We start from the raw sequence: 70,775 nt of genomic DNA on the forward strand, positions 1-70,775 counted from the left end.
AGTTACTATTTTGATAAAGAAAATAAAGGACAATCAAATAGTTTGTTTTTAAAGAAATATTTTCAATGGCTAATTTTCATGAATTTCCTTCTTGTAGTTTTTTATATAGTATTTTTTGTTCTATATTCTTAACATTCATTAGACTTTACATGACCTTTCTGAGTAACTTCTTAAGGTAGCATATTTCTACGCTCCTTTCTCACAAACAGCTTAATCTGGCTCCGCGGTTAACACTCCAAAGCTGGAGTGTCCTTGAAGAAGCTCTGCTCAGCCTTTCTGTGACATTTAGAAAAACGCATTTGGTGCTCTGCAAACCCGAGTGATGGATTGTCTCAAAATTTCTTAGGCAGGTGATGTGTGTGTTTGAGCAAGGCATTTAATAATTCAGTTGTTCCCTTTTAATGATACCATTCACAAATTCAGCTCTAGCATTTTTATTCTAGAATTCAAACATTAATTTGTTTTTATAAAAGTTAGGTTTGAACTTTATTAAAATCTAAAACTTTATCCCTTATGTCGTTGTTGTTTCAAGGGGAAAAATAAAACAGAAAATCCACTATCGCTCTATAATCCTAATAGCGTCCTTTTTTTGCTTTGAAAGTAGAATCATGTGATTGTGCTTATACTCTTCAAGTGTTCTATATCATCTTGTGTTAATTTTACTGGTCATTGTCTCATGCCTTTAATTAGTCATTAAGATAAGGTGCACGTGTATCAATTAGTTTTCATAACAAAAAGTGCACAAGAATTAAAGATGTTTAAAATTTTTTTTCTACACTATTGTTCATAACATACTATAACAACTGGGCGGTTGTCATAAGGCATACATTTTAAAGAACACTTTTGTAGAAATTCACTTGATAGAGCAAAACCTCAAGAGTAGACACTGTAATTATACTCCTTTTGCCTAAATCATTATACTCATGATAACTGGAATCATTATATTCAAATGTGAAAACACTTTAATAAATAATTGTACTTAAAACAGTATAGCTTCTGTGCGTCATATAGTAGTTTGAGAATTCATGGACACTTTTTTCCTCCTAGTTTGTTTACCATTAAAATTAAATAAAAATTGAACTAAATTATACATATGTATGTATACATATATATATACACACATATATATGTATGTATTTATTTATTTATTTCTTATCCCACAGTGCTTCCTAACAGGCCACTAGACATATAGAGATTAAATGTCAAATCTTTTATGTTCACATGATGCTGAAATTGTCTTTTTTTCAGAATTTATCTTTTACCATAGTGCTAAAGCCAACCAGCATCAAAAAGAAGTCTCTCTGTTGCTTGCAGTTCACATATTGTATTATTTTTCCTTAATGGGCAACATTGATCTTTCTGGAACTCTGGGTCTTTTGGGAATGCAAGGATATTACCAATTTGGTGGATGTGGCCTTGATAATAAGGCCAAGTTGCATACTTAGGCTGCTTGCCACTTGAAAGATTGCCCTGTACTGTCACAGGGCAATGCCCTGAGTACATTGGGATCCGATGGTGCCGTGCACGTGGCAGTGTGCTGAGGTTTAGAGGTGGGGCTTTGAGAGGTGATTAGGTCACGAGGGTGGAGCCCTCACAAATGGAATTAGTGACTTTATGACAGACTCAGAGAGCTCCCATGCTCTTTCTCCCATGTGAACACAGTGAAGTTACTGCCTTTGAACCAGGAAGTATTTCCTCACCCAATGTCAAATCTCCCAGCCTTGCTCTTGAACTTCTCAGCCCCCAGAACTATGTGAAATTTCTATTGTTTATAAGCCACCCAGTCTATGGTATTTTTGTTACAGCAGCCTGAAGGAACTGGGATAGTGGTCCCAGGCTGATCAGGCTAGGACAGTTGGGAGATTCTACTGAGGCTCGACCTGGACTGCAAAGAATAAGACCTTTACTGTGGTAAAAATGTACATATCTGATCCTTCTTAAGGACCCTTTTACATAGGTTTGCAGTGATCTGCATTCTGATGATCTCTTTGGCCTCAGTGTCATGCTGGGGTTTAGGGGTTCTGATAGATTGGGTGTCCTCTGGAGAATTTTGCTTTAAACGCCATCTGCTACCTTCTGTCTGCTTTCCCACCATCTTATTAGTCTGTGAAAACTCACTTCAGGCTTGCCTTTGTATGAGAAGTTTGCTCTGGGAGAATCCTGCTCACCTATGGTGCCTTCTAACCACATGTTTCTCAGGTCAGTAGTCAGCCTGAGATGGACTGACTTACTAAGATGCAATGCCTTACATTTGATAGAACATCAGGCAGCTTTTCATGGGTTTGTTGGCTAATAGATTTGTATTGCCTCTGGCATAACTTCAGCAAGGCATTGCAGTGACCACTTTGGGGAACTGTGACATGTTGAAGACTTTCCCTTGAGAGGTGCGTTAGAAGACGACACCAAAAAATACAGGCAAAGCCTCTGTGTCATTTACCTGAAGATGAACAATGTTTCTGTTGAAGCTGCCTTTTATTTTCAAGTTTGAGGGCTTTTTAACTATACAGCTTATATTTAAACTCTCTTCTTGAGGAGGAAAGTAATTAGACTTTGACATGGATACTCATATTTGTATTATTAAATTAATGAAAAGAGGAGGCCATTAGATTGAGGTGGCTTTCATGCCTCAGTGGCCCCTGTGAGCAAAGCAAAACCTAAGCCTGTGATGCCTCAAGGTGAAGAAATTGAAACCTGAAGACACCCAATCACAAATGGCCAAATAGGCTTTCCTAAGTAAGGCAACGGCTTAAGCTACAGCCAGTCAAAGACTTTCATTGCTTTGCTTCTGCCTCCTTATACAAGTCTTTCCCCAGCTGCCCTTGGTGGAGAGCTTAATCACTTGTGGATTGAGGCTGCCCGTTGGAATCGATTTTGCTCAAACAAAAAGATGCCTCAGTTTATCTTTTAGCAGTGCAAAGCTGGTTCTAGCTAAGTTTCAGCTAAATTTAGTTTTCCAGATCCTCCATTAACTTTTCAAAACCTTAGAAATGTTAACCCTTAGATACTTGGACAATTTCTAAGTAAAAATGATACAAATCTTTGGTTACTAAAGGTAGTTTCAATTTATATTTTTATACTTTGTAAGATGACTATTAACACAATGTGCAAATAGGTGGGTGATATTTTTTTTTACCACTTTATAACTTAAGAGAGGTAATCTATAATGTATACTCATAAAAACTGAGCTAAACAGTGCTTCATTTTCTTTCAGTTTTTATGTAGAGAAAACAAAAATTGACTACTTTGGTTAAAAGTGGTATTACAAATAATTCAAAGTATACTTGGTATAGTAATTACAGAAAAACATAATAAGTATGAATTTTTACTGAAGGAAATTTTGTTACAGTGGTAATTCAGTGTAATTGATACACTTTTATTTAACATAATTAACTTAAAATTAAAGTAAAAACCTTAATTTTATTACTATTTACATAATTATGTATTTAATTTATATATTTTAAACAAATACATATAAAGACTAATAAACTATTTAAAAGTCTATAAATGAAAAAGTTTATTTAAAGTTATAGTCAATGTTAATGGATTTATCACAGCAGCTTGTAAACCCTTTATTGCAAATTAATACATGGATGATATGCAAAGAGTAAATTCAAAATTCATCATTGAGACTTTGATTTTCTTCTTGTCCCTTGTAATTTGCTCTGATTTCTATTCACTTGGTCTCACTCATTCATTCATTTAACAAATACTCATTGAGCACCCTGCACATGCAAGAGGATACAGCAGTTAACAAAACCAAATCATATCCTTATGGAACTGACATTCTCACTGGTAGTCAGACAATAAACAGATATCTAAATGTCTGGATATGTCTAAGAAATGCTCTGCAGGAAAGTGAAGTAGCATGAGAAGACAGAGGAACTTGCTGTTTTAGAAGAGTTGGTCAGGGAACATCTCACCTAGAGGCTATTTGAGCGGGGAGAAGAAAGTAAGTGAAAGAAGCAGGTTGGTTTCTGGGGAAGAGCAAGCACCCCAGTCTTGTGAGGCTAAGCGAAGAGGCCATTGTGGCCGGAGCAAAAGGGCAAGGGAAGGAGAGTTACTCTGTCAGCTGCTCAAGCAGAGCCCTGCAGTTAGGTGCTTACGCTGACTGGGAGGGGAAGTCGTTACAGATTTTTTTTTTTAAATCAGTTATGAAAAATTTCAAACCTACACAAAAATAGAGATAACAACAACAGTGAATTCACTGGATGGAGTGTTGACATGCAATGACATGATCTGGGTTAAAGGGACCCTTTAGTTACTGTGTTGACAACGGGAAGAACAGCAGCAAGGACTATTGCAGGAATTCTGTCGAGGTGTCAGAACTTGAGAGGTGAGAAGGGGCAGGTTCTGGACCTATTTTTGAAGGTAGTGCCTATATCATATGCTGACTGATTAGGAGTGTCAAAGAGTGCTGTCCAAGTGACTGACATTTTTGGTATGGGCAATCAACGTTGTTCCCGTTTATACAATGAAGGCTGCAGAAGTCTTTGGGAGGAAGATCAGATCTCCATTTTGGACATACTAGGTTTGAGATGCCACCAAGAGACTCAAGTGGAATCAAGAATACTGTCTTCCTTGGACTGGGCATATAACATCAAACAATTACAGAACACATTGTAATGAGAAAATGCACAAATAATTGATGGTTCATTATTTTCCCATGTTCTCTTCAGGTCAGTTCCTACAATAATGTTTTTTTTTTAAATATTTGTAATAGCATAGACAATAACTTTGCATTTTTTCACTTAAATTCTGTTACAAACATTTCTCCACATTGCTATGTCGGCAAAACATTCACGTTTAAAGGCTGCATCTTTGTGGAAGTATTCAAAAGCCCAAATAGTGCCGCAAGGCTACTGCACTTTCTCTTCCAAGCCGGAAGAGGGCGCCCGGGCAGCAAATGGAGCTGCCCCGCTCTGAGGTCCGGAAGCTTCTCCCTCTTTCCCTCTTTTCCTCCCCCGCGTCCTTCACCCCGGAAGTGCTCGTCCGGCACTGATTGCCGGCGTGACTTTCAACGCTCTGGCTGCGGGGCGGATTGCTGAGCACACCCGGAGTTGCTGAACCTCCGCACCTGTTCTGCGTTCGTCATGAGGCTGCTGGGCGCAGCCGCTGTCACGGCTCTGGGACGCGGGCAGCTCCCGCGGATCCGCGCCGTCCTGGGCTGGCAGGGGAAACAGGTATTTATCAGTGCCCGGCCAGAGGAGACCGAACTAGGGACTGTCCCCAGGACCTTGCGTCCCTTCAGGGCCAGGGAGGTAGTAACACCCCTTCCCTTCCTGGCACCTCGTTACTGACAGCTCTGAATACAAGCATCGTGCCTCTGTGATGAAAAGCGCATCGTACCTTCACAATTATTTGTTACTCTTGAGCAGCGTCTCGGTGCCCTGGGAGGTTGGACGTGCCCCCGATTTATGGTTAAGCCTCTTCTTTTTGGTATACCACCTTGAAGAGAAGCGACTAGAGTTAAGGTCAAGACAGCTGAAAACTTAGTGTGTCCAGGGCTCGAACCCAGAGTTTCTGACTCATTATCAAGTCCTCTTTTCATTACAGAGCGTCATTGGTTTGGCTGCCCTGTCTTTCATACGACCCGGGGTTATTTGATTTGGCGCTCGAACCTCTTGGTACTTTCCCGTGGTTTTGTTTCTGCCTTGTGCGGGGGGCGCAGAATGAAGAAGTATGGATAGGTAGGAGTTGAGTCTTTCCTATCATGCAGACCTCATTTGCTTCGTTTGCTGGTGTCCCTGGCTTTGCCTCAACTAAGTGCCTATCACCCAGATTCCATTCAATATTTTACCCATATTTTCCAAGGTCTTTTGCTTTCCTTTTCCCAGAAGTGGTGGCAGAGGTTTATATCGTGTCTTGTCTCCATAAAATGCAAGATTTACCCCCTCCCCACGATTAAAATAAAGTTTTTTTTTTTAAATGTCATTAATTGCTTTTGTGTAGAAGGAACTGGAAACCTTTTGTAGGCTGCCTGGGAACTACTGCACCATGCATAGGGCATACAAGCCCTCAAACAACCTTGCGTGCTCTGCACTACAGTAAAGGGGAAGGGGAAAAACCTAAGTAAAATTTAAACCAAGAACTGTTTCCTATCAAAGTAGTTGTTGGGAGTTGTCCTTCTGGTTTTATCAGCCCCAGTGTATAGTTTCAAACCTGTAACCTTCAGTGAAAGTATCTGCCCCTTTTATTTAATTATTTGAATATATCTTTTTTGATTGATTCATTTTTAGGGATATATTTTTTTCTGTCCTTTCTTGCAGTCTTTCCTTTGATTCCAAGAGTTGCAGGTTGAGACATTTATTCTTTTGCCTTTCCAGGCTGGCTGGGATGATGTTTCGTATCCATGGAGGAGAGATGTCCGCCAAACCCATTCTGATTGCTTGCTGTGCAATGAATTGAATTTTCCTTCTTCTTTTTTTTTTTCCTCAGGTTAATTGGAAGGTCTGCCGATGGTGTTCTTCAGAGGTGATTCCTAATGAAAGGATAAGAAACATTGGAATCTCAGCTCACATTGATTCTGGGAAAACTACTCTGACAGAACGAGTGCTTTACTACACTGGCAGAATCGCAAAGATGCATGAGGTAGTGGTTCGTGCTGATTCCAGATTAGTTAGCGCTTTGTTCTCATTGTTTTGTGGTTACGATTGAATAAGCTTCACCAAACCTGAACGGTTCAAAGAATGGGTACAGTGGATCTTTTATCAAATTCCTGTCACAAAGTGGACAGTTCAAATAGGCTTGAAATGTTGCCCTAAGGAATCCGTCTAGAGACCATCATAGTAGGTATATCGAGTACCAGTGGGTTGTCTTTTGAGAATGTTAAGTCAATATGATGTACCCTTAAGCAACCATCCAAATAGTACTTACATAATTTTTATTATATTTCTAATCCTCACCTAAGGATATATTTATTGATTTGAGAGAGAGGAACATCGATGTGAGAGAGAAATATCAATCTGTTCCCCTCCCCCCCCCACTGCCTTCCCATACCCTTCTGGACTCAGGGATTGAAACCACAACCTTGTGGTATGTGGGACTACACTCCAATCAGTTGAGCCACCCAGCCGGTTTACAGTATTTTAAATGCATGTAAAAATTATGCATTTACATAATTTTTAATGTTACGGAGAGACGTTTATAGTGTTAAGTGGAAAAAAAGGATTTAAAACGATACATAGTATGGGCTTAATAGTTAAAAATACATATATCATCCCTGGCTGGTGTGGCTCATTTGTTTGGGCATCGTCCTGCAAACCCAAAGGTTTCAGGTTTGATTCCTGGTCAGGGCAAATGCCTGCGTTGCAGGTTTGGTCCTCAGTTGGGGCGTATGCAAGAGGCAACTGGTCGATGTTTATCTCCCTCTCTTTCTCCTTCTCTTCCCCACTTTCTAGAATCAATAAAAGAAAAAAAAACTTTAAAAAATATATCAGAAAAGAAAATATTTAAGAAAATCTTGAAACTTTCCTGAAGAAATTCCATTATCATTGAGTAACCTAGCTCTCCATTTAAAAATATCTCTTCAGATGAAGATCATCTTCTTAAATCACATGCTTTAAAAGCTGAATCCTTCCCACCTGGGCCTCAAAATCCATATGCGGCAGAGCAGGGAAAATTCTGTTCTCTGAACATCTGCTCACAGACTAACACGAGGCTGGAGGACGGGCCCGTGCAGAAGGAGCAGGGAAGGCTCTAAGACGGTGATTGCTCGGGCGGTAGTCGCTGAGAACGCCAGTGAAAACGGGGTTAGGCAAGTGATGGAGGGCGAACACCTGCAATGTTCTCTGTTCCATGAGGTGACACGGTTCGACAAATGAGGCTTCTCTGCAGATCACATCATTTAACTACCTGTGTTCTGGCTACATCTCAGTAAAGATTTCTTTGCTTCTTCGAGTACAGGGGCGGAGCAGTCTGAATTGCTGTGTTTGTGTTTAGGTGAAAGGTAAAGACGGAGTTGGTGCTGTCATGGACTCCATGGAACTGGAGAGGCAGAGAGGAATCACTATTCAGTCAGCGGCCACGTACACCATGTGGAAAGATATCAATATCAACATTATAGATACTCCTGGTGGGTTGAGTTCTTGGTTTTATTGCAGCTCGTTTGGGCAAAACCACATTTAGCTATTCTGATGCAGCTCATTTTTGAGTATCAAATAACACTCAAAAGAGTGACTGAGTCCCTGTTAGAGAACTTTGACTTGGGACCTAGAGCACCTCATCCTTCTGTGGTTTCCCTGAAAACCAGTACTAGTAAATTGTGAGTAGGAAGGCTGTACCTTTCACATGTGGTAGCTGATTCCAGAGCCTCCCATGCCCTTGTATCTCTTTGAAGTGATCTTGTGGGGCCCCTGGACCTTATGGTGATGAATAAATAGTATTGGTGATTTAAAAAATTCACATTTGACTGGAAGACTTACGTGATGAGCAGAGATATAAAGACTTTTAGTTATACATGTTATAAAAATTCACACTGCTCTTTAAGACCACACACACTTCTTTGTCTCCTCCAGGGCACGTGGACTTCACAATAGAAGTTGAAAGGGCCCTGAGAGTGTTGGATGGCGCAGTCCTTGTGCTGTGTGCGGTCGGAGGGGTGCAGTGCCAGACCATGACTGTGAATCGGCAGATGAAGCGCTACAACGTTCCATTTCTAACTTTCATTAACAAACTGGACCGGGTGGGCTCCAGCCCCGCCAGGGCGCTGCAGCAAATGAGGTACGGAACCTTAGGAAGGACGGAGAGGGTGTGATGATCTGATAACAAACTTTGTATCCAGGTCAGTTCATTCAGTGTCGTTAAGCTTTATTCTTACATTTCCCCTCCTTTTAAAAATGTATTTATGTGAGTGACTTACTTCAGTAAACGGAACACTGAAGTCAGTAGTTTGGTTGGTGGTGTGATCTCCTCACCTGCCTTCTCTGTACAATGGGGAGAATGGGACCTAAATTGTAGGGATGCTGAGGGTGAATTCAGAAAACAGTCTGGCAATTTCTGTTTAATTAGAGAAGTTAGAACCTGGAGTAGGTTCTAAACGTGCTTTGCATTTATTTAGACAAATGCAGAGGATCATCTTCAGTTTAACCCTAACCCGAGGAATGTAATTAATGCCCCGAAGCAGTGTGCTGTACTCCCTTGTTCTCAATGGTCAAACGCCTGCTAAGACAACGGTAACCCTTCCTTTCTGTGCCAGTTAGAGCCCAGCGGTTCTTAGAGCATGTTGCATTTTGCACAGTTCTGTGTATTTCAGATAGCCTTTGCAAAGAGTCAGGGTTCCGCTTTTCACCTCACGCAGATGTGCGAGTGGAGCTGCGGAGTTTCTACCCAGGTCACACAAGACAGAGCCGCCGGCCACAGGCAGCAAAGTTGGTGAGGGTGGAAAGACTGCGAGTGCTGTGTCCGATGACAAAAGGGACGGTGTCGCGGAACTCTAAGTGGCCATGCTGCTCTCAGCACTTTGGTGAAAGAGATGCATTTGAGAGTATGAGAGTGAAATTCGTCTGTATTAGATACTTGCAATGTTTTCTTGGTAAAATGAAACATTTTCACTTTTTATTTTTATTACTTACATTTTCGTTGTGGTTGGCAATGCAGGGACTCTTTCTGCCAAGTCATTTTCTGAATTTTAGGACATTCTCTTTGAGCATCTGTTTGACCACTTTGGTTTGCTTCACTCTCTTTTTACCCGTTTTCTCATTTTTGTAACTCCCACTGAGCAGAATTCGAAACTTTTGGATTTGGTCTCTGTGTTTTAACTTTTCCACCGTGCTTTCTTCTGCTTTCTGTCTCTCCTTTGTAACGGGCAGTGAGTGAGCTGTTGAGGTCGGTTTTCCAGTTCACTAATCTGCTGTCCGTCTGCAGCCCTGCAGCGACTTAGCTTGTGTTTTTCTTTTTAATTTCAGCAATTATATATAGTTAGTTTACATAGACTTTGTCTTTTATTGCAATATCCTTATTAATAGAGGTAATTACTTCTCAGACCTTTATATTTTACTTCTTCTAGTAAGCCTCTCCTTGGAGGTTAGTACTGTTTCTTGAACTCACACCTCTCTCTTAAGCTATTGGTTTCCTTCAAATATTTGGGGGTGTCACGGTATCTGTCCATACTTACAGATGGGCACCTGGAGTCCATAGCAGGCAGTGGGAGCGAGAGCAGGTTTCTTCTCGAGTGAGAATCCCAGCCTGTGCGTGTAGTTTCCATTCAGTGTCGTGCCTGGTGGTGGTTACACGCTGGCTTCAACACCCGCGCTGAGAGTTTTCCTGTCAGAACTTCTCCAGACAGCTGTAGTCTGTTTGGCTGGAGTCGGCTGACTCGATGTGGGCATGGTTATCCCACCGTCCTTTTAGAGTTCTTTTTGTTGCCAAAACAGGGTTGTGGCTTCCTGAGCATGAGTTTGGCCATCAGTTTGTTCCCAGCTCCTTTATATCCTCTGTTCTGACCTGCTGATGCCACCCCTCCCAGGTCCACAACATCTGCCCTTGATTCATTTTTATCTTTATTTTAGGTCTAAACTAAGCCATAATGCAGCATTTATGCAGATACCCATTGGTTTGGAGGGTAATTTTAAAGGTATTATAGATCTTATTGAAGAACGAGCCATCTATTTTGACGGGGACTTTGGGTAAGTATTAAAAATATACCATTAAACTCTTACACTTAAAAAAATGTACTAAAGAGAAGGAAAGGATGAATTCTTTAAACATAAACACTTTTTTCAAATGTTGCTGGAAGAATATCCTCTAAGATGATTTTGTTTTAATGCCTTTAATCCTAGTTGCTTCCCATTTTGCTTAGTATTCATTCACAGGGAGAGTATGTTACTTGTTGGGTAATATATTTACATCACATTATGACATGTATGGTGTGGTAGAAGGCCTTCAACTTGGGTTAGTAATGGAATGCACATTCATTCATCCACTCATTCATTCTGCAGACTTTTAGGGAGCAGCTATATCCGGGGTATTGTGATTAAAACTGGTAAGAAAATAAGAATCATAAATATATCCTCTACCTACTTCATGGCATTACAAAGATAAAAAGATTAATGTGTAAAAAACAGAATTTGTACAGATATTTAGGTGATACAAGAAGCAAATTGGTAACTGTTTGACACAGTATTTGGTTTGTCAGTCAACTTGGGGCAACCTTAGCATACAAATACTGTAATTGCTTGGTGCTCATCAAACCATGGCATTCAGGAAAACCACCTGGAGAGCTTGTTGAAACACATACTCTTGTGTCCACCTCCAGAGACCCAGTCAGTAGATCTCAGGGTGGGGCCTGGAATTTGCATTCCAGAAAGCTCCCAATGATGCTGATTTCCCAGGTCTGCAGACCGTGCTTTGAGTGGCACTGATCTGCACAGTGTGGGGGGTCATAAATGGCCCTTTGCTCTGAGGAGTGGCCCCAACAGCCTGGCAGTTTCCTACCTCTGCTGTGAACTGGGGTTGCTGTCGGGCAGGTGGGTAAAAGGTATCTTGGTCATTGAACGCAGAATTTTTCTTCAGCTGTCTCATAGAGCTGTCCAGCAGATGGAGTGTTTCTCACACTTCTTGTGTGACAGCTAAGTAATGACAACAGAGTTGGCCTATTATTCCTTCAAGTGACTGTAAGGCCCAGGAGGCAGAGATTTTTATCAGGTTTGCTCACTGCTGTTTCGCCAGCCTGTGGGCTGTCTGATACAGAGTGGGTACTCAACAAATATTTGTAAACAAATCAATCATTCCACTTCCCCAGAGCTACCAGGGTACAAGTTTCTGTCTTCTAAAGTAGAGGCTTTTTAACTTTGTTATACATCAGAACCACAGCTGGAACTTCTTAATAAACCTGCCCCCTTTCCCAGCCCTAGACCACTGGGTTTGTGTATTTTGATGATTCTGATGTAAAAGTCAAAGAACCAGAGAGCTTGCTAGAAAGGAAGAAATTAAGCTCTAAAGACTATGAAGAACACTCTTTAGAACTATTTGCAATTAGCTATTTTTTATTTAGTTATGTTTTTTTCTGAAAAGATTATTATTCTTTTGACATTAGTTTCATTTTTAAAATACTTTGAACACTTTCATCTAATATTTCTAAATATCAAGTATGTTTGCTAATTCATTGTATATATTTTATTTGTGACTTACCTCTTTGGCCTCTAGAGGAATGGAGAACTGGTGCCAAGGTGGATGAGTCTGTTGTATTTACTGATGCTTTTTACTGTAAAATGGGGTTGTCTGTGTTAAAACTTATGTGATTGGGTTTGTTCCTAATGGAAAGGAATAGTCAGGTCTCTAATCCTGCTTGTTAGGAGACTGATGTTTTGATTAATTTGGTTAATACAGTTTTTAGGTGTTCAGATGACTTTGAAGTTAGGTTGGCTTTGAGTCTTGGCTCTTCCATTTATTAGTAGTACAGTCTGGAGCCATTTGCTTTGCCTATTTTGCCTGCTGTCTGAATTTTAAAGATACCTCTTAGTATTATTTACCGTATTAATACAAATATATCAGAGCCCTTTCTCATCTAACAAGATTGTTAGCTATTAGTTTAACTTTTTCACTGGTACTTTATATGTTTGATTGCACATTCTTAAAGTATCAAAATAAACCATTTCTGTTCTTAGTCAGATTGTTCGATATGAGGAGATTCCAGCAGAATTCAGGGCAGCGGCAGCTGACCACCGGCAGGAACTGATTGAATGTGTTGCCAATTCAGACGAGCAGCTTGGTGAGATGTTCCTGGAAGAAAAAATCCCCTCAATTTCTGATTTAAAGGCAAGTGCCCTCAAAAGAAGTCTTATATTAAACAAAAAGAGAGAGAAAGTTTTGTTTTGTTTCTCAGGGAGTGAACAAGATGCCTTTTTTAAAAAAATGTATTATTTATTTTTATACTGCTTGGCTGTAAAAAAATTTAAAAAGAAAAAAAAAGAAATCTTACCTTTTGTGATAGCATAGATGGACCTGAACATGATGCTTTTATGCACGGGTTTTATTAATGAAATTGGAGTAAATTTATTTAACATAATTGGTTTCTTCAAAATATACTTGACATGCATATTACTGTCATAAGAGTTCTATTTAACTCAGTTATATGTTACATAATATATATTGTGTTATATAACTGACTTATATAATATCTTAAAATGGAAAGGGAGTCGTAGTGTGTTCTAGGAAAAAGAGACACTTAAACAGCCAATCTTTTGAGTACATTTTTATTAAGAAAGAACATTACAGCAATAAGTATGTGTGTTCTTTAAAAAAAAAGAAAATAAATCAGTTAATTAAATATTTTTTATTAGATGACACTGAATTTTTTATCACATGAAAGTTTTTTTAAATGTTTATGGTTTAAACATTTTAAAATATGCAAAAGTGCACAGTTGCTTAGTTTTCTGCCCCCTCCCGTAAATAGGTAACCAGTAAATAAGTTGCTGGTGTATCTTTCAAGAGGTCGATATATATATATATATGTATTCTTTTTCCTTTATTTTATGCAGTTAGCATAGTGTTTTACATAGTTAGCACACTGTTTACACTGTTCTATGTGTGTATCTTCTAAGTGTATGTGTGTGTGTACATATAATTTTATCAAGTTAAAAATTAGTGACATTTCAAAGGTGTTGAAAGTAGCTTCTTAGCCCTGAAAAGGCATCTGTTTTTTTTCTCTTTGTTTTGTATTTTGACCTTAAGTTATAGAGGACCTGATTCTAGTCTCCACTAGAGCCAATATTCCAAGGAGTATTAATCTTTTTTTTTTCATGTTTTAGTTTGTAATTGATCTGAAACACAAAGTGTAATTTTTATGTAATTGATCTGAAACACAAAGTGTAATTTTTAGGATTGACTAATTATTATTATTATTTTTTTTTTTTTGTAGCTTGCAATCCGAAGAGCTACTTTATCTAGGTCATTTTCTCCTGTCTTTGTGGGAAGTGCCTTGAAGAACAAAGGAGTTCAGCCTCTTTTAGATGCTGTTTTGGAATACCTCCCAAATCCATCTGAAGTCCAGAATTACGCCATTCTCAATCAGGAGGAGTAAGTCTTGGAAACTGATTCTTAGTTTATGCAGAAATACTTTAACATTTACACACTATGAAAGAATGTAAGAAATGTTCTTGTAATTGTGTTTGTGTTTTTTTTCATAATTTACAAAAACAGTTACCATTTCTAGTTGGGTAACAATTTTGGCACATACAAAAATATTTATTATCCCAGTTCCCGTATTACATTGTATTTGTGAGTTAGAAATATTATTTGTTTTATTTTCCATCAAGGTTTACATCATGAGAAAAATTTGGGACCAGCTGTTCTCAGTCGTAGTTTTTTTTAAAAAAGGCTACATGAAGCAAAAAATTTTTTTTAAACTCTCACTGATTACGAGGTCTTTCCAGAAAAAGTCCAGTCATTGTTAATATAACGAGAATGGTTTGCACAATATTGATGTAACCTGGAAGCTAATGGGAGTGAACTGGAATGCCCATGACTGAACATTGACAACTTCACCGTACTAGTCAACGGGGGTGGTACATGCCATTGAGTGAGCATGTGTACGGTGTGACCATCACATTCAAGATGACTGAGCAAGTAGAGCAACAAATCTGCATCAAATTTTGCATTAAGCCTGAACATTCCTCCACAGAAACTATTCAGATGATTCAGAAGGCTGCAGCCATGGGAAACTGGTGATTGGCAGCTTTATCACGACAACATGCCTGCTCACGTATCACATCTTGTACAGAGATTTTTAGTGAAACATCAAGTCACCCAGGTGACTAAGCCCCTCTATAGCCCAGATTTGGCACCCTGCTACTTCTGGCTTTTCCCAAAACTAAAATCACGTTTGACAGGGAAGAGATTTTAGACCATCGATGAGATTCAGGAAAATACAACCAGGCAGCTGATGGCGATTGGGAGGACTGTGTGAGGTCCCAAGGTGCCTACTTTGAAGGGGACTGAGGCATCATTGTCCCATGTACAATGTTTCTTGTATCTTCTTCAATGAATGTCTCTAATATTACACGGCTGGATACCTTCTGGACAGACCTTGTATTTTTCTTTTCTTTCTCTATCAGACCATTTTTGTGGGTTTTTTAGTTTCCTCTGGACCTGTCACAATGTAATGACCAAGCCCATTCTAAGTCTATTCTTACAGATTTATTTCAGTGAAACTTCACTAATGCGTAAAGTCCGAGTGTTTGGCACATGTACTTTTTCTCAGATAATACACTTTGATGAAACAAATTGATATAAAAGAAATATCAAATATAGCATCTCACAGAGTTGTATTTGTTTTACTTTAAGTGACTCAAAAGAGAAAACCAAAATCTTAATGAACTCCAAGAGAGACAACTCCCACCCATTTGTAGGTCTGGCTTTTAAATTGGAGGTAAGTTGCTTTCTAATGTATTTGACTGTTATATGTAGAAATTTTCCTTTAGGCTTTTATTACTATTATAAAATGACTGTCATGACATATTTGGTTATAGGTTTCTCCGCTGTTACTCTTTTCTCTCCCTTTGCATACTGACTCTTTAGAAGGAGGTGACTATGCACACCCCACGTTTAAGGAATGGAAATTATGCTCCACCTCCTTGAGGGAGCGACATCTACTTAAGTTATGTGGGACTCTTCTGTACGGGAGAGTTGTCTTTTCTCCCCCGTTTATTTATGTGTTCAGTCATTTGTTTATATCAGTATGGACTTCTGGGTATGTACTGTATTTTGCCGTTCATATCGTGCTGCTGTGTATAATGCGCACCTACGTTTTTGTGCGCACTATACATGGGATTATCGTACTCATTGCTATTCCCATGGCATGCAGTCATGATACCCGTGTATAATGCGCATCCTTATTGTTCCCTAAGAAATTTGGGCAAACAAGGGCACATTATACACAACAAAATATAATACTTGGTTCTTTGAATTACAATCCAGTAGTACGTTCCTCATTTTATTGCCTAGATTGACCAGGTTTGGCCATTGTAGCTCTTTCAGTTGGCTCCTTTGACCTGCCCCAGTGTTTGCTTTTCTGACTGCTTCCTTCCCTTTCTGGCAGTACAGGATATTCCAGGCTTATCTTGCATATTCCCCACCCCAGCCCTAGAATCAGCCTCTTCTTTAGGAGTCCTGTTCCTTTTAGTAAAGAGAATGGTAGTAGAAACCAAGATTTGGTCACTGGGTATGCTTTTTTGTTGGGGTGTCTTTGCTTCTGTTCATATTATTTTATGTGGGGAAAGAAAGGTGGATAAGTTGTAGGTGGTATGGACAGAACTATATTTTGGGGGCTTTTTCCAAATTTTAAAATTTTTATAATGTACTTTTTATAATCAGTAAAATGAGAAAAAAAGGTAATTTTAAATTATAAAGTTGAAATAACATTGCAGTGACAATTTTTATACATAAAGCTTTTAAAAACACATGTTTAGGAATACTTTCTTAGGATCCCCAGAATAATGATTATAGAGTTAAAGTTATGGAATATGTTAATATTCAACATTAATATTTCTGTGGCCAGATTGCTTTTATACTCAGAATTAATGTATTAGATTATTTTGCTGAATCTTGAGCAGAATGCTATTATTAAAATCATTGCTGATTTCATAAATGAAAATTATTTTAATATTTTACCTTGCCTTAATTACTAATGATAGAGAATATCTTTTCATATACTGTATTATGCAGTTGTGTTTTTTCTTCTGTAATTGCCTCTTTAAAAAATTAGGGTAAAAAATTTTTACTTGTACGAGCTTTCTCTAATAAAGTTAATTTTTTAAAAACAATCAGTAGTTTAAAATTTATATAGTCAAGTCTGTCAGTCTTTGTCTTTAGTCATTCTTTCAATTTTAACCTTAGAAACTGTCTTCTTTGAATATATTTAATAAACACTTTTTTTATTTTCTACTTTTTTTATGGTGGGATTTTTTTACCATTAACCCAACTGGAACTTGGTATGAGGTGCGCGCAGTGAGGCAGGGCCCGACGGCCCCCCTCCCCCTCCGCCAGTTGTCCAGTGGCCGGCTCTGAACGATGTGGCACTTTTCCCTTGGTTGTCGTGTCTCCTCTATCACCTGTCGATAAATGAACTAAATGTTTTAGATGTTTATACCATATTCTGTGGAATGTTCAGTCTAATTTGTGCTAGTTCTATGCTTTTTAAGTTTTGGAGGGTTTAAAATGTTTTTATATTAGTCTTAGTTTCTTCTCATTAACATACATTTTCAAAAGTTTTTTATTTTTACTTATCTACATGATTTTTAAGATCACTAATTAAATGTTTAAAAATTTTTCTTGGGATTTCGGTTGCTATTGTGTTAAACCTGTAAATTAATATCTTATTGTTATTACTGTTCAGGAGAAATTGATCCTTAATTATTCATTTTATATTCGGTCACTTTACAAAACTCTCAATTGTAAGATTTCCAGATGATTATTAATTTTTTTAGATGTCTTATTATTTCTAATGATATTTTTGTTGTCTTTCCACTAATTATTCCTTATTTTTATGTCCTATTGTATTAAACTGAAATTACAAAATAATACAGAAGACAAAAGTATAATTCCTTAAATAAATAATTTAAATCTTTTTCTAATAATTTTTTTTTCAAAGAGAGCAGAAGTATTATCTTGGATTGTGATACCATGAAGAAAAACACAACCGTTTAATTACCTATATTCAGAACTACTAAAATTGGTGAGGGACTGTTTGGAGATAAGAAGTTTTCCTCCTGATTTTGATTCTTATGTGTTTGTTTTCTTTCTGCCCTTACCCAATCTTGACTTCTAGGCAGGTCGCTTTGGACAGTTAACTTATGTTCGCAGTTATCAAGGACAGCTGAAGAAGGGTGACACCATCTACAACACGCGAACCAGGAAGAAAGTGCGGGTGCAGCGGCTGGCGCGCATGCACGCCGACATGATGGAGGCAAGTGCCTGGTCACCGTGAGCTCAGAAATTTCTCCACTGCAGGCGAAATACCTGGTCTACTTACTTTCTTGGTATCCCAAGCCCCACAAGAAAATCACTTGTAATTGAAGGTGTTTTCCTAACTTCTTCCTTTCTAGCTAGGTGTGGTACAATTCTGACGTAGCACTTTAGTATGGGCTACATTAGCAGATGTTAAGAATACAATGTTTATACCATTGTTCGTGAGGTAGCTGGATTTCCTCAGTGACCAAGGTTAAGGAGAGGGGACAGTTAGTTCCCCAAAACTCAGAACTCAAATTCGGCACTATCCTCAAGAGCTGTCATTACAAAGAGTACAAGAGGTTTTTAGGACAATGGAACTGTGGTTCTGAAAGGTGACAGTAGTAAATTCACACATTTTCCCATATTGTTCAGTGAAAATGCTTTCTGAAATATGGCTGGTCCAAAAGCTCTGTGTAATGCTAGAGCTTTATATTCGTAGAACCCACCCCAAGAACAGCCATAATGGTGTTAGAATCCACCTGCAGATTTCAGACCTCTAAAGTCTGGTCTGGGAGATAAACTGTGGCTTGAATTCTTGAATTGGTTCAGAACCTGTCCTAGCCATCCATGATCCACTAGGGTTAGGCCTTGGTAGGAATACCGAGTGTGTGAGGTTGTCTCCTTCTCTCACCACTTCCCAGTTCAGTTCTCTATTCCTGGAGAAACTTAATTAGTCTAAGCACAGTCTTCAGATGTTCAGTAATTTTTGGTGCTCATAACTTTCGTATCTCCTGGAAGATGAATAGGCAGTCTTTCAAAATTGGACAGAATTGCTGTTTTGAGATATAGGCAGCAGGGGGCAGGCTAGAGGGATTAATGATTGTCACAGCTGTTTTGTGGGCCAGAAACCGGGAGACTTGTACAGCTGTGTAACCATTAAAGTAAGACACACACACGCACTTGCTCATTCACAGCCACAGCTGGTATGAATGAACTATCATATAAAAGGACAAAAACAAGGAAGTTTAGAGGCACCAATGCTTTGTTCTTAGACTTCCTGTTTTCTTAACTGCCTGCATCTGTGAGAAATTAAGATTATTTTAAGTAAAAGGGACGCCATTCTCCTGCCTTTGTTTTCAGAACTTCCTCTGTAGGCTTTTCTCGGACACCTTTGTCACACGCATCTTGTTGTTGGACTGTGGCAACACACGCTCTCAATCCATGGAGGTAACTGCAAAACTGCGAGGCTCCGTTCTCTCAGTGCTGCAGACACTCCAAATAATGCTGCCGTAGCTCTGGGTTCCCTTGTAGAGTAAAATCTTGTCTACTGAAATGTGGTTTAAGTAAGGGCCCCGTTTAAGGTGTGTCTTGCCATGGTTGGGGCTGTGTTGGTTCTAGCTAATTCATTCTTTATAAAATTCATGGGGAGCTTCCGCCATGTTTGTTTATGCTCAGTGGGTTTATTGTGCAAGTACTGTCTAGCTGCCCCATTCTGATTTGTATTACTTGTTATTTCTTTATTTAGGATGTTGAGGAAGCATTTGCTGGAGACATCTGTGCATTGTTTGGCATTGACTGTGCTAGTGGAGACACATTCACAAACAAGGATAATAGTGGGCTTTCTATGGTAAGTTATTTAATTTCAAAGCTGTTTATCATTTGAGTTTCAGAAGTCTGCGTTTGTATTTAGTACATGTAGTACTTCAGAAAAACAACCACAAATGTTTTCACTGCGTAGTGCTGTAGACATCAAGAATACATTGGCTGTGGCTCTTTAAATGCCAGTTGGACAAGTGTGCTTTGTAAGCAAATTTATCTGGCTTTTCTTAGTAAAGTCATTTCACGATCCTCCAGGGTTTTTAGTGTAGAGGGAAAATCTCCTCTACACAGGAAAATATACCCGGTCTGTGTAGCTCTGATTCCTCTACCCTGAGCTCAGCCTCCCCATTGTGGGTAGGTCTCCAGTTGCTGTCACTGTTCTCAGGCTGGTCCGCGTGGAGTGCTCCTCCCTTCGAAGTCAGCAACCAGAGTAGACTCTTGCCTCCGGAACTGTAAGAGCAGACTACCATTTAGACCAGACTTGGCTATCACGTAACAGAAGGGAACCAAGATGCAACTAGACAGTCGGACAGCCTGCTCTGTGGCACACATAGGTCCCTTTTTCTCACTGAGGCACCCTGAAGGGAAGCACATGCTGGTAGCACAGGTAGACCCTGGGAAAAGCCCTGAGACTGAAAACCCACCTCTGTACATGGAGGGCAGGGAAAGACTAGAAAAGATGCAGGCCGCTCTAGTCTGGCACCTAACAGCATTTTTCAAGGGGAACTTGCATAGGAGGCACATCTTGGGCAGCAGCAAGATGAAGTGGGTAGTCTCTGCCCTTCCAACAGGTGCTAAAGAATTATTCTATACGGTAAAAAGGGGGGAGCAGTCACAGGTACTAGTACAGGAATGCTGCCTGATGTGGAAATTATATAGCATGCTTGACCAGGTCCAGATGTCAGCCTGCTCCAGGAACCAGCTCATAGCAGGAGGCAAGAGAGGGGTGCCTCCTGTTTGTCAGAGTGAACATCAGTTAGAGTCCGAGTCTCTAAGGGGGTTGGCGGTGAGCCACCTCTGTTCTGGCCCGGGTCCGTTCGCGGTCCACGCAATGGTTGTGCTGAGGAGTAGTCTCTCCACCACACGTGCTTCGGCAGTTCCTGCCTTTGAATTCCCTACTCACTTCCCAGTTTTGTCCCTTTAAGAGAACAGACTGTTCCGCATACAATTAGACTCTAGTGAATTTAGTAAAGAAAGAATATGACTACCGAGGGGATAGGTAATTTGTAGGGAACAAATTTACAATGGATCACTATGTGAGAACTGGTCCAACCCTGGCAGATGAGCACTACAGTACTCCCAGATCATATGACAGCCCCACAATTGTACGGTACAGTGTTGTGTGTAAAATAGTGTCTAATATCTGGTTTTAATGGTGATGTAAGACAGTACAGAAAGTAAAGAAATCTGTGCAGGCTTTTGGGGGCTCTGGATAAGAGCACTGCTTTGTGAGCAGGAGTAGTAGGGCTTTCTCCACGTGCTTGTCATTAGCAATAGGAAGGGACCGGGGACCGTGGAATGCTCAGGCTTTGAGCAAGTAGACCTGGGTTACAGTCTGCCCTATATCACCCACCGGCCTTTGGCCACGTTATTTTCTTTCCATGTCTTTAAGATTTTATTTGTAAAATGGGGCTAATAATATCTGCCTCTCAGAGTTGTGGTTGATTGAATGAAGTATCATGTATAAAGAATCTAGTGCCCTTTCTCTGCTTCTCTTATCAGTGATCATAATTTGATTAAATAAATAACTTATCAGAAGATAGCAACAGTAAATGTAGCCACCAGTCAATAAGAATTCTACAGCTCAGCATTTGGATTCATTATAATGAGTGTGTTAAATTGAAGGTATCGATAGACTTTAGGGTCATAAACAGTTAAGTAAATGAATAGATACTTTATTTTTGTTGTTTTGGGAGGGATGAGATCATATAAATGGATGCCTTTATTTATGAATATATTAACATTTTTATTTATTTAATGCATATAGTACATGCTTTTAATTCCAGGATATATATTGTCTAGCCTGAAGATGTTTAGTGCTTTGTTCTGATGTAAAACAGATAGTTAAAATTAATCCATCCCTGACTCTGATTCATTCAGTACTATATTAGAATTCTCTGTTTTTTAAAAAATATTTTAGGAGTCAATTCATGTTCCTGACCCTGTCATTTCAATAGCAATGAAGCCATCTAACAAGGTAGGAATTTGCTTTAATACTCAGTGTATTACAATAAACACTTCATCTTTTTTTTTAATAAAACATTTTATTTATTTATTAATAGAGGGAAAGGGAGGGAGAAAGAGAGGGAGATAAACATCAGTGTGTGGTTGCCTTTCACGTGACCCCTACCAGGGACCTGGCTCGCAACCCAGGATGTGCCCTAGACTGGGAATTGAACTGGTGACCCTTTGATTCACAGGCTGGCGCTCAATCCACTGAGCCACACCAGCCAGGGCTGAGCTCTTTTTCATCTGTCTTCACAATGCACATGGTATCTTGCAATAACCAGCAATCTTACCGTCTCTGTTTCCTCTTTTGATGTTGAGATCACCTTTTAAAATTTACCAGTCAGTTAGCAGTAATTACTCCTCAGTATATTTAAAGAAGTTGATGGTACTTACGAGACTACCTCGTAACTCTTCACTAAGCAAAGCTGTAACATTTGCTCCAGACTGGTAAGTGTAACTTCCTAGGTTCGGATCATAAGAGGATGGACAAGGGGAAGTGGGCATTTGTCCTGAGTTGTAGGAAAACCTCACTGTAAAGTACATTAGAATGTTGCCTCATGGATTATGTTGTAGTTATAAAGTAAATGTACAGTCATGGAAAGCCTGTAAACAAGACTGCTTTTCTCATTTTCAAATATAACAAGTTTATGATTGGATATGATGTCATTTGGCTTTTTACAAAGCCAAGATTACTTAAGTTTGCATTCACATTAGCTTGCCATTGGAATTTAATCTTAATTGTTTAGTGCTTAAATTTCTTTGATGTTCATAACTATCACGTTAATATGGCATTGAAATGAACTCATTCATGCACTGAGTGAGCAGTTATGACCTCTTGTCATCTGGGAACTGTCATCTACAGAACCTATTCTGGTTAGTGTTGTGGATGTATTAACAGCTGCTACTTCATCTATTTTGAGGAACTTGAGATTTTACAGATCCATCTCATTATAGAAAAAAGATTGTTGAGGTGGCAGGAAACGTTAAAATACTCCCATCTCAGAAATTTGAGGAAAAGCAAATCTTACATCTGACTACAGTAAGATGTCACAGTTTATTCCGAGTACTTTGCTCAATTGTTTGCTTTTCCCTTCAGAATATGCAGGGCTAGAAGTTAAACATATAAAGGTCTTCATTCCTAGTTTCAGAGTGTATGTAAGACTTTTGTCCTGATAGTTCACAGTAATGGGGGGAAATCAGATGCATCAGTATCCAAAGGGTTTTTTGGGTCTCAGGATTGTTTGTTTGCCGGAGTGAATTAATTTAAATTAAATAATGAAATCACTGCATGAAGCTGTGCATTTCAGGGGTGGAGGCAGGGATGATCTAGTAAGCTGAGAGTACCTGGCAAGTGCAGGGGAAAGGGAAAGAGACTTTGGAGACAGACTAACCCCCGTTCACTCTCAGTGTTGCCAAGCACTGTCTGTGAGGCCTCGAGCAAGTCACGTCACTTCTCTGTGCCCAGTTTCCTCACCTGTAAAATGTGGGCAGTTCTGTCTTGCAGCATTGCAGTTAGAATTTGAGATCACATCTACAGAATATAGAACACACAGCTGCAGGCGCATGTAATAACTGTGAATACTGGTGATCCAGGGTGTGCTGGTTTTCTGTTGCTGCCATAAGAAATTACTGCAAACTTAGTGTCTGGAAACATCACAGATGTGTCATTTTTTAGTTGTGTAGTTGAGATATCTGACACAGTTCTTAATGGGCTATGGGCTAGAATCGAGATTTTGGCGGGACTGTGTTCCTTTCTGGAGGCTCCAGGGCACAGTTTATTTCCTTGCTTACTCAGATTGTTGGAAGAATTCAGTTCCTTGTGGTTGCAGAACTGGGGTCCCCATTCCTTGCCGTCCCCTGAGGGCTGTACCTGGCGTCTAGAGACTGCCCCCTTCCTCCTGTCTCCAATGCCAGCAACAGCGAAATGAGTCCTCTAGTGCCTCAGGGGGTCCAACCCGCAGGCCACATGCAGCCCAGGACGGCTATGAATATGGCCCAATACAAAATTGTAAATCTAATTAAAATCTTTTTTATGCTCATCAGTTTTTATTAGTGTTTGTGTATTTAATGTGTGGCCCAAGACAACTCCTCTTCGAATGTGGCCCAGAGGCACCAAAAGGTTGGACACCCCTGCATATTTCTTGCCTCTTATTCCCTCTTCACGTCTCTCTGACTTACCCTTCTGCATTCCTCTTCCATTTTTTTAAAAGCCCATGTGATTACATTGGGCGCAACCAAATTATTTATGTCTGTAACCTTAATCACACTGCAAAGCTCCCTTTACCATGTAAAGCAACATTCACAGGCTTGGGGGTTGATTAGCGCATATCCTTAGAGGGCCATTACTCTGCTTCCCACATAAGGAAATTACATCTATGGAGAATAAAGATGAATGAAACCACCTCCAAACCAGGTTCTTTTGAAAGTCTCCTTGTGGCATTTGCCTTACTGTTGGTCTTAACTCTCCTCTGAATCTGCAGTAGAGTCTTGGTAAACATGCTTAATTCTTTGATTGTGTGTAGGATTTCTGAAATCTAACACAGTTACACAGATTTTACTTTCTGCGTCACGGGCAGTTTTCCGCAATTGGACAGTTCTTGTCAGTGTGATAGGAGAGGGCATAGAGCTAAGTCTTGGGCTCTTGTACCTTGGTACGGAAAGAAAATTCTATCAGCTATTTCCAGCTCTACTGACTGGGTGGTGTCCAAGCTCGCATATTGAAAGGATATTTTCTAGGAATTAGATGGTGGATCATTTTTATTTCTTAACTGCGTATATATTTAATTTTATACAGTGAAGTTCTTTCAACAGTCCCATTGCTTATCATGATTAGTAGAATCTGTAATGACTTTCTTTTTTTTAAAGAATGATCTGGAAAAATTTTCAAAAGGTATTGGCAGGTTTACAAGAGAAGATCCCACATTTAAAGTCCACTTTGACACCGAGAGCAAAGAGACAATTGTCTCTGGAATGGGAGAATTACACCTGGAAATCTATGCTCAGGTAATGAACAACAAGGAAACTAAATTCGATTGATTTTCTTTATGTTTGTGTTTTGTTAAGAGTAAAACTCTGTAATTTTCAGTATAATGTCCACAAACTACTAGCAGTTTTTCAAGCTCACTCTGGTTTGTGTCCAGATGTGGTACACTGCTTCCTCTACTGTGTACTACAAATTAATTATTTTTGCTCTGTAAATCCTTCTATTTGTAAAGCATTGCAGACGTCTAGAATCAAGGTGCAGGGGATTTGTAATAAGACCATACATCCATCCAGGTCCTGGTTGGTTAGGTTCAGTATACCTGGGTCCCAGCCTTCGGGAGAAACCTGCTGAGAAAGTCCGCCCACCGGTGCCCACTCTCCGGGCTGTTGCTGGCTTGTTTTATTCTCAAGTCAGTACTTGAGATCATTATAATATAGTTAAAAAATGGGTAGATGGGATATGTACTTTCCTAGGAAACACCCTGTGTACATCTGAATGAAAACAAGATACGTGACTTAGGATAAAAATTCTAATTGTGATCATATCTTTGCAGTTGAGACAGTACAAAATTCTGACAACAGATCCATATACTATTCCAGTGAATGTGTAGTAAGATGGAACAAAGATGAAGTTTTAGTGGATATATCAAATGGATATAAGTGTAAATTAATAAGTCTAAATTAGAATTCACTTATATAGAATATATAAAAGCAGTTTGTATTGTTTAATATTATGTAGCTAATCTTTGTAAGATACTTAAATGGTTTAAGACTGATCATTTGTTTATCTATTATGCTTAAATAACTGCTTCCAATAATTAAGATTCTTTGGATTTTTTTTTGTTTATTTTTTTTAATTTAAATATACCAAAAAGTTATTTCCCCTGCTCTTTTTAGAGGATGGAAAGAGAATATGGCTGTCCTTGTATCACAGGAAAGCCAAAAGTTGCTTTCAAAGAGACCATTACTGCCCCTGTCCCGTAAGTATGCTACACAATTGAACATACTATGAGGCTGTAATTGAAGCTTTTTATTATGGGATATGCACAGCACTAGCACTGTTATTAAGACACTTTAACATCATGGAAGCTGTGCAGTTCTGTGCCGGAATCAAGACATTTATTCAGACTGACACTTTGGGATTTGTTTGGCTCCTTACGCTAGATGTCAGTGAAGAGTGCCGTACACATCAGTAGTAAGCATGGGTCTTCGTTCATTCCAGTTGTGCTTCCTTTGGCCGACGGCTGTTATGTTTTACTTTAGTGCCGTATTGTGGATGCCAGAGAACTTGCATTTGCCAAGGAATAATCTCCTGCAAGTAAAGGAAACCAATGCTATGATAAAATTCAGAAAACATTTAAGAAAACAGAGTTGGATTTATATTTTGTTAGAAACAAAATAGTCCTCATGAAGAATAGCACAACGCAAATTCAGTTGCAGCAAGTATAATATACCTGGTGCCTATTTGAATTTACCTGAATTCTGATTTAGAGTCAGAATTAATGAGGCTTAGTAGCTATAAAACAAACCCCGATTTTCAAAGTGGCATGAAGTGAAGGTTACATGATACTTTACCTGAGATGCAATGTCATGAAGTAGAACGGTGTAGTCTAACTCAATGAAGTCATCATTTCTTTGCTGCAATAAATAAAAATCTGGGGTGTAAAACAATATCATTGGCAAAAACAGTATTTTAATTTTAAAAATCAGCTTTCATTAGATGATTATAATACTTCCACTTAAGTAAAAATAAAAATTGAATGTCATAATTGATTTAGCCTGACAGAAAAACTTTCTCTTATAAATAAGTTTTTTCTTCAAACTACAACTTAAAATTAGGATTTTTCATTTGTTACTCTACAAATCACTTCCCTTTCTGTTTTTAGTTTGAGTTGTAGCTGCTTAAGAGCAGTACAGTCTGCAGCTGGCCACTTAAAATTCCTTACCGTTTACAGCACTCAGGAAAGCATAACTTCAGGGAGAAACTACTGAAATGAGTGTTTACGTTAAAGGAAGCCAATTTTATGATAGAAATTCTCTTTAAAAACTGAAAACAGGTTGCCTTTGTGTTGCCCGTTCACTTTTGGAAACTAGTGAATGTGGTGTCCAAAAAGGCATAAACTAAACACTTTGCAGCCCTTTCTTGCCCTTGAATATGATGTCCTTGGTGTAGGAGCTGCGTAAGTAACAATGTAAACAAACAAAAACAAAAACAAAAACACCCCCTGAAAACAGTCAAATTTAGTGAATGTAATTACCTGATTTGGTAATTAAAGCTTTGATCTGTGCTGCTTATTGCTTTGTGCATATAAAGTATTTATACGGCCAGCTACACAGAAACATTGCATCCACATGGTTTAAAACCACAATCACCAGACATGAGGCTCTTCAAGGCTTGTAATCGATGCACTGAAATAAGCCCTAGACTTCACGGGGCAGCACAAGCTCCTGTGGCTCCTTTGGTTGATAGTGATTATAGTGTGACCCCAGGGTCAAATAAAAATATCCTAATCTCTCCTTATGTTATCTTGAAGTAATCCTTTCTCTGACTATGCCAATGAAGAATGTCCTTTAAAAGACAAGGTAAAAATCAGCAGTAAGCTTTCTTACATGTTGGATCTTAGTGGGTAAAGATATGTAATAATGGGAGGTAGGTCTGGCAGAAGTAATGCCTGCTTGTGATTGGTAGGGTAATAATATGGGTGTAATAATTTATAGTTTTAATTTGAGCATTTCACTTAAAATGTCACATGGTATGCTTGAGTGTGATATTGTTGTGTCACAGAATTACATGCTTATGATTTTGTAATAAAAGGGTGTTATTTGTGCTGGACCCAGTATATAGCCTGAAGCAGTGGTTAAGCCCTTCTGCTGAAACTTTATATTTGGTGAAAGGTTAGAGAAATTTTCTTTCCTAAAACTACTAGCCCTATCTTTGTGCATAGCTATTAAAACATGGTTTGAAAAATCATGAGTATGGTTATATAGCCTCTGCAACCTGGACCAGTTAGTTTCTCAGTTATTGGAGGCTGTGATACGCGTATAGGAATGTTGTAATCAGGATCGATGTCTACAAAAATGCATTAGAAAAAGGACTATTTCTTAAAATGTTGTTGTAATGTTTACATTGGGTATTCGACCCCACCTCTGAGTATTGTAATTGGGTGCCCTGCCTTCTAGTGCCTATAGGTGTCTAACAACTCGTTGTAAAAGCCTTTGGAGTAAAGGTGCTGCAGGTGCTGCCTTGCAGTTATCCACAAGCTGCAACAAGTCACCTGGAAAGTCTTTGTCTTTTATGGAGCTAAAACCGTTGTGGCCTCTTTGCACACTGTCTTCCTTCTTTTTCATTAGATACTACTAGTTGACATAGTTTCTTTAAGTTGCAAAAAAAAGCAGTTCATAGCAGTCATATCAGACTTAAGGAAAGCAGCAGGGAAGGTATGAGGTTATAAATTACGACTCAATGGGTTATGAAAGAAAATCATACACAGAAAGTTTCATAAAGCCTGAGATGCTAATATTTTTGTCCTGGCTGACTTCTGTGGGGGAAATGGCAGCCACGTTTCTGAGTAACTCTGGCACTATGATTTCAGTAGAGGAAAAAAGCAGAGGTAGCTTCAATATTGCGTGACTATAGTAATTTGAACACAAAACTTAGGCTGCCAAAGGAAATAATCTGTATTAGGCTGAGCACAAAAACTGACTACCAAATTATTTATAACTTAAGACTTTGCTCTCTTGAAACTGCAGCTTCACTTTCTCTGGCCTTGATTGGAATCAGCTTCTCCTTCAAAATCCTGGGTACACTATTTTAAATACAAAATTGCTAATGAGGCACTGTTTATCTAATAATGATTCATAATACTTCCAATAAATATTAACCCTATTAACAGCATATTTTATAGGCACTACTTACCACTTGCTTGACAGTTTGAATTTTTACCATTTTATACCATGTGTTTTCAGTAGAATTCTGCCATATTATATAACCACAGGCAACCCAGGCTAAATGTCGAACTGGCTTCATTTCTGGAGATACGTTTCCAAAACTGTCTGGTGAGGGAAACATGGTAAATGGAATTACTTTATGTATACAGTATTAACCTTTTACAAGATCTAAATTGTATGTTTTCCCATGCCACATTTATATACCTGGAATGTTTTGTGCTTCCAGTGGTTCCTTCATGGATTTGAGTTTTTGATAAAATGCATTATCTTCTTCATCTGGGTTCTTTCCAATTTCCCCTTCAAATGTGAAGTTGACTTCGGGTGCAGTATCTTGTCCCACTGGTGGGTAAAGTACTTCAGCTGTGCAATTCACTGTCACTTGCTGTTTGAGACATTTTGCAACAGATGTGTACATGTAGGCAGCCATCCATTACTAACTATTGCTCTTAGAGATACAATATTTAAAGCATTGGCCCCTAATGATGTTCTTTCAGACTTGTCTTCAGTTTGCCTACTCCAGAGGTAATCTAACTGGGGGTGGCCTGGTCATTTTCTTAGATGTATCTAAAATAGACAACTTATTTTATAACTTGTTTTGTCTTATCTTTTAAATTCATCTTAAAACTTGGAATATATTTCAGTATTAATGGGGTGACCATTTTCAAGGCCAGATTTTAGTCTCACTTTATATACCAACTCCAGACTCTGGTTACTTTTTAATTATTTCCATTACTCTTACTCTGCTCCAGAAATAACAGACTTTTTTTTCAAACTGAGACACAGCTATCTGTATCTAGATGTAAAATGAAAAGATTGTAACATTGGTTCTGCTTCATAAAGATGATCTTCTGGCGGCTCAGATGCTTTTTAATGCATGTCCTTACGTTAGCCTATATCTTTTCTGAATTGTGCTCAACAAAAGGGCAAGCTTTTTTAAATTTCAAGATGGTTACATTATAAATTGCAGCCCCTTTTGAGTTTGTCTCATTAATAACTTCACAAGTATATAAAAATTTCACTCCCCCATTACTGAACCAGTCTTAATCTGAACATGGTGATATCGGTTGGCCATTCTCATAAATTTTTAAAAACACTTGATTTCTTTAAATAGAAGAAATCAAAGGCAGAATGAGTAAAAGGCAGACAAAGTGATGATGATTGGAGAGTAATTTATCTCACTTGTTAATAGAGTTCAGACTGCCCTATAACATTTATAAAGGGAATTTATTTGAACTGAAGTATATAGTCTGTCTTTTTCCTAGATCAACAGAATTATTTCATGTATCTCAGAATATCCAAAAGGAGTAAAAACTGACTCTTGAATGATCATTATTTTTTCAAGGCAGGGTTTCACAGCAACTTACAAAAATACAAATTAATCCTATGATTTTATCAGCAAAGGTAATCTGGAATATTTAGAGTCAAATTTTATTTAATAATAAAGGACATTTACTTACTTTTTGGATAATTTCTTCCACAGAAAACTTAAGGCGATACTTATGTCCTCGTCCTGGAATATCCTAAAATTAAGGAAATGTGATGAGCCACTATGACAATAACTGCTTTCTGCATTGTTAGAAGAATCCATTCCCATTTCCCTGGGGGAGGGGGTGGCTGCGTGGTGGGGTAAATAAAGCCTCAGACCTTAAAAGCATATTACCATGCATGTAGTATCCAGCGTCATAGGACCTCCACTGGGCTTATTTTAGATGAGAACTCAGGGTGGGATGAAAGCACATGTAAGTAAAGGGATTCCGATTCACTTTCAGTGAAAGGACTTCGACCTCTGGGTCTGTGATCCTAATTCTCTATATAAGAAATTTTGAGACAGCTTTTAATTCTAAAGATGACAAATGGGCTGCATCATTGAAAAATTTTTCATAGAGCCCCGTGTACCCTCCAGATAGTGTTCATTGAAGGTGAATTCCATTCTGAAACAGATTCCTGCCAAGTGATTAGACAGAGTAAGTACTGTTTTTACTTGTAAATTAGTAGACCTGAAAATTGATACTTTAACAGATTTTATAACAGTAAGAGAAACATTTAGGCATTTCATTTTTGAATCAAGATACAATTGAGCATTTATACCTAATTATGTGATTTGGTTCAGTTAACCTCTACTCCCTGTCAGCTCTTAAAAACTGTTAGCAGTTAAACTAATGTCAGATAAGTAATGAACAATCTCAAACCCAGTAGAATTTAGTGAAATGGAAACAGGCTTAGTGATTGCTGAGGTCTTAAGCATTTGTTTAAGCTCCAAACCACGAAATTTATGGCAGTCGGTCGCGGCAGTGTTTGGGGTGGCTAAAGTGAAGCTTCAGAGCGCACTGATACCCGCTGTCAGTTTCCCCTGCTCTTCGTTGCCCCTTCCATGTTGGTCAAAGGGTCTGACAAGGATTGGTCTTAAAATGAAGAATCATTTGCAAGACAGGAGCGTTCGTTGATCCAGATCGTGGAGTAGTAAATGAGAAATGTCACAGCAGTTTTAAGACTTTTGAATGGTTCCAACAGGTTTCACTCGGGAGAAGGGGGAAAATGCTGCCTCCCGTTGGAAACATTTTTCCCGTTTCCTTGCGCTAGTGCCTATAAAAAACTATCATGTCTCTGCCTTCCCTTGACCACCAACAGACCCGGGCTGTCACTGGAGACATCGGCGTGGTTGCCTCTTCTCCGAAACGTCACCCCAGCCCCAGATCTGACAACTGCAACAGTCAATCCCAAAACGCGGGCGGGCGGCTGTTGCGGACCCTCGGGAATGGAGAGCCGGTGCCCTGCCGCTGGACTCACCTCCATGCTGGCTTGTTGGACCGTCTGCACCAGAAACACCTTGTGGGGGGTCCCCTGCTGGTAGTTAATGCAGTTCTCCACCACCGAGGCCGCCCTGGAGGCGGGGTAGTGGGTCGGTGGGATTTCCATTCCTGGTGAGCAGCAGCTCCGGTCTGCTCCAGCCTAACCAGACCCACGAGTGCGCCTCCGGCCGATCAGCAGTCAGCCGTGGGGTTGCTGCGCTGGGTGGGGCGTGGGCGGGGTCCCGGCTCCTTCCCCGCCTCTCTCCCTCCGGCCTACACTCCTTCCTTCCGTTTCAGGAAGCTGGCCCCGGGCGGGCGCTGGCTGATGCCCTTGCCCCGCCCTGTTCCGTGCACTTTTACTCTCAGGTCCCAGCCTGGCTGGAGAGCTCCTGATTCGGCTGGGTGGGGTGGAGGTGTGGGCCGGGTGGGCTAGCTCTTTATCCTTCCTTTCTGTAGCCCCTGCAGAAGTGCGGGAGGGGCTTTCCAGACATTGCCTTTCTGGAGTGTCTCCTCTGGAGCCTCCAGTTTCCTCTGCTTGGAAGGCAGTCTGGTTGCTTCCCTTGCGGAGTGAAGCACAACTTCCTTGTACACCACCCACAGTATCTCTCAGGACAAAGTGCAGAGGAGCTCCGGTAGTGACTACATTCCTATTCCTTCTTAACCCCTCCCATCGTGCGAGCCCAGGAACAGGATTGCTCTCTCCCACTTTGTGTGGGGTTGGACCAGTTCTGCCCAAGTCAGGGTGTGAGAGACTGCAAACTATAGCAGCGATTTGGAGGATTATGTGATTTGAATCAGGAGAAATTAAAAAATGCGCTTGCATCTCCCTTCACTTAGAAAGATGAGATTTTGATACACAGTGTGCTTCCAACTTGCTCAGTTACTTTGAAATTTTAACTGTAAGGATTAAACACACTTGAAGACTGAATTTATACGGAGCCCCTACATTGAAGGAGAAAAGCAGGGGGTTTTAAAGCCGCTTAATTTATTTAAGCAAGCCCAAACTCTTAGTAGGCAGTGCATTTTCCGTCCAGATTTCTTAATTACCTTCTTGGCTCGCCTTTGAAGGAGCTCCGGTTTAGGCTGTTAATGTTTCCTCCAGGTCTGGAAGCTAAGGTTTCTTCTCATCAGACGTATTGTCAGAACTTCACTTTAGCTTGTTGGCTTGGAAATAAAGATACTTTCCCCTTTTTCTCAGAATGGGTTTTTGAAGATTTTTCTTTTTTTTTCTAGACATATGTCGTAGTGGTACTTTAAAAAGCTTAAAGATGTATAACAGTAAGAAATAAGGCATTTTCCGTGCTTTCTAGTTATATTAGCCAACAACTGTGAAGTAACTAGAGAGTGAAGGGCTTAGTTTCTCCTCAAGGCTTTTTTTCTAAAAAATTGAAGGTTGTTTTTCTCTTGAGGAGAAAAGGTGTGAGTCATTCAGCCAAGCCCTTAGGTTGTGTATGTGTAAATGGTTTGGATTGTGTGCTCCTTTGAAGGTGTCCAGGAATGTGGCTGTCACATTCTGATGGCACTGAGAAAGAGCTTTGTGCTGATAATGAATCTTAAAGTTTTACAAATAGCTGGTTAACATCTGTGTCCTTACCAGAGTGATTAGAAGCACACATGTGCTTCCTAGAAAAGGTCACCCTTTGGAACCTTTAGCAGTACAATTGCTATCTCTGTAGTTCAAAGCTAATAGTATAGTTTAAGAATTAACAGCACTTATTAAAAGTACACATACCAATTTAGGTTCTTTTGAAAATATAAATACATTAAAATTTTTAACTGCCTATTTAAATGTTAAACTGCATTAAGAGAATCTCATTTCTTTGAGTCCTTGAAATCTTAGTAAAGCTTCATGAATGGTTAGGGAAGAGATCATTATCCTCAAATAATGTATGGGTTATCTTAAAAGTAACAAAATTATTATTGGCCTCTGAGATCAGAGAAATTATAATTTTATATAACTAAACATAGAACTAAGAAAAAACCTATATGACTTGCAACTTTGGTATGGCTATAAAGTCAAAATGAATCTACGGCATAGAGGTAGTAAAACCAACACAATTCTAATTACCGTATTTTTCAGACCATAAGACGCACCTCGGTTTTAGACATGGAAAATAGGGGAAAAAATTTTGAAGCAAAAAATGTGGTAAAATATTTAATGACATAAATAACATAGTATTTCACCAATGTAAATGTAAGCTACATTCGGACTGTAAGACACACCCCCATTTTCCTCCCAGATGGGGGGGGTGCATCTTACAGTCTGAAAAATATGGTAACATTAATTTTAACGTGAACAGTGACGTTTTGCCAAAACGAAATTGCCTTTCACAGCATTTCAGGGATCTCCCCCCAGGGGCATGGATTCTTTTAGTTTCAGCATGCCTGTACTCTTCACTTCTTCTCTCTTTAAACTATTGCACAATCTATTTGTATAGCACCCTGTAACAGCTTTGGAAGTGATTGCATCATTCGCAGACTAAATCAGTGTATATTCTTACTAGCTTTCTAGAAAAATGTTTGATTATGAGCATTGGTTTCAGTGCAAATCCTGGCTGAGCCATGTGACAGCTGTTACCGAATTTGGCAAGTTACCTTCTCTTAGCCTGAGGTTTCTCATCTGCACAGTGGTGGTAAAAATAGTCCCTATTTCATCAGTTCGTGCTACAGAACAAGTACGACAGCCCATACAAAGTGCTGGGTACAAATCTGGCACAGAAATGTTTTGTTATTTGGCATCCACTTGATTAAACTCGTACCTGGTCCCTGAACCTTCATGGATGACCAGCTTGTCTGTGAGCTGGCCCTCAGAGCAGTCCTGTCCGGTGGAACCTGGAGCTGTCGCCACGCGCGCTGTCTGCGCCGTCCTGTACAGCAGCCGTCCTGTACAATTCTCCGCATTGGGCTGTTAGCTACTTGAAAGGGGACTAGTGCCCCTGAGGAACTGCACTGTAAATTTTATTTAACTTGAGTTAATTTAAATGTAAATATCAGTGCTTACTAATTGCCATATAGACAGCACAGACCTAGAGTATGATGCATAGATGTTATATTTTTTTCAGATTGAAAACAATTTAAAATGTCTCAGAAACTCATGCATAACTGGCAGTATGTCGGTGAACCGCAGTTTTGGAATCCCTTCAGTAATTCTGTGGTGACCTGGCAAGTTGTTTCTCTTCTGCTTGCCTTCTCTTTGTTGTGCTGTTTCATCCCTCCCAGGAAAATTAACCTTTCAGCATTTTGTTCTTCCCAGCCCATCCTGAAGCTCTTGACTACTGGAAGATTACTTAAAGGGATTTCATCAGGCACAACATTCACACTTAGGCTCTTTATGAAATAGCCTAAATGGCAAAATGAAAATGACTGAATTTAAGTCATTCAAATAGACACATATACAGACACAGTTCAGTGTTTACTTCAAATCACTAATGGCAACATAAATAGAACAGATGAAGCATTTTACATACATATTAAGCATATGTAAATAGGCTACTATTTCATTGAAAGAAACATTTCATGAGTATCTGCAAGACATTTCTTCCTTTAAAATGAAACTTCCTCAAGACCAGCTCCTTTCAAAGTTGTCTGTGAATAACTGCAGATAAATGGACATGAATGAGAGTGTGTTCCCACACCCATATCCAGGGTGGTTTGGAAGAAGTAGATACCAATTTTGGTAGGAGACGCTACGTAGGCTCTTTCATAAGATGCTACTTAGGTCTCTTCTTCCTGAAACTCCCTTTTTTTGTATGGCATCACTCCATAATGTCCAAGTCGTAAAATCACGTAGCAACTGTCTGAATAAATTAACTGCAGATCTCCCATTTTCAAATAACTGTCCTCAGTTGTAGAGGTTTAATGAGAGGACACTCTCCCGGGAAAAGGAGGCATTCCAAAAGAAATGGGGACGCTCTCTGGAATGTAGGCTACTGGAATGAGAATCTTAGACTGTCTTTTTTTTTTTTTTAAATTAAAAATTACTTCTACTTTTCTACTTGGGAAATAAATTCAGAATTGGCAGGATTGAGGCCATGGATTATTTTGGTGGTGTACCCCACCCTCACCTCTTAGTATGAACAGAAAGGAGAGAATTCCTTTTAAAATAAATCCTGCAATAAGATTTTATGGCAAGGCCATTATATTCAAAGAAAACATAAAAATGGTGAAATGTGGTTTTTTCATTTAAATCAGTAGGAGTGATCTCATTTTGGTAATTACATAACGCTATGTTGATTTTTTTTTTCTCCTAAATTACTTTCAGGTTTGAGTTTACACATAAAAAACAGTCGGGTGGTGCGGGCCAGTTTGGAAAAGTGATAGGTGTCCTAGAGCCTCTGGACCCAGAGAACTACACGAAGCTGGAGTTTTCAGACGAAACTTTCGGGTCAAATGTTCCAAAGCAATTTGTGCCTTCTGTAGAAAAGGTAAAAAAAATATATTTATTGCACTTTGCAAAATCAAAAAGTGTATTAGGTAGTGTCAAATCATATTTCTATCACATTGTCTTCCTTGGTTCATTTTAATTACAGTGCTGCTGCTTTATGTAATTGTTAAGCTTTCCATCCGATTGTGAATTCTCAATTCAGTAAGTTCAAGAGCTGTAAATATATGGTATGACAATGAAGGGAAATCATTCTGTTACTTAATCGTGGTTATTTCTCTTGGTAAGTCACTAAAAGTTATCTATTTCTCTTAATAAATTGAAACTACCCCATTGCTTGTGATCAGCAATGGAATTTGTTGCAGTCCTTAGGGTTTGTGAAGGTTTTAGGCGACTGCTGTGGTAGAATGGTCATTGACTCAGAACCCCCACACCTGGGTGCTGCCATCAAGTCCGTGCCTGGTTTCTGTGCGCTGTGGTCACCCACAGTGCGCAGAGCCAGCTTCTTTGTCTGTGAGGTGAGAGTGAAGGACTCAAACTGGAGCCCCTCACACAACTGAAGGTCACAGAAGACTGACTTTCTTTGGGAATTGTGACGTGCTTTGCACATGGAAGTGGTTAGTGCATTGTTTGCTTTCTAGGTCACTGGCTTTAGGACTGCTGTAAACTTTTAATAACTGTCTGTTTTTATAGGTTGAGAAAACTATTCAGTTTTTCTTAACTTTTTAACTTACAAATCTTTATTAACAGTTAATAATTTTAATTTAATTGGTGATAGCGTTTTTTGTGATTGGTGTATTTTATTAATTATACTTTATTTCAAGACAGTATTTTGTCAGTAGCTTTTGTTCTCCAAGACTGATGTAGCTGAGTGGGGGCATAGGTGTTTTTAGCAGACGCTGTTTACAGTTTCGAAATATCAGAGCTGTGCTGTGTGTCAGTCATGTGATTGTTTTGCCAAGAAAAATTAACTTGAATTGTAGGAGCTCTACAAATACATGTTAAGTGACTGAATGAAAAAGAGCTGCAAACTTACCAAATTGTACTCTTTCAATATGTAGTTTATTGTATATCATTTATACCTCAATGAAGCTGCTTTTTTAAAAAATTTTATTGTTTTTCAATTACAGTTGTATGCCTTTTCTCCCCATCCCTCCAACCCACCCCAGCTGAACCCTCCCCCTTGATTTTGTCCATGTGTCCTTTATAGTAGTTCCTGTAATCCCCTCTCCTCACTGTCCCCTCCCCACTCCCCCCGACTATTGTTAGATTGTTCTTAACTTCAATGTCTCTGGTTATATTTTGTTTCCTTTTTTTCTTCTGTTGATTTTGTTCCAGTTAAAGGTGAGATCATATGGTTTTGTCCCTCACCATCTGGCTTATTTCACTTAGCATAACGCTCTCCAGTTTCATCCATGCTGTTGCAAAGGGTATAAGCTCCTTCTTTCTCTCACACGACTACACTCCAGGAAGACAAACAACCCAATTAAAAAATGGGCAAAGGACTTGAACAGACACTTCTCCAAGGAAAACATACAGAGGGCCCAGAGACATATGAAAAGATGCTCAGCGTCAGTAGCCATCAGAGAGATGCAAATTAAAGCCACAATGAGGTACCATCTCACACGAGTTAGAGTGGCCAACATAAACAAATCCACAAACAAATGTTGGAGAGGACGCGGAAAAGAGGGAACCCTAGCGCACTGTTGGTGGGAATGCAGACTGGTGAGGCCACTGTGGAAAACAGTATGGAATTTCCTCAGGAAACTAAAAATGGAACTGCCCTTTGACCCAGCAATTCTGCTGCTGGGATTATACCCTAAGAACCCTGAAACACCAATCCAAAAGAACCTGTGCACCCCAATGTTCATAGCAGCACAATTTACAATAGCCAAGTACTGGAAGCAACCTAAGTGCCCATCAGCAAACGAGTGGATCCAAAAACTATGGTATATTTACACAATGAAGCTGTTTTTTAAAAGAAGAATTGCATCTGGAAAAATGACCTCTTCATTTTGGCTTTCTGACGCTACAGCTGCAGGTGGGGAAAGCTGTGGCCGGTGTGTCGTAGGAGCTCAAGACACAGCTGTTCAATAAACGCCCGTTCTGCTGGGGGTTTTCTTTTTGGGAGTCCTTTCCCATTTCCTCCCTGTAAAATGAAGGTGGTGCTGTCTCTCGTGGGTCGAGAGTGTTACCCAATTCCCGCAGGTGAGGTTTTGAGAAGGTGATTGTTACCACTCTCAGCATCGCTTTGAAACCAGCTCACACCTTTAACCACTATGCTTTTCCAAGGGGATTACTCATCTAAATGCCACAGGAATTAAATAGTAGGCTGTTCAACTTTTAAAACTTTTTTTGAGTGAACTATAGCAAACACAAAAATGTTAAACTTCTGAATACTGAAATGTTTGGGGGTCCTGGGTAATGCATCTGCAAGTCAAAGCCACTCACCCCAGAAGTGGTGTTCATTCATTAACAGGGGTTTCTGGATGCCTGCGAGAAGGGCCCTCTGTCTGGTCACAAACTCTCTGGGCTCCGGTTCGTCCTGCAAGATGGAGCGCATCACATGGTGGACTCCAATGAAATCTCTTTCATCCGCGCAGGAGAAGGTGCTCTCAAACAAGGTATGCTGGGTCCTGGTGCTCGCCGATGCCAGTGACCATTTTCCCTGTGCTGTTTTGGTCTTCCCTTCCAGAGCACTGGGCGGCGCCCCAGGGACCGTGGCTCGTCCTGGGCCAGTGTTCATGGAGTCCAAGTGGGGACAGAGGACTCAGTTCTCTTTCAACATTAACTATGGTCATTCTGGTTTTTGTGATTTGTTCACATGTCAGGAAACCCGTAAATTTATAAATAATTTTTTTCATTTAGGACATTGAAGGCTTTTAGGCAATTTGAGAATGGCAAAGTATTTTGAAAGAATTTAGTAAACCATAGTCACAGTGTAGACTTCTTGCTAAACTGCTAAAATTGTCAACCTTTCTCACACAATAATATGCATACTAAAAACCCGTATGAAACAGAGCCCTAAGCAATTGCAAATACATCTGATGCATTGCTTCCAAGAGAGGAAGCAAATGACAGTGCAACAGTTTGACGTCAGGGTTATGTGACAAAAGAACTTCAAAGTTGTGTCCTGAAGCCAGAAAGCTCATTCCCTCTGTCACCTTTTCCATGTCTGTTCTGTGGCCATTTGTAAGTATCTTTAGTGATGTCTGTGAGCATCTTTAGGAAAGTTATATCATGATTCACAAAACATTTCAGAAATGTTTTCAACATTTCATTTCAAAATGGACAGTAGAAAGTTAGATTAATCGACACATTTTCTAAGCATTCTGTAAATCAGGATTTTATAGATTCTGAATGAATTTTGGACTTTCTGTTGTTTTTGGTCTGTTTGCATCTGTGATCAGGTGGGGCAGTGGTTGGAAAAGGTTGCTCGTAACTTAACCAGTTTGCTGTGCTAATTCCTTATTTTACTGAAACTAACGGGAGACATTAGTACTTTCTGCTTTTGTTTCTTGGCTGTGAAAGAGAGAGAGAATTCTCCATTTTCTTTATGCCAGCTGTGTATTAAAAATGCAGTTGAGTCCTGGCCAGGTGGCGCAGTGGTTGGAGCATGTCCTGTACACCAGAAGGCTGCAGGTTCGGTCCCCAGTTGAGGCGCATACCGGAGGCGGCCAATGGATGTTTCTCTCTCACATTGATGTTTCTCTTTCTCTCTCTCACTCTCTCTCTCCACCCCTTCGATCTTTAAAATCAATAAACATATTTAAAAATGCTGTTGAAATATATGATCTAGAAATCCTGTCACAATCTGAAGATGATGTTAATAGGAAAAGGGGGAAATAAAGTCAGGAAGAAAATAAGACTTTATTAGGCATGATTGAGATTAAAACACCTGCCCCTTTTCCTCTAAGTGTTTACCACTGTTGTCTTAAACTGACACATTACTTGTAATCACTTTATGTTGTTTTCAACTTTATTGGAATGTAATTGACAAAACTGTAAGATATTTAAAGTTTACAATGTGATGATTTGGTAAATGGATACATAGTGATACTTTTTAAAAGTATAGTCAAAACAAATTAGAAATTACCAGTAGTTCAATGCTAGTTCTCCAGTGGAAATTGGTAGCTTTCCTGGAGGTTGAGGTTACAGAAAATTGGTATGGTTATCAATTAACAAAGAGCCTCATTTTTTTTCATTGTTCCTATATGAAATGTAAATAAATATAGATGTATCTGCTTATAATATACACATATGCATCCATGAGAAAAATCTGTATATCTATGAATATTAACTAAACAGTTCAGTATGTACCATTTAATTTTTAATTATGTAAGTCTATAAATATTATTAAGTATGATTAATTGCCTATTGGGTGTGCAAAGGAAAAGCACTAGATGATAATTGAATTGAGAAGTTTGGGGGATTTTTTTTTTGTCAGATAAACAAGTGCAAATAAGCAGAGTGCTAGCATGGAAAATGAATTATTTTGCTGTTTCTTCATCTAATTCTTATTTTTCCATGAACAAAAGACAGAAATATGAAGAGTAAAGAAGGTTTTTGCCAGGCTTAGTAAGAAAATCACCTTTAAGCACACTGAATCTCCACTGAATGTCATATGAGAATTTTAGGGTGAAAATATTGATAAATGAGCTTAGTGTTAAAAGAGCTTATACTTATCATTCTCTGATACCAAAATTGGAAGAAAAATAGTTTATGTTCCCGTGTATTTTTTTTTCTTTTTTAATCCTCACCTGAGGATATGTTTATTGATTTTAGAGAGAGGAGAAGGGGAAGAGGGAGAGGGTGTTGGAGAAAAACATCCATTAGTTGCCTCTAGTATGTGCCCTGACCAGGGATTGAACCTGCAACCTTTTTGGTATATAGGACGATGCTTCAACCAATAGGGCCACCTAGCGAGGACCCCAGTTTTTCATTTAGAAAAATGAAAACTGAAACTGTTTTCAGTCACTATTTAAACTCTGACTATAGACTAATCAGTGATGTAACCAAAATGTGAAATTGAATGTTATGGGCATGTTTCATCTTATGGATGTGACCTTGCCATCATTTCCTATGGCCAAATTCTAGAAAGAACACTATGCGTGGTCTCCCAGAAACATTGAACTTGTAGCCACTCTGTAAGGGAAATAAAGGCCAACCAGAGTCATGGTAAGCTCGTTTAAGTCAACAGGGCTGCCTTTTAAATCTCCTGGCCAATTACTTGCCAGGCTTTGAGTTTAAATACTGGCTCTGCTGCTTCATACTTACTGCATGGGAATGGGCAAGGCATTGGGACCTTTTTGTTTTTTTAAGATTTTATTTATATATATTTGTATTTTTAGAGAAAGGGGAAGGGAGGGAGAAAGAGGGAGAGAAACATCAATGTGTTGTTGGCCTCTCATGCACCCCCTACTGGGGACCTGGCCCGCAACCCAGGTGGGAATTGAACTGGCAACCCCTTGATTCGCAGGCCTGATGCCTTTTTTTTTTTTTTTAAGATTTTAATTGTTATTTATTTATTTTTTTGAGAGGAGAAGGGAGGGAGAAAGAGCAGGAGGGAAATATCGATGTGAGAGAGAAACATCGATTGTTTGCTTCTTATGTGCCCCAACCAAGCACCAAACCTGCAACCTAGGCACGTGCCCTGACTGGGAATCAAACCAGTGACTTTCGCTTTGCAGGACAACGCCCAACCAACTCAGCCACACCCGGTCAGGGCCGATGTCTGTAATTTTTAAGTGAAGAAACTTAAGGCATGGACAGATTGTGTTTACTAAAAGGCATGTAACTTATTAGAGGCAGAGTAGAAACTAGAAACTTGGTATTCCTAATTCTCAGGCAGATGTTGGAATTGTTCAGCCTAGAAAAGGAAAGACGGATCTCAGACATGACTTGATCATTGTCTCCAAGTCTGTGAAGGGTACCCTTCTCCCCGCTCGCGCCTGTGATAGAAGTTGTTTCTGTACAGTTAAAAATAGTTGCCTGCCAGGGACCAACAAGAAAGAATTTTCAGAGAGAAAGAATAAGTTAACTCTCAACTGCGTAATTTAAATGGTAAAGGACTTGACTGAATGTGATTTTAAGACCGCTTATATTTTATCCTCTGCAGCTTAATGATTTTTAAGTATAAAATGACAGTAATGGAAATACTAAAACTAAGTTTTGTCTTTTTGAAATTTCCATTTAGAAGAGTGACTGTTATTGCTACAGAAAAAAAGAGTCCAGATTAGATGTTTTAACCTCATCACTTCAGTGTGTACCTTTGGGAGAATACCTTCTGTCTCCCTTTTGTATATCTGGATAGAAAAGTGTTTCAGTTTGTTTAGAGATTAATAAACTAATATATGTATATTTTTTAAATCCAGCCTTGGCAAATGCAACATTATGTATTCTTGAACCCATTATGTCGGTGGAAGTTATGGCCCCAAATGAATTTCAGGGAGCAGTGATTGCAGGGATTAACCGGCGCCACGGGGTGATCACAGGGCAGGATGGAATCGAGGACTATTTCACACTGTACGCAGAGGTGAGTGCTGTCGGTCACGGCCAGTCTCACTTTCATTAACCGCAGCCGGAAATTAGAGCTAGCTTTTGTTCTGGGAGCTTGTGAAGCAAACTGACACGTTTCCGTGGCTATTTGGGTGTTGAATTTGTGGCTTATAGACATGTGACAATTTCTGTAATTTACTGTTAGAGCAACTCTTAAGTGCAGAAGCTAAAAATAAGATTCATCTTATGTAGGCCTTTGTGAATATGTCATTTTCTTAGATATTTAGTTATTTTTCTCATTACAGCTGTATCATGTCATCTCTAATTTATTGGGATAATATTTCATTTTCTTACCTGTACCTTACTTGACTTAAATCTCTTGGGAGAAAGTATGTTACTACATTCTGTAAGGCTTCCTAGAAGACACTGCTGTCAGCAAATCATTAAGGTGTCCAAGGAAAGTTGTGTTAACATCCCCACAGAAGAAACACTCCTGAATGCTGAACATGGCTGGAGAGGGGGGTAGGGGAGAGCAGGACAGGCCATCAGCGAGGTCTGCTCTGTGAAATGGGAACATTTGGTTTCCAGTTGTGACTGCCAAAGGAAGTTATTTTCAAATAGGATTTCTACTTGCAGTAAAATAAAAATATGTTTCTCTTTGGCTTCTAGTTCTTTTAAACCAAGAGTTGTTAGTAGAAACCTAACTCTAAAGGAATTAAATGGCTAAGGCTTCTCTGTGTTTTTCTCACACAGTTTTCAGTAAGCAGTGCTAAAATGTCTCCTGTGTGTGTTTCCAGGTCCCTCTAAATGACATGTTCGGTTATTCCACTGAACTTAGGTCATGCACAGAGGTAAGCCAGTGCTTAAGTTCTACTTCAGTCTCCTCGAAGAGGTTGTACTACAACATGATCAAATTTGTGAAATCTTGTTTTTGCATGATTTTCCTTGATAGTTATGTTTTTTTAAATCTCTGCTTTTTTTTCTTTCTTTTTTAAAAATTCCCAGGGGAAGGGAGAATACACAATGGAGTACTGCAGGTACCATCCATGCTCGCCGTCCACACAAGAGGACCTCATCAATAAGTATTTGGAAGCTACGGGTCAGCTTCCTGTGAAAAAAGGAAAAGCCAAGAACTGACTTTCCTCACTTACATGGACTAACTTGAACTAGATCTGCAGGGTTTAGATACCTTAATGGCTTCCAGTGGAATGAATTCAGGCAGGAACAAGAAATTTTGGAAGCCCTTTCTATTTTATTCAGAAGCTCCTATCATGTCAAAGTTAATTCGATGTATATCTCTGTTGACGGCTTTTATAGTTCACTGAAAAGCCTCAAATAAAATGTGATTATTACTGAAATATGTGTAATATTTATTTTAAGGGGGAAGAGATATATTAGTTACACTCCTAAGCTTAGAATGTGCATAACCTTCCTTTCCAAATTTTTAGTAGTTCTTTTCTTTTTTTAAATATATTTATTGATTATGCTATTACAGTTGTCCCATTTCCCCCCTTTCACTCCACTCCATCCTGCCCACCCCCTCCCTTCCACATTCCCCCCCTATAGTTCATGTCCATGGGTCATACTTATAAGTTCTTTGGCTTCTACATTTCCTATACTATTCTTACCCTCCCCCTGTCTATTTTCCACCTATCATCTATGCTACTTATTCTCTGTACCTTTCTCCCCCCTCCCCTTCCCACTCCCCTGTTGATAGCCCTCCATGTGATCTCCATTTCTGTGGTTCTGTTCCTGTTCTAGTTGTTTGCTTAGTTTGCCTTTGTTTTTGTTTTAGGTGTGGTGGTTAATAACTGTGAGTTTTCTGTCATTTTTACTGTTCATCTTTTTTATCTTCTTTTTCTTAGATAAATCCCTTTAACATTTCATATAATAAGGGCTTGGTGATGATGAACTCCTTTAACTTGACCTTATCTGAGAAGCACTTTATCTTCCTTTCCATTCTAAATGACAGCTTTGCTGGATACAGTAATCTTGGATGTAGGCCCTTGCCTTTCATGACTTGGAATACTTCTTGCCAGCCCCTTCTTGCTTGTAAGGTCTCTTTGGAGAAATCAGCTGACACTCTTATGGGAACTCCTTTGTAGGTAACTATGTCCTTTTCTCTTGTTGCTTCTAAGATTCTCTCCTTATCTTTAATCTTGGGTAATGTAATTATGATGTGCCTTGGTGTGTTCCTCCTTGGGTCCAGCTTCTTTGGGACTCTCTCAGCTTCCTGGGCTTCCTGGAAGTCTATATCCTTTGCCCGATTACGGAAGTTCTCCTTCATTATTCAAATAAATTTTCAATTTTTTGTTCTTCCTCTTCTCCTTCTGGCACCCCTATAATTCGGATGGTGGAATGTTTAAAGTTGTCCTGGAGGTTCCTAAGCCTCTCCTCATTTTTCTGAATTCTTGTTTCTTCATTCTTTTCTGGTTGGATGTTTCTTTCTTCCTTCTGGTCCACACTGTTGATTTGAGTCCCAGTTTCCTTCCCATCACTCTTGGTTCCCTGTACGTTTTCCTTTATTTCACTCAGCATAGCCTTCATTTTTTCATCTATTTTGTGACCAAATTCAACCAATTCTGTGAGCATCCTAATTACCAGTGTTTTGAACTGTGCATCTGATAGGTTGGCTATCTCTTCGTTGCTTAGTTGTATTTTTTCTGGAGCTTTGATCTGTTCTTTCATTTGGGCCTTTTTTTTTTTTTTTTTTTTTTGTCTCAGTGGGCCTGTTAGGTAAAGGGGCAGAGCCTTAGGTGTTCACTGGGGCGGGTAACACTGGTTGCTGCACGGTGATGCTGTACATGGGGGAGGGGCCGAGAGGGAGCAATGGTGCTTGCTCCACTCTCTGCCGGATTTCAGTCACTCCCTCTGCTATCCACAATCAAATTGGGCCCCTCTGGTGCTGATTCCTGAGTGGGTGGGCTTGTGCATGCTCTAGGCCCCTGTGGGTCTCTCCAACAACCTCTCCTGTGAGGTTGGGAGTTTCTCCCGCTGCTGCCTCAACCCCCACGGGTGTTTTCACTCAGAGGTTTGAGGCTTTATTTCACCCTCGCTGGATCCCTGGGTTGCGTGGTCTGTTTTGCTCCCCCGCCGTTCCTCCCTGTTTATCTATGCGTGAATGTGGGGCCGCGGGGTCTGCTAGCTGCAGCCTGGCCTGTCCCGTTCCACAATCCGCCACCTCGCTGAGTCCTCCAGCCCCCGCCTTGCCGGGAGTTGTCTCTGCCCTGGCTGCCCCTTTTTGTCCCTCCTTCCGGTCTGGATAAATGTTTCTTCTTTATCTCCTTGGTTGTCAGACTTCCATACAGTTCAATTTTCTGTCAGTTCTGGTTGTTTTTTGTTTTTAAATTGTCCTTTTGGTTGTGCGAGGAGGTGCAAGATAGAGGGGGGACGCCTCCATCTTGGCCTCCCCCCTTTCAAAATTTTTATCATAAGAATTTTTACCATAGAAAAGCTGAAAGAACAGTACAAAGAACAGCCATGTGCTTTCCATCTAGTGTCAACAGTGAGCAGTTCTGTTAACAGTTTGTTTTGTAATATTTTATGTTTGTTGTCTATGTCTCACACTTTTATATTTTTAATTTTTAAGAAATTATTGTCTTGCTAAATGCTTGAAAGTGAATCGTACATGACCCTTCTTGGAGTATCATCTTTTAATAGTCAGGCTTTTTTTGTTTAAGAGTAGATTCCATAGGATCTAAATAGAATGTTTTTCAGATTCTTCATTGGGGTATTCAAGTGCCAGGTAAATTTCTAGCTGATTTACATAGAGCTGATCACTGTTTGTGGGCTCTGCAAATTTGTAACTGCCTTCTTTTAGGAGTACAAATGTTACCTCCTTGTGGACTGTGAGGTAAACACAGACCCTTGCACAGGCAGTTGTTATTTATGTTCATCTGAAGGTTTCTGCAGCTCTAAATAATAAAACTGTAATTTTCAGAGTTCCTGGTAGTCAGTTTCATTTCATCTACCAAATGCTAGTGGAATCGGAGTCTGTTGGGACTTCTCATATTGTATTCATTGAGACTGTGAAAGAGCAAGTGTTGAACGTTTTGGGGATAAACTGGACTTCCTGGCAGCTCTACCACATTGTTACGAATTGCTTCCTCCAAAAATCATCTGATGTGGTAGACATATCCAAATTCTTTCCTTTAGTGCATAATAGAAATAACTTTTAAGTTTCTTTGTTTTTCTTGATTTATAGATTTGGCTTTATAACTTAAGGTTTCTAGGAAATTTTTTTAAAAGTATGGAGCACATGTTTTCAAGGCATTTGCTAAACACTTTAAATGCATTATCTAATTTAGTTCTCACTCCCCTGTGGAAGTAGGTACTATTGTGTCCATTTCGTAATGGAGGGAGTGAAAGCACGCAGGGTAAATCACTTGTCCGGGACCGCGTGGCTTGCTTAGTTTTCTGTCGATAATTTAAACTGATTATTCATTATCTCAGGTGCATTTTCCACATGAATAGGTCAGTGGCTACAATACCATCAAGGCTGAAAAACATTGCTGCTTTGGCATTTCATTGGCATCTCATGCTATTCAAAGCCTGCTTTGGCATTTCATTGGCATCTCATGCTATTCAAAGCCACTTAGAATATTGTTCCTGATGCGGGACCACTTTCCGAGAACCCAGCATAGTTCCCCTGGCCATTGCCAGTTAGAACTAAGATGGGTAAGTGTTGATGTTTTTAGCTGGTTAAACATTCTGGTTATAGAGACACAGTGTTAGAAAAGCATCGTTAGATAATCCAACACCAACATTTCATAGACGGCACGGCCCACCTGGTGGGAGCAGCTGGAATGGGGTCCTGTAGGGCAGGTCCAGGATCGGAACCCACACTTCCTGCTAACTCATTGGTTTGGTTATAGTTAGTACAGGACACATAGCAGCCAAAGTCTGTAGCAAGAAAGAAATTAATGAGAATACCCAAGTGAGGATCTTTTTAATACTACTGTTGTGAAAGAGAGTTGTTGACTCATTTAAGGAAAGGCCGTGCTGCCTGTGTTGGAGAGCGGTGGCCGCACACGGAGAGTCGCCCTGATCCCACTCCTGGCTGCACTTTGAAAACCGCCCGAGGACCTTGGGAAGAAACACCCAGGCCAGACCCGAGGTAGTCTGCCTCTGGGTCAAGATCAGAAGTTTTCCAAGTGATTATAACATACAGGTAAGGTTAAAGATCACTGCAGTATTGTTTGCACCTGCAGGGCCTGAGATGGATTCTTTTGTGTGGTGGTAGCGTTTGGGCTACTGGTTCTTAGGTTTGACAACTTTACCTTGAGAGAAATACATTGTCCAGTGAGAAATACAATCAATTTTCTGTTACTACTTTCTCCTTGCTCCCTCTCAGATTGTTCAGTGGTAAAGTCACTGAAATGTAATCCATTCTGAATTTTTATTTTCATGGTTTTGAAATATGAATGAGTCTTAAAATTGATGCCAATAAAATTAGAGGGCCCCCAGGAAGTAGTAAATTGTGACATGAAGGAATACATCTGTAGAAGGCAGCTATTTGCATTGCTAAAACTACAAATTGTTGAATTAGAGCTTTTACTGCTGCTTAAGTTGTCTTCAAGTAAATAACACTAGAATACATCGTTGAAATAGTTCATTGCGTTCAAGACTATTGCGAGCATTCATTCATATAAGTGCCAGGCAGCATCTTAGGCGCTGTAGCACTTGGAAAGCCAGGAACGGTCACAGAGCAGGACCTAAGCTGAGAAAAATGGGTGTAATGAACTCATGTCATGCAGGACTATCATTCAAGGGCAAATACAGAAACTTCCAACTGACTTGCAAAAGAACTTCTAACAACTCATAATTCAGGTGGGAAAAAAATGAAACTATGAGTAGAATCAAATGGAATGTAGACAAAATCCCGGTGCTGCTGGGTTTGTCTTAAAGTTCTGAAAGCGGCTAGGAAAACGATGTGATGCTGGATACCACTGTCGTCGGCTCACTGATTTCAGAGAACTTAGACTTAATGAAAAGAGGGCTTACGGAATTTAGGGTTTTTCATATTATGTCAAAACAGATGGAAGTAATTTTTCTCTGCTGTAAGCTAGCAAAGTATTAGTAAAGTCAAATCAGCAATTTGAGAATTTGTGTGCGAAAGATGTTCTAACAGTGATGTTGAGAAATGTTTAGTAGGTTTAACTGTTGTGGGTTTTGCAAATTTATAAATTAGGTAACTATATGTATGTCATCTGTTTGTGTAGAATTCCCCTTCATTATTTATTAAGCTGAAATACGTCTGCTACAGGGTCAATTTAGGGTCCTGAGCTGATTGCATTATGGTAACACGTGAGTCTAATCTCGCTAATTAAAAATGCCTTCCTGAGGATGGGGTGAGGCTCTGGGAACCTGAAAGCCCTCTCTAGCCCTTGATGTGGGACACTGCAGAGGGACGGGAGGCCAAAGGACTCCGGGTTTGCCATTACACTGTTCCTGGTACCTTCTCCGGAGACTTTTTTGGGAATCTCAGTTAGAGGAGTTTTCCTTTCGTTTTGGTGTAATTTAGTCATTGTAGGTTGTTATTTTAGAAAAAGTGTTTTCTCTGCATTATGACACAGGTAGGGAGATCTGATGTTTTCTTTAAATGGTGGTTTCCAGTGCTTCACATTGGGGTTTCAAATAGAAAAACATATAAACTAGATCTAAACAGCAACAGTGCCATCCGTCTTTTATTTTTGTAAGAATCTACATCTTTAAATGTTTTCTCTACTGTGTAAAACTTTCCAATTTTCTAATGGTGCAAACTTAAAAGTAATATTTTGGTATATTTTAAGGCTGATGCTTCCTAACCAATTACTAATCAAGGAATCTGGCTAAAGGCTTTTACACACAGGTGTGAGCATTCCATTAAATGATACTCATTTTGAGAGGCAAATGATGGCCACATTTCCTGGGTCACTTCTGCCTGCCCCAGGGAGGTGACCCACTGAATAGGATTATGGTGCATATTGTGTCTGCTTTTGTAAATTACTTAGGCCAACACTGGGTCCCAGTTGTCCTTAAAAGTGAAAATTGCAAATACTTGATATATGGGTTGGCCAATAGGTCCGTTTAGTTTGTTCTGTAAAATAAAAGACACATTTTTCATTTCTACCAATAACTATTGGTTTGGATATTTTGAGTATGCCTGCTATCTCCTGCATGGGATAACATAGACTGTTCTCAGTCAATGTCTCAGTTTGATCACTAACAACTTCAACTGTTGTACTTGAACATGGAGCATTGTCCAGTGAGAAATCTCCAGCATGAAATTTCACAAACCACTTTTGACACATTCAATAGGCACAGCACCTTCTCCACACACTGCACAAATCTTTTTTTGTGTTTCAGCTGCACTTTTACCTCTCGAAATAATAAAGCATAATATGCCAAAAATGTCACTTATTTTCTTCCATCTTCAATATTAAAAGGGCTACACAAAAATTCACCAATTTTGATTTTTTTTAAATGCATGCTGATATGACAGCTGTCACAATACAATCCAACAAAATTGTTTTCAATGAAGTTAAAGACAACTAGGCACTACTAGAGCCATCTGGTGGAAAAAACCGAACAGACTTTTTGGCCAACCCAGTACTTTCGGTTACATCGCAGTTCTATTTAATACATGTTGTTGGCAGACTCTCTGCTTTACATGCAAGACACTATATTTGTAAAATACAAATTAAACAATATTAAGAGTTCATTTAATTCCATCTTAGCACAAAATTTACCTACATAGACAAATCTCTACAAACACATTTAACACAGTTTATTTAGAAATGTAAATATTTATTTAAAAGTAGCTATCAAGTTATACAAGAGTACTTTGCTTGAAATCATAAAAAATAGTAAAATTGCTTTTAAATATAATATTTTTCCTACAATTCACTTTCATTGAAATATTCATTATCTTTTTAAAACCTCAACATCTTTTCATGTTTGAGCATCACAGTCTTCCCCGAATTATTGGAATGCCTTATACCTTAGCTATTTTACTAGGATAATGATTTAGGCTACAGTCACTTTGTTTAGAATTTGGGATAAGCAGATTTTTTTTCTCAGAAATTACTAAGCTCTGTCGGCGCCACGGCGGATCCTTCCTCAGTTTCAGGGGCTCGGTCTGGTGTCTGCTGCTCCTGGCAGTGGTACTTCACCTTGAGCGGTTTGCCCGGGTACCAGACCAAGTGAATACGACAGGGGATGATTTCCTAGGAAGCAAGAGTTCTAAAGTATTATGATCTGCAAAACCTTCTGGTAAAAACAATACTATATGTAATTTTGTGTTTTACCTGTGTTGAGAATTCATGGAGCAAAACAGTGTAATCAAAGTCAATTGCATCATCGTCTGTTTTCTAGAGGAAGGAAAAAAGAGGGTAATAAATAGGTGGGTTTATGTTAGCTCAGAATCTGCAAGGCTTATCTTATAAACTGCATGGATGCCTTGAATCTCCTTCTGCCTCTTGGAGTTGAGCCTCAGTTCCCTTTATCAAGGATCCTACATCAAGATATGGAAGTCACAGATTACTGTTTGGTCACTGAGTTATATGAAAATCAAGTGGAATGTCTTTCTATCACTTTTTCTCTAATACTTATGGTTTTTGATGGAGGCTAAGGTCAGTGGGGATAGGGAGAATGTTTTGACAATCTTAGGAATCTTGGTACTGTGTATGTGTTTTAAGCTGATACGTTAGTCTTGGTATGCCAGGCAGTAAGACAGGGGCAGGGCAACCGGTACTCTCAGGGTACCCCTGGGCCGGGTTCTGTGCTGGGCACTTTATTCCTGTTCCCATGCCATTCCGACTGCCTTACAAGAGTGTGTATTACAAGCCTGGCTTTACAGGGGAGGTAACTTGAGGTTACAGAGAGGACCAACACAGGGGGATTCAAGCTCAGACCTGCTGACTCCTCCACCCACATGCTTCGTGCTTTACCACATTGCCTGCAAGCCCAGGGCACTGTGTATCCATCCAGAGGGCGTGGGCAGTCTTCCTCACTGCTCTCGTTCACTGACTTCTGTAAGTTTTACTAGTGACTAAACCAATTTCCTTTTTTTTTTTTTTTTTGACACTTCCTGGGTTGTTTGTTGCGGGGTGGGGAGGAAGCTAGGGTGTTTATCTTTTCTCTTCCTATTAAAAATGGAAGAGAAGAAATAAAATAAATTCAACTTGGATTATAATTTTAATCTATCCGGATTTTGTTGAGACTATTACAGAATATCAAAATGCAAAGGCAAACAACAGGACTTGATAATAGGTTTTGCTTAAAAACGATGGAGATGTTTCCAAGCCATGACATTTCCAGCAGGTGGGGAGGGTGCTGGAGGGAGAAGATACAAGAGGGCCCTGGACCAATCAGAAATTGACTGCTTTTCCGTGGTGCCTTTGCATCCTTAGGCAGGCTTCCCTCCCTCCTGCCCGGCAGTGCACGCGTGAACACTCAAAGCGAGTGTCTGAGGCACAAGCTGCACAGTCAGAGACCTCGTGAGAGAAAATTCGGTGTCTCTCTGATAAAGAAACCGTTTCTGGAGGCCCCAGGGGTCGATCGGGCATCGCTGGGTTCCAGGGTGTATCGAGCCTGGCTTGACCCTCACTTGGCAACTATCTCGCCTTGGAAGGAACTGTTATCTAAGACGGCCCACTCGACCAGGCTGCTGAGTCGTGTGATTTTTGTCTCGGGCTTTTGTGCTGCCTGCACTATTTCTTAAGGCCTAGTAACCATGTATTTTTATGTAATGAAAAAATTGGTTTTACTTATAAACTTAAAGGGTTATTCAGGTCAATGACTTCTTATTCTGTTTCTGAAAGTAGTATTTCTGAAAGAAATCATAGCCATCTCCAGATTTTTAGCAAAAAAAAAAAAAAGAGGCAGGGCTGGAAACCAAGGATGGGATTCCAACTGCATTTTAAAAACTGCTCTGCTAAATACACTGTGTTACCCATTTTTAATGCAAAAACTTGGGTTATTGTGATGTTTGGAAACCCTGGGCCACTTAACGAAGATCTTCCTCGGTGAAGTTACTGAGACCCTTGCATTGCTGTGCCTGCAGGAGGAAGCCCCTTCAACCAAACCAAAAAGCAGGGCTCACTGGAGACTGCAGAGGGGACACGGCACACCCCAGCCTGGCGAGGTATTCCAGGGCTGGCTCGTCCTCACCAAATCGAGCTTTGCCAAGAAGTCATTATTTTTAATACTATTCAGAAATAATCTCCTTGGCTTCTCTTCAAACTGTCACAAATGCCAAATCACTATAGTCCAAACTGATGGTGATTTGCTGTGACAATTCCTGGTAACTCAGCTCTTTAATCTTCCTAGAGAGACAGACTGGAAGTGCTTGTTCATTTCCTTTCACTTACTCACCACCCACCCCACCCCCACCCACATCGCCCCCAAGAAGAGAGAGAATGATCCCTAGCAGAACCAGTGTGATTTGAGTAGAGAGTAAGTAAGCTTAGGCTATTTGAGTAGAGAATAAGTAGATGCTATCAAAAATAGATTTCTTAGCTGAATAAATAAGATGGTTTCTGTAACGTCCCCTTGGCCAATGGGGCCTCTCGTTTCGGTGGGACTTGGACAGACGGACAGTCGTGTGCTGCAGGGTAGACCATCTGCAGGGGTGCTGACAATATTTGCTATTGATAAGAGTTGGAACAATGTTCAGTTTCACTTTTCTCAATTCCTATTAAAGGCTAGGAGTGTAAGGAAAGTCTTTATCCATTTTTTTCCCCTCTAGCCAGCAGCTATCTCCCCCGCCCTCGTCATCGTCCGTGGGGTACTGGGAGTGACATCTACGTTCGGTTCTAAAGCAGTGACTGCCAGTTAGGATGGGGCTTATGTTATGTCTGTATTCAGTCCTCTCATAGCCTGTACTTCCTCAAGCTTAGTTCATTTGAAACTGTGGGTTTATAAGCCTGCACTTCCTTACACACTTGCATTAAAAGGTGAGTTTAACCCTGAGTGTAAAGATAGTAATTCCCACCGGGAAACCTTCTGGAAAAACTGCAATCCCTATACTTCCCTGAGTGACCCAGGGCCACCGAGCACCTCCGGAGACCTCCGGTGTGTGTGCTGGGCAGTCGCAGCTTTGTCGGCCTGGCCGTGCAGCTTCAAGCCTCCCAGGGCAGCGGTGCCTAGATTTCCTGATCTTGGTGACTTTCTACAAATCATTGCTTGTTTCGCTTGTTGCTGAAAGATCACGGGAATCTTTAGTAGCCATCGAATGGCAGAATTTGAAAATCTGGGAATATGTGTGTCTCATATTTTCTGTAAGAGAACTCGAAGCTGAAATGCATATCAACGTTGAAACCAAATCACCCAATTTTGTCAGTGATTTAGACTTATGTTAGTTGCAATGACTTCAGCGAATTTGTTAATCCTCATCTAATAGGCCCTAAGAGATGAAGCAATTTGCCTTGGGTGACCCAGCAAGTCAGCAGCATACTCATTTATTATTCACCTAAAACCCAAACCGCACAATGTAAAAAAGTCAGCATTTTTGTTGTCGACACCAACGTTGTTCCCGCTTTCCTTCTTGCCGCTGGGTGGAGGGATATTAATGGACAGAAGGAGGACTGGCTAGAACCGGGGAGACAGGGGCTGCTGCTCTGAACTGCGGTGTGTCCTGGTGACTAGTGTGGCAATGTGTCGTGTAAAACCACACGGGAAAGGACAACACTGGCGCTAAAAGATCCCAATTTTCTCTGTTATCTCTGTGCTGATCTGCTCAGGTTGAGTTTTCCTCTCACATTCATTATCATTCATTATCTTGACACCATCTTCTACTCTGTAAACAAAATAGTTCCCCTGATTTCTCAGTTCAGGGAAAAACCTCTTGTTGAGGAGGTGATCCGTCTTGGTGGATGAGAGAGAAACAGAGAGAAAGAAGGTGCAAGTTTTATCTCATTATAAAGCAACAATCAATCAAATGTAATTTCTATTAAAAAAACACTCTTTCAATTCAAAGGAAAGAAATGTGTTCATTTTGATGAGTATGTGTGCAGTTGTTTGATTTACAAGTGGTCTTTGGGTGGCACCCCGAAGTGTTACGGGCATCACTAACGCTGACGTGATGCTGGGCAAATCCTCGTCCTCACAGATACTTGCTGCCGATCCTGCCGTGGGTCAGCATACTGCTTCACATCCGTAAAGAAAATGAGTTCTAGGAATTTATCCTTATGGTTGGCTCAGCTTGCCTCTCTCAGAGTAGTCTATTTTGTTTACTCTGGAAATGCCCATCTCTCTCTGCGCACACTTGTGTGGCTAAACCCACCACACAGCTGATTGTGCCTGGTGCCCTGCTAAATTAATGAGCACAGATGTTCGATGCTCAAGTCCTCGCACTTCCGAACCTCCTGGCTCTCAGCTGATGGCTTTGCCTCGTTTTTCATTGAGAAGACAGAAGCCATTGAAATAGAGCTTCCACAAGCCACCACTGTGATATCTACCCTCCTACCGGCATCGGGGCTTCTTGTCTCTGCCTTCCCTGCAGGTGAGCGCTCCTTGCTCCTGTCTGAACTCATCTCCTGGGCTTATCTTATCCTCTCTAGCCTACTCAAAGGTCTTAACTCCAATAATTCTCGTTCCTACAAGTCCAACTTTGGCCCCTCTACTAGATTTTTCTCATCAACCTATAAATATGCTGTTCAATCTCCCAACCTAAAAATACAACTGAAAACAAACTCTCTTTCAACCCTGTGCTTACCCATCCTCCAGCTACAGCCCCTCCCTTTCTTTTACTCCCCTCAAGAGCCAAAATTTTGGAAAGAGATGGAGTGTCTACCTCCTCTGCCCTCACTCTCTCCTGAGCCTACCCCCATCAGGCCTTTGCCCCCTTGTGCTGCGGAGGTGGCCCCAGTGACTTCCAACTGCCTAAATCAAATGGGTGATTCTCAGTCTTCATCTCCTTGACTTTCCATCAGCCTCTGACACAGTGATCGATCCTCATCCTTGAAACCCTCTCTTTTCTCAATCTCCCACCTCTGAAGTTGGATGTGTTCCACAACTCAGTCCTTTTCTCTACAGCATCATTGTCTGTGATCTCACCCACTCTTGTGGCTTTAAAAACCACCTGCACAGTGATGATTCCAGCCCAGACCTCTCCTCTGTACTCGGCCCCTTATGTACAGATGACTATGTATTATATCCTTACTTGGATATAGGATTTAGTATGCCCCAAATCAAGCTGCTTTCTCCCCAGATTTGTTTTTTCTGAAGTCGTCTCCAATCAGTGGATGAAATCACCCTTTCTGGTGACTCAGGCCAAAATTCTATAAATCATCCTTGAGTTTTCTCATCCTCTACTATCCATATCCAACCCATCAGCAAACACTCTCGGTCTATCTTCAAAATATATCCTGAATCCAAATACATCTCCCCACCTCCACTGCCGCCATCCCTGGTCCGAGCTCCCACCAGGCCTCATCTGGATTATTGCGATACTTTACTGGTCTTCCTGCCTCACCTGTGTCTGAGGAAAGCAGCCAGACTGATCCAGCTGTAAGATGCCACTCTGAAACCCCACAGTGAGTAGGAGAGGCTCTTCTAACAGTCTCCAGCGTTCCATGAGCTGGTCCCTCCTGACCCTCTTGCCACTGTTCCAGCCACACTAGCTGCACTGATGTTTCTCCCACCGTCAGCCACCCGCTGCTTCAGCTCCCTCTGCCCGGGGCTCTCTCCCCCCTCTCACTCCCCTGGGGCCTCTGCTCCAATGTCGCTTCTGCTCCAACTGAAGGGGCTTACCTTAGGCCATCTTGGTAGCAATTCTGTCAACACCCCCCATTCCCTTTCCCTATGGAGAAATTAATTTTTCTCCATAGCACTGACCACCATTTGAGACATATTTACTTGTTCATTAGTTCACTGTCTTTCTTATCTTCCCTCACTGGAATTAACCTCGATGTCTGCAACCCCACTGCGTTTTTTGTTCATGGCTCTCCGTCGCTAACACGATACCTGGCCCATTGCAAATGTGTATTGAATGAATGAAATGCAGTTAAAGCTCCTGCTGTGAAGGTAGACACTCGCAGTAATTTAGTCTAAGCACACGGCATTGGTGGTCTCCCTTGTGGCACAAGGGAATTTTCGGTTTTCCTTACCCACTGCTTCACACCGCTGAGCTGTACCAAGTGGTATCGTAAAAGATGCGTAGTCTTTTCCCACATCACGAAAGAGCTGCCAAGGAAGGCTAAATCCCACAGGGGTCTCAGAGAGGGATCGATGTATCCGTGACTGTCTGAGAGCACAAAAACAAAAATAAAGAAACTATTTACATTAAGCGTTTTGGGGACAAAAATTTCAGTAATTAAATAAGGGCTTGGTCACCTCAGTCGTCTCTCTCGCAGCAAGACCTGCAGCAATGTGTGTGTGTTTCTCCATTACACTAAGATGTACATGCTCCAAGCAAAGCTGCTCTAAGACAGTTTCAAGGCTATTTGCTGTACTACAAAAAATGATAATCAAAGTTGATCTAAAATCTTGTTAGCTGAGAAGCATTTTATAATTAGCTCAAAATGCCTCTCAGCCCACATTCCCTCCTGGTTCGGGGTCTACGGTCCATGTGATGGGCTTTGCCAACCTGCCAGCTCTTTGTCCTTCTCTGACACATGAATTGGTAACACCTCTATCACTTTTTCTGAACACATGAAGAAATCAAGTGGGTTTTTCCTGTGGCATTTTTTTTGGACCTGAAATTTTTTGCAAAAAAAACCTACTTAGTATCAGATACTGCTAGAGTGATTAATAAGTGACCTTTTCTGACTTTTAGGAACTCAAATTTTAGCAAGTAATTTATGAGATAATTTTTCATGGACTTAAGAGATAAAAACCCATTAGCAGAGAAAATAAATTGGTTGCACTACATGCGGGGAATAACGAGGGCGTTTGGAAGTAACAGACGCTGGTGGCACTGCCCTGGAGTCAGACGAAGGGCTGGAGCGGGGCGCCCCCACCCCACTTCGTGTGCAGTGTGCACCTGGGCTCATCTCTAGGAAGCTTTCGAATTCATTAGAAAAAGCGAAACTGACTCATAATAAAACCCAGACAACTGCTTCTTCAGGGGAGAAACAGTATGGAGCAAGGGTGTCCCCAGACGGGTCAGCTCATCCCATTTGTCAATCATTGGGAAACCACAGGACCCCAGGCTAGTGCCTCAGGCTGCTTACATACTGAGTGGGATCTGCTGAGATCTGAACTGCCTACTCCAAGGGCAGTTCCATGGTTTTTATTCACTTTATCTGGAACCAAACATTTTCAATTTTCAATAGAAAATTTTATATACGTGCATAGGCTATAAATAGCACCATTAAATATCTCTGCCGAATTTAAAGTGGCAAGAGAACTTGCAAGTTTTGTTGATGAAAAGGTACCTTCTATTAATAAAATTTTTTGAAGCTTCATTGTAGCCACAGTAAGTTAGATTGTAGTAGAATGATCCTTGTGGGCACATTGGATTTATTAACTGAACATGAACCAGTTAACCTACACTTTTAAAAAGTGTCCAGAGTTTGCCCTGCTGGTATGGCTCAGTGGATTGAGTGCCAGCCTGTGCACCAAAGGGTTGCCAGTAGGGTTATCAGTTCAATTCCCAGTCAGGGCACATTCCTGGGTTGCAGACCAGGTCCCTGGCAGAGGGCACACGAGAGGAAACTACCATTGATGTTTCTCTCCCTCTCTTTCTCCCTCCCTTCCCCTCTCTCTAAAAGCAAATAAAAATCTTTTTGGAAAAAAGTGTCCAAAATGTAGGGATTTTGTGGCAAATCTTCAAAGAAAAGGTCCTATACAATTTCTAAAATTTGTGTTTTAAAGAGAACATATAAAACCCTATTTCCCCAATTAATGCTAAGGGGAGAAAAAAAATCTCGAAATAACTATATATTCAAGTATTTGCCATCAGCCCATTTATTTCAGGGAGTGCTAAATATAAACAAATTTTATAACATAGGGTCTGAGTTGTTCTTCACAACCATTTGGAACAGGATTCAATCTGAGAGGTCAGAGAAATATGGCAAGAGCTATCCAAGCTTCTGAACTTTAGAAACGCAAGGATCAGTGGTCCAGCTCCACGTTTTGAGAACACTGAGTCTCAGTAAATTGATGGGGCTCAGATGCTCACCCCATCAGAATGGAGTGCTCAGAATGGAGACCACAGACCTCCCACGTTGACATGGGTCTGTCACAGTCTCTGGGCAAGTGAGGGAATAGCAGTGGTCAGATGTCAAGCTTAATACCCAAGTGCAAGTCCAGAGATGACTTTGTGGTTTTGAAAATTGAATTTGCCGGTAAGTGCCGAGTCTTTGCTGCTGCCTGCACACTGCTGAGTGCCCGGACAAGTGAGCTCTGCTTCGCGTCAGCTGCAGACAGGGCTCAGTCCTGATTAGAGATGGCACCACTGCCCATTAGCGGTTGCCCTAAAATAAGATAAACTTGACTCCACTGCAGACTCCCAGTGAGGCCCGGAGACGGTCGGGCGGCTCGCTCAGGCCTGGCGTGGAAGGCCTGACTGGCACAGTTGAGGCCCTGGCTGCTGTCTTGTCACCTCAAGCTTCCAAAGCCACCACCAGAAGCCTCTAGAAATGTCATCTCAGGTTCTGGACTCTACCTGGGCGAGTGCACGCCTATGTGCCTGTCCTGTTACAGGGACCTCTACCAATTCCTTGGAGAGTCACCTCTTGCCTTTCCCTCATCAGAGGAGATAAGAATGGCACAGATCCTACGTTGTACTAGAGGTGAAGAACAGGAAAATGAGTTTTCTTCAAATAAGGAGGTGTACCACATTTTGTAGTTGGATTAAAATGCCATTGGGGGGATAAAAACTTAAATGATGATTCTTTTTAAGATTCTGTAATCACATAATCCCTGGATACAGAAATTCAGGACATTGGTTCATACCAGGTATGCTGACTACATCCAAGGGGTTTTTAAGCTGCTTCAGGCGTTTGTAAAGCAGATAATCCTCTTGCTGTCTTCTGCTCTTCCCCACCAGCCGTGTACAGGTGACATTAACGGGCGGTCTGGGCTTCTCCTTCTTGAAAATCACTTGAGCGGAACACTCACCCAAACGTCTCTGCTTACCTGCCTGAAATGAAGATTTTAGAATAAATATGTTGGTTCCTTCTCACTCCCCACCCACCTCAATACACAAACACACACGAGTGAGTAGTTCCTTGTACCTGGCAGGTATCAGTGGTATCAACAGAGCTGGGGGCCCTTGCTTCATAGAAAGTGATTTTTGTGTTCACAGCTGAATACAAACAACAGTCCTTCTCTCTTTGCTGTCATGTAAACTGCTTGCTGATGGCGCCCTTATAAAATAATGCCGGGCCTGTTCCCAAGAAACACCGCTGATGTCTCGTGAGTACTGCTTGGATCCAACCTCTCGGACAGGGGTACCCGACTGTTGACTGTGGACCAATGTAATGCTTTGTTGGACCTCCAGCTTGCTAACTTGAACCAGAAGGTGAGTCTGGTTCCTATTAACAAAAATGGCAACATCTTCATGCTGCCTTATGAACTTGGTCTTCTTATTCTAATTTTACAGATTAAGATACTGAAGTTTAAAGAGGAAACCACTCCATGTCTCACACTAGGAAGCAGGAAGCCAGGACTTGAGCTCATGTTTGTCTGATGCCAGAGCTCTGGCTCAGTGTGAACTCCGTGACTCACCTCTGAGATCTAACCGGACGCAGTGGAGGCTGAGATCACCCAGATGGGACTAATCCCACTACCTGCGTGACCGAGGTACGTTCGTTTGCATTCGCTCCAAGTGTGCATGTACTGAGCAATCTGGGACCCCTTCCACATGTCCCATCCAGGGACATCTGGAGCTGGGTATTGATGCATCAAGTGGATAACAATGGATGACTCATTTTTAGGACAGTGCTTCTCTACCCTTTTTAAAAAGGCCACATACTCCCAGAACAAAATGGGCATGTGGGCATCCCATCAACACTGGGCCTAGAATTTGAGGAAGGTCACGGGCCCCTAGCCATGGCCCCACTCAGACCCGTCCATGGGCCCCGAGTTACGAACTCCTGTGATAATGTGGTTGGTTGAGCTATTGAGTTCTTTTCACTTTTTCAGTTGGTTCAATTGGGTGGAGTCTCAGTTAAAACAACAACCAAAAAAAAAAAAACAAACAAAAAACAAAAAACAAAACCCTTAAAGAAAAGCCCCAAGGAAACAACCAATCTTTAAAATTGGATCTGCTTCTTGGCTTTCCAATGGGCAACTTTTCCTCCTGTGAGTGCTAGTTTTGAGAGAGAGGACATTTCCCTGGTACATTAAAATCCTAATAAACAGTGCAACATAGAAAAAGAGGTGAAGGGCATCAGGAAGAGGCTTATCAAAGGCAGAAGATGAGCTGGAACATCCTTTGATGTCGAAGCTGTTTTCAGGGAAGAAGGGAAATAACAGGTGTCACCCCTTTTTTGTTTTCCTTTCCTTTCTTTCCCCCAAAACAGCCCCACAGAATCAAAGCAGTTGTCTGAAGATGAAAGAACTCTCTTCACTCCATGAAATGGAACATTTCAATTAGCTGGCTGTGCTTTTCAGAGAAACATTGTTGGTCAAAATAATCTAGTAATTATTTTCCCTTAGCTTTAAGATAACACTTTCAGTTAGCAACACTAGCAATTAAAGGCATCTTCTTTATGCTTTAAGAAAAATTTTAGCCCTGACTGGTGTGGCTCAGTGGATTGATTGCTGGCCTGTGAACCAAAGGGTCACCAGTAGGGTCGTCAGTTCAATTCCCAGTCACGGCACATGCCTGGGTTGCAGGCCATGTCCCCAGCTGGGGGCACGCAAGAGGCAACCACACGCTGATGTTTCTCTCCCTCTCTTTCTCCCTCCCTTGCCCTCTGTCTAAAAAAATAAATAAATAAAAATCTTAAAAAGAACAATTTTAATTCTTAGGTTAATTAGCAAGTCAGAGTATAGTACCGTCTTGCTAGGACTTGTTTCTGAACACAGGCAAGCACTTCGCACCAGGCTGAGGGTCATGGCCTCCCCTCCAAAGCTCTGCCACCTGAGACACTTCAGTGCTGGATGCTGCCAGCTCATTTCTCTGGCTACTTGGAATGTGCACCACACAGGGAGAATTTGGGCTGGTCTCCCTCCATCCACCCTGTTGCTGCCTCCCAGCTTAGCCCAGCATATGGAAGTTCATCTGGCTCCAATTTCTGTGTTTTCTGTTTATTCTCTTTTTGAGGACAGGGGAAAGGAAACTGGCAAACCATGGTCCTGCCTGGTCAGAATTATGGAGAGGCCCTGGCTGGTATGTCTTGCTTGGGTGGAGCATCATCCCGTAAACAGAAAGGCGTTTACCTAGGTTGTGAGTTTGGTTCCCGGCTGGGACACATATGAGGCGACCAGTTTCTCTCTCACATCAGTTTCTTTCCCTCTCTCTTTCTCCCGTTTCCCCTCTCTCTAAAATCAATAATGCATGTCTTCGGGTGAGGATTAAAAAAAAGAATTGAAGGGAAGCTGATGATGCCTGTGGCACGCACAGCCCTGCTCTGCGCTTTATAGCACGCCGCTATGTGTAAGGTAGCTTATGGAATCGGCCTCATTCTATGCCGGTCTGCTAACAAGAAATGTCACCAGCTGACGGGAAGAGGAACAGGTTGGCATTTGAGACTGAATCATTCTAAGGACTCTGGGGTGTAGGGTGGGCTACGAAAGGAAGCTGAGAAAGTCCCTCCCGGGGCCAAGCAAGGAAGGAGGAATGAGGGCTGTGTGGATGGTTTTAAAGGCAGCTCTGCAGATGGAGTAAAATCTTGAGTTCCTGCCTAGCTCTGTTTCTCAGTTCTTGAAAACAAATAGAAAATAAAGACAGGAAGAAAAACCACAAATTTTCAGGTCGCTATATATTAATATTCTCATTCTTTAAAGATGTTATTTATTTATTTTTAGAGAGGGAGAAGGGAGGGGGAGAAAGAGAGAGAAACATTGATGTGTGAGAGATACATCAATCGGTTGCCTCTCGCATGCCCCCAGCTGGGGACCTGGCCTGCAACCCAGGTATGTGCCAGCTGGGAATTGAACCAGCAACCTTTTGGTTCACAGGCTGGTGCTCAATCCACTGAGCTGCACCAGTCAGGGGCAATATTCTTACTCTTTAAATAAATACATTCATCCGAGTTGCTAATCAGATACTTCATGAATTAGGGCAGCTTACCTCTGGGTTATAGCGCTCTGTGGTGAACACCAGTTCAGTGTGGAATTCCTTCTGTGAATCGATCTGAAACACAGAAACTGAGTCTTAGCTAGTGGAAGCTCTGCTAACATCTTCATTGCTGTGAATCACGTCTTGAGGGAACGTGGCATGGGAATGTTGGCTGCAGCCGTTGGACCCGAATACCATCTGTGCTTCTTTGGAAGGAGGAAGGATCTCCCATTTTGGTCTCATCCTGCCATTTTGCCACTGGCTGACACCTACTCACAAAGAGGAGGTTGAGAAAGGAAAAGGTCGCACCGAGGCTGGAAGCTGGCTTGGTGAGAGCGGCTACGTGAGCACAGATGGGTATCTGCCGGGCTCTGGGGTGGGCTCCTTCACGCCCCCATGTTCAGTGCCTGTCCTTGTCCCATCCGGGGCCCTGGCTGCATCCATGGGGGACACAGGCCAGCCTCTCCCTCCGGTTGAACAGGGGGCCTGGCAACAAAGGTGCACCCAGTAATAAACAGTGGGTTTTCAGATGGTGACACTGAAGGAAGGGAGTGGTAGGGCAGCAGTGACTGGTTTTACCACAATGGTGTGGAGGAGGGACTGTTCCATGGTGCGACCACGACCAGACCAGAGAGCCAGGTTGGGGCCAGAACAGAGCCTGCTTCCCGAAGGCCCCTCAGAGAGGGTCTGATCGACCCTCTCCCCCGGCCCCACAGCATGCTGGTTCCTGGCTTCCCTTCTCTGACACCTGTAGCCCCCCGGCACCCGAACCCATCCTGCCCTGTTCTATATAATTCTTTAGCACGTCCCAAGTATCATGGAGGATAGACACGCCATCTTCCACTGCCCAAGACTTGCCTTATGTGTAAATGTCCCTTAATAAACTCTCTTAGTTGCCAGACTGGAGTGGCCTGTGCCTTTACTCTTTCCCAGCCCTCCCTTACAGAGGTTGATTTTCGGTCTCAGGGCTTTTCCCTGCATGGGTGTGGGCCAACAGCTGGTGAGAGAAGGTGCCTGGGAGGAGGGCAGACCAGCTGAGGTCTGGAGGACTGCAGGGAGTCAGTCACTCCTGCACTGGGGGGGGGGGGGGGGGGGGGGGGCAGAGGGAGCTGCCAGGGAGGTCGGAGCCAGGATTAGCCTGTAGTCTGGGGCGAATTACCGACCCTGGTTAGAGACCTTTGGCTGTTAGGGTGGCTCCTTCCCTTTGGTTTCCACAAGCAGACATCTTCTAAACTTTGGAAACATACGTTTAGCTGTTTTAAACATATAAGTTGATTCCAATGCATATTTTCAGAGTATACATACCCAAACCATTAAAGCAATTTAAACTGTTTAGAAGACCTTTATATCATGTGCCATCATCTTTTTTTAATTTTTGTGTATATTTTTAAAGCAAAATGATCATTTGGCACAAGGGAATGCTTTCTGAGAAGAAAGAACTTTGTGCTGCCGGGAGCTGAAGTTATTTCATACAATCTTGATTAAGTTAAACTCTGGAAACATCAATTTCCATCGTCTCTGAGCCCAGGAACACAATAACTGAACAGGATTATCTTATCTGAAATAGACCACACATCATCCGCTACTGCTACAGATTCTTAAAAAAATTCTGGGAAACTGAAGAACTGGGGGATGGGATTCTGTGGCCATTACCCATGTAAAGAATATTTAAATGAGCTAATGCATAGATGTTGCTGGGGGTATGGGAGCACCCAGCACCGAGGAGCAGTTTGCTTAGGGCTCATCTTCAACCTTGAATCAAGTTCTGGTGTAAATTGAAACACTGATCTCAATTTACAAAATTCATACACACAAGTCTGTCTTCTCACGCATTCACTGTTTGCCCCCTACGGTGCCAGGCACCCGGGACATACGCAGAAATGCAGCATCCAGTCCAGTCTTACGTCAGAAACCTGCTTCTAAGTGGATGCAGGCAAGTCACCAGCTGCAGAGAGTAGCTCCTCGGCATGGCTGAGTGAGGCCTGCGCAGAGGGTGCTAGGTTAGGGAGGCTTTCTCCAGCAGGTGGGGCCTGAGCTAGTTCTCCGAGAAGCAAGTGCTGGCCAGGCAAAGGCATGGTGTTGGAGTTGTGGAGGAAAAAGGGGTTCTGTGGAAAGTAGCCTCAAGGGGGATCTAATCGTAAATTCCTAACTGACCTGGTCACAGTGGGTGGTCATGTTCCAGGCCTATAACTTCTTTCCCGAAAGGTTTCAAGTCATTTTATTATGCATCTAGGCTAACACACCTTTGAAACGCCAGATGTAATACCCCTCAAAGGGAGTATTATGTGCTCTGTTAATACCCCTTAAGAGAGCCCACGATCTTGTTAACTATCCTGTGATCCAGTCCCCACCTTGCTTCTCCCACCTTCCTGCCATCTTCCTGACAGCCCCCCCAGATCATCTGAGATCTTGCTCCCTGTCATTTGTGGTCAGTTTGACTCAAATGGAGCCTTTCAAAAATTCCCTCTAGGTCTGGGCGTTTCTTACATCCACAGTATAGGGACTGGTCCTCCAGGGAGGCAGGGAAGCTAGGAAAAGGCTGGGGTGTGTGGCCCAGGGTCAGGAAGGACTCACTTTTATGAAGAGGACTTAGAACTTGATACCAAAGTCTGTGGGAGCCCAGTAAAGTAAACCTAACTACAGTACTCAGGGTGTGGTTGTGGTAGGCGGTTAGGTAGGCATGAGCAGAGCAGGAACGATGGGCCCCATGCAGTGTGTCACTCAGGAAGGGGCCCCCGGTGCCAAGCAAGGGGCCAAACTGCAAGCCCTTGCAGGACCACTCCCTTAAGTATTAACTCCTGGAGGTGACACTTAGGCCTCAGTTGTGTTTCAGCCCCAGGCCCAGAGAAGCAGCAAAGCCAGGCAGAGGGATGCTGAGACTGATGACTAATGACCTTGGGTGCCAGCCAATCAGTGGAGGAGGCACACCCAGAAAGCTGATGAATATTCTGTTGAGATCCTCCCCTGAGACCTCAGATAAAAGCCCTCACGGTGGAGGACCCAGCGAGGCTCTCTGTACAGAGCAGCCAGCACCTGTGCCCTCCCCCTTCTTTTCTTTCCACGGGGGCTTTCTGTCTCTGTCTCTCTGTCTCTGTCTCTTCCTCTCCCTCTCCCTCCCACAAACACACACACACACAGCTGCCCCCCAGCACACCTGAACCTCTCCTCTCTCCATATTGTCTCCTCCCTCAAGGCCCCATCTCTCCCCCTCAGCTCCTAAGCTCCAGGGCCCCTTCTTTTGCTGTCACTTGTTTCCTCAGCCCATTTCCTCTTCAACTCCCTTCTTCTCCTTCTGTGGCTTTCTAAGTAAACTTTCTCTTATATTGTGAGTCTTGGCCCTAAAGTCTTCTCTTGTCCGGAACTCCAGAACTGCGGTTGCTGAACTGAGGTTAACACCTGGTACCGTTTTTCTGCCTCTAACATTATGAGGAGTCCAGACACAGTTTTAAGACAGCCTGGGTCAGGGTAAAAGTTCAAGGTCTGTCCACTATTTTTATCATTACTAAAATCTGTGGATATGAGGGAGAGAAGGCACTGTGTTAGAAACCAGTGTTTGGCCCCAGTTCGAGGCTGGGGGAAAATGGAAACATGGATTCCTATCTAAAGCCTGGGTTTACTCCTGAGGCTCCCAGTGAGCGGGTGGAGGGTACAGAGTGTGACCTGCAAGACAGTGGCTAGAGGAGGCTGTCCCCAGGCATCTCTCTCTGTCCCCTGAAGTTCGGTGTATTCACTGCCCCCACCTGAGTGAGAGGAACACACGGAACTGTGGGCCTGCTGCCTGTGACACCTCCACCACACTGGGCCCCTCAAACAACTGAATTCACAGAGGGCAGCCCTTCCACTTGCCAGCAGGGTCTGTGCCTTGCTTCACCGGCTGTACCAGCCCAGGCAGCCTCCTGCCTACTGCACGTAGGACCGAGGAGTCTGCCCTTCACATTCATGTGGTGCCCCTGAGTGCAGGCCTCTTACACAGGAGTCAGGGACACCCTTCAGTCCACCAGGTGGAGGGTGACAGGGTCAGTGGTGAGGCCACTCAAGAGAAGAGGAGGAGGAAGCAGAGTTGGCAGATGCAATCTTTGGTGCTGGGGGACCTCAGAGCCGTGCAGGAGACAGCTGAATGGTTAGGAGTAGATTCAGTAGAAGTGGTAGGTGAACTCAGGAGTTAAAGATTTTAGCCTTAGTTGATAGGCTTAAGTGATTAATGCGTGTGCAAAGCAGTTATTCCAGGAACTGGATGCGTGACTCCAGGAGGGTGACTAGCAATTCGACCTTTGTGCACCAGGGAGTCTGCAAGTCATGCAGACGGTATCTGAGCCGTGCTGTTCCAGGGAGGGTACGTCTGTGACATAGATAAAGAATTGTTGATCAATGATAAAGGACTAGAAAAATTGCTGCCTGACTGCCACTCATCCAATTAACCTTTTTTTCTAAACCCCTTACCTATCCTTCTATCTAATTAACGTTTTTCCAAACCCCTTACCCACCCTTTCTTCTCCTTATAAAAAGGTTGGCTTGGGTTGAGATGTTAAGACGGTTTTGCGGGTGAATAAAGCACCCATAAAGATTCGATCCTTGTCTCCACTTATTGGTTCTGGTAGTGACAGGCAATGCAAACACAGGAACACTGACTTTCCTGGTTTCAGATGTGGTGGAAGCCATCAAATTTGATGCTGTCCCCAGGGGAAGGTGTGTACACCAAGAACTCTGAGGACCACCAACCAGTCACATCAACATTACATTCCGCGTGCCTGTTCACCTTACACGAGGACTCCCACGTGGATGAAAAAGATCTGACTGTAAATTCCTTCTAGGTAAGTCCTAGTGGGTAGACATGCCCCAGGCAAGGAAGTTTTTAGTAAAAGATTTATCTTTGCCTTAAGCAAGTCCAGTCATTGTTTTTGTGCACCTGTGTTAACACACCTTTGAAATGACCACCCCCAAGAGAGCACATGGTCTTGTTAACCATCCTGTAACCTGATCCCCGCCTTGTTTTTCTCACCTCCAGGTAACCTTCCTCACTTCCCTCCTTAATTCCAAATGCAGAAAAGAAGCAGCTGTTCTCCAGAGCAAGTGGGATCGTGCTCCCCGGCATGTGGCATCCGCTTGGCTCAGGGCCTCTCTTACACAGACTCTCTGCAGGTCTGGATGTTGCTCAGGCCAACAACAGAAATAGTCTTCTTTATTGGTGGTGTCATCGTGCTTATTTTAAATAGAGTACTTAAGATACTATTTGTCTCCGCAGGATTTTGGAAACGCGTGGACGCCAGCGAGGGCCTGTTCTCTCTTGGGAACGCACTGGTGGCAAAGCCTGGGAGCTGGGTCAGGGAGCAGCCTGGCCTTTTGAAGTAGTGTTTTCCTCGCTGATTTGATTTCCTTACTTTGTTTTAATTAGGCACTCTTAAAAGCATCTACATTTTGTTTTGTTTTAATTAGGCACTCTTAAAAGCGTCTACATTTTGTTCAAAATAGATTTTTGTATTTTTAGTTGTACTGTATCATTGATCAAGATTCTGCCCTTTTATCTCCCACTGAGTCATAAGTTCCCCTGAGGTGGCTCTGCTGGGTCTCCGAGATAGGCAGCAGGCAGCAGCCACAGCCCTGCGGGCCTCCATCTGGGACTAAGTGTGTCCCTCCTGCTGTGGGTGGACGTCATTCTGAGATAATGAGCTGCTCCCTACTGGGAACGCTGTGCTGGGGGCAGGGGGCAGGGGACAAACAGAAACAGGCCTGCCCTCTGGGCAGTCAGGTGAGGAGAAGGGCTTCCAATAGGTCACTGTAGAAGGATAACTAGAGAATTGATCCAGCCTAGAGATGGGGAAGTTAAGCTGCACTTTTGTAAACTGAACCCTGATGATGGAAAAGGAATCGATTTGGGGGGTTTGGGGGTGGGGAGCTGGGAAATCACTCCACACGGAAGGAACAAGGGGGCTGAAGCCTGGAGGGGCCAGAAAGAGGGGAGCTGGGATCAGGAAGAGGCAGATAGGTGGGCAAGCGGGGCCCCTGCAGGCCACAGTGAGTTTTATCCTGAGAGAAACGGGAAGCCCTGGGCAGGGAGGAAGGATTTGGAGAAGACCGGAGCAAGGAGAACTGGTGCTGGAGTGAGGAGGCCTCTGGAGTGAGTGGTGAGACCGCAGGGGGCCAGTGGATGGGGCAGATGAACAAGCTGGGGATTGGAAATGCAGGGGCTGACTAGAAGGCGAACACCAACAGTTTTGTAATTCAGAATCAGAAATAATCGCTAGAACACAAGTTTCGTATTAAGACAATATTATTAAATCAATGCTTGTACTTACAGAACAACAGCCAGCCAGCCTGTGGGGCCTGGGTGGGGACGGCTCTAAGCCTGCTCACAGGTCTTCATGCTAACAGATCTCTGGAGGCCCACTCAGACTTATGGGTAATTGGAGAAATGCAAATCCAGGAAGCAGTGAGGTACCCCTGCACAATGATTGGGCTGGCAGTAAATCAGAAAGGGGATAGGGCCAGGTGTTAGCTGGGTCTGGGAAGACTGCTCCTGCGGGCCGAGGGAGTCTGCCCCACCTGCTTTACGATCTAGCAACCCCACTTGTGGGTAAGACTCCAGAGAAACGGGTGCAGGGGCTCACAAGGGACTCATAGGAGGATGCTCCTTGAGGCAATCTGGGGTCTCTCCCTGGGGTAGGGGGCAGGTGCACTGGGGGTGCCAGCCACAGAGTGCTGTGCCCACTGGCCATGCATATGGCAACACAGACAGACCCTAAACACTGTGAGTGACAACAGAAATGACCAAACTCACGGCATCAATAGCATTTACAAACATTTTCAAAATTAAAGTTTGCACACAAACCAACCATATCTTTTACAAGAACACTTGCTGGCAGAACATTACACATTAGTCCTTTTCGAGTGGCTGCCCCTGGGAGGCTGGGGTGAATGGAAAAAGGGATAAAATAGAATAAATCCATAAACAGTAGAGAGGAGCCTCCAGGGACTTGAACCCAAAAGTCGCCCCCTCAGCATTGCACCTGGACCAACAAGTGCACCAACAGGCTTTTAAAAAGATAGAAAGTCATTTACAGACATATGAAGTGCCAAGTAACTTGGTGTGGATGCCTCCACCCCACATCTTAAACTCGTGCCTTTGTTTTTTACATTGTCAGTTTGATTAGATTTGAGGAGTGCCGTAAATCGCTCACTCCGTGTGGCTTCGGAACTGGAAGCTCAAGGTCAGGTGGTCCTCCCTCGGCCTTCTACACTGGTTGCTGCAGCCATGTGGTGCAAGGCTATTATTAAAAAACAAGAAGCTAAGTAGACATTTCTGCAAGAGCCAGCCTGGTGCTGGGGAAGGGCACAGCTGCTCTCCTCCCTGAGGTGAGGGGTCTTCCTGTACCACCGGCAGGCCACAGCCCGAGTTCCTTCCATCCCCAGCTGCCAAAACTGCGCATCTGCGACCCAGATAAGGAAGTTGCACATCCCTTTCTTAAAACACAGCCAGAGGCACAGCACATTGTTCTAATATCTTCCAGAAAAGGGCTCTTTATATAAAGAGCAAGTCAGCAAACAAAGCAAATGACCTTGTGACTACATAACGTGAGGGAATGAATTACTAGCTCTTTGCTACAGATTTCGTTTTAATTACAGCCATCTGTCCTTATCTCAGGGGTATGTTTCAAGACCCCCAGTGGATACCTGGAGCCCTCCGTATATTGTGTTATTTCTACACATACATACCTATGATGAAGTTTAACTTATAAATTAGGCATGGTAAGAGATTAGCAACAGTAACTAATAATAAAATGGGACAAATATAACAATACACTGTAATAAAAGTTATGTGACTGTGGCCTCTTCCTCCTCCTCTCTTAAAACATCTGATAACCACCAGGGCTACTAAGTGTCTATTGGCGGGTGGTGTCTACAGCTACAAGGGATGATTCATGTCCTGGGCAGAGGTTTCATCACGTGACTCAGATTAGCACTCAGGTTAAAACTTATGAATTGTTTATGTCTGGAATTTTCCATTTAATATTTTGGACCACAGTCGACCGCAGGTAACTGAACCCAGGGAAAGCTGCACTGGGGATCAGGCAGTTCTATGGGCTGTAGAAGAGAGGACTTAGGTATTATCGCCGAGATTCTCGAACTGAAAGCTTGATGATCAGAAATTCCTAATGACGTGGTTTAGGTTCTAACCTGGTTTTTTGTGTTTTGTTTATTTTTTAGGTGTCTTGGGTTTTGCTGCCACTGGCTGTGAATACGGGCAGAATCCAGCCCCTCGCCAGCCCTCCCCAGACGCGCCTTCTGCACACCACGCTTCATAGCGGTCTCCTTA

General features: G+C 41.6%; 3 protein-coding genes, 1 long non-coding RNA gene and 1 other non-coding gene across 5 annotated transcripts in view; 3 read left to right on the top strand and 2 right to left on the bottom strand.

Moving 5' to 3' along the window:
• Positions 1-4,971: 4,971 nt before the first annotated feature.
• GFM1 (G elongation factor mitochondrial 1) lies at positions 4,972-43,667 on the top strand. The gene is made up of 18 exons (XM_024563070.4): positions 4,972-5,180; positions 6,436-6,588; positions 7,939-8,071; positions 8,514-8,718; positions 10,506-10,622; positions 12,603-12,753; positions 13,856-14,013; positions 15,280-15,364; positions 17,762-17,899; positions 19,409-19,510; positions 21,623-21,679; positions 24,577-24,714; positions 25,591-25,673; positions 35,692-35,854; positions 38,291-38,435; positions 42,186-42,346; positions 43,107-43,160; positions 43,315-43,667. Exons 1-18 carry the CDS (start codon positions 5,091-5,093, stop codon positions 43,444-43,446), a joined length of 2,265 nt encoding a protein of 754 aa, XP_024418838.2. The 5' UTR covers positions 4,972-5,090; the 3' UTR covers positions 43,447-43,667.
• Positions 25,709-32,040, bottom strand: LXN (latexin). Its single transcript, XM_024563083.4, has 6 exons — positions 31,429-32,040; positions 30,099-30,161; positions 28,846-29,023; positions 28,610-28,746; positions 26,269-26,331; positions 25,709-26,005 (listed from the first exon to the last, which is right to left on the bottom strand). The coding sequence occupies exons 1-6, from the start codon at positions 31,555-31,557 to the stop codon at positions 25,907-25,909; spliced, it is 669 nt and encodes a 222-aa protein (XP_024418851.2). The 5' UTR covers positions 31,558-32,040; the 3' UTR covers positions 25,709-25,906.
• LOC112309864 (small nucleolar RNA SNORA13) lies at positions 26,753-26,886 on the top strand. The gene has a single exon (XR_002975317.1). It is a non-coding gene; the product is annotated as a small nucleolar RNA SNORA13 (small nucleolar RNA).
• A 6,409-nt stretch (positions 43,668-50,076) lies between the features above and the next one.
• The window catches only part of RARRES1 (retinoic acid receptor responder 1), a 30,931-nt gene continuing 10,232 nt past the window's right edge, over positions 50,077-70,775 (bottom strand). The window contains exons 2-6 of the mRNA XM_024565340.4: positions 62,477-62,539; positions 59,191-59,377; positions 56,400-56,536; positions 50,598-50,660; positions 50,077-50,516 (exon numbers count right to left, since the gene is read on the bottom strand). Coding sequence (XP_024421108.3) covers positions 50,367-50,516; positions 50,598-50,660; positions 56,400-56,536; positions 59,191-59,377; positions 62,477-62,539 — 600 coding nt within the window. The 3' untranslated portion in view covers positions 50,077-50,366. The remainder of the gene's footprint in view (positions 50,517-50,597; positions 50,661-56,399; positions 56,537-59,190; positions 59,378-62,476; positions 62,540-70,775) is intronic.
• LOC128780191 (uncharacterized) overlaps positions 70,676-70,775 on the top strand; it is a 4,760-nt gene continuing 4,660 nt past the window's right edge. The window contains exon 1 of the long non-coding RNA XR_008426111.1: positions 70,676-70,775. This exon is cut by the window's right edge and continues 389 nt beyond it. This is a non-coding gene — a long non-coding RNA (uncharacterized lncRNA).

The sequence above is a fragment of the Desmodus rotundus genome, chromosome 2 (assembly GCF_022682495.2).
Source record: "Desmodus rotundus isolate HL8 chromosome 2, HLdesRot8A.1, whole genome shotgun sequence".
NCBI classification, from domain to species: domain Eukaryota; kingdom Metazoa; phylum Chordata; class Mammalia; order Chiroptera; family Phyllostomidae; genus Desmodus; species Desmodus rotundus.

What these genes read in the sequence shown, in the direction of transcription:
- GFM1 (XM_024563070.4), top strand. Translation starts at nt 5,091, where the DNA reads ATGAGGCTGCTGGGCGCAGCCGCTGTCACGGCTCTGGGACGCGGGCAG. An exon ending in GCCATTCTCAATCAGGAGGA is followed by an intron (nt 14,014 to 15,279) that starts GTAAGTCTTGGA and finishes TTTTACTTTAAG; the next exon opens with TGACTCAAAAGAGAAAACCA. An exon ending in TTGTGCCTTCTGTAGAAAAG is followed by an intron (nt 35,855 to 38,290) that starts GTAAAAAAAATA and finishes ATTCATTAACAG; the next exon opens with GGGTTTCTGGATGCCTGCGA.
- LXN (XM_024563083.4), bottom strand. Translation starts at nt 31,557, where the DNA reads ATGGAAATCCCACCGACCCACTACCCCGCCTCCAGGGCGGCCTCGGTG. An exon ending in TCCAACAAGCCAGCATGGAG is followed by an intron (nt 30,162 to 31,428) that starts GTGAGTCCAGCG and finishes CCTTAATTTTAG; the next exon opens with GATATTCCAGGACGAGGACA. An exon ending in GGAAGCACAAAACATTCCAG is followed by an intron (nt 28,747 to 28,845) that starts GTATATAAATGT and finishes TTCCCTCACCAG; the next exon opens with ACAGTTTTGGAAACGTATCT.